General features: G+C 42.5%; 1 protein-coding gene across 1 annotated transcript; it reads right to left on the bottom strand.

Annotated features, from left to right (window-relative positions):
- Positions 1-3,971: 3,971 nt before the first annotated feature.
- DUSP16 (dual specificity phosphatase 16) lies at positions 3,972-36,308 on the bottom strand. The gene is made up of 6 exons (XM_074151750.1): positions 36,078-36,308; positions 34,812-34,950; positions 19,138-19,301; positions 10,889-11,048; positions 10,091-10,214; positions 3,972-5,148 (listed from the first exon to the last, which is right to left on the bottom strand). The coding sequence occupies exons 1-6, from the start codon at positions 36,306-36,308 to the stop codon at positions 3,972-3,974; spliced, it is 1,995 nt and encodes a 664-aa protein (XP_074007851.1).
- Between the last annotated feature and the right edge of the window lie 24,640 nt (positions 36,309-60,948).

The following is a 60,948-nucleotide window of genomic DNA, read 5'->3' as shown; positions in this document are numbered from 1 at the left end:
AAGCTGGTGAAGGGCCTGGAGAATAAATCACATGAAGAGCGGTTGAAGGAGCTGGGACTGTTTAGTTTGAGGAAGAGGAGGCTGAGGGGAGACCTCATCACTCTCTACAACTACTTGAAAGGACACTGTAGAGAGGTTGGTGCTGGTCTCTTCTCACAGGTAGTTAATGACAGAACGAGAGGGAATGGCTTCAAGCTCCAACAGGGTAGGTTTAGACTGAACATTAGGGAAGAATTTTTCACAGAAAGAGTGGTCGGGCATTGGAATAGGCTGCCCAGGGAGGGGGTTGAGTCACCATCCCTGGATGTGTTTAAGAGCTGTTTAGATGTGGTGTTGGGGGATACGGTATAGGGGAGAACTTTGTAGAGTAGGGTAGATGGTTGGACTCTATGATCCCAAGGGTCTCTTCCAACCTTAGAATCATAGAATCGTCTAGAAGTATGGGAGGCAAGGAAAAAAATAAGGGGTTCATACGAGGGTAACTCAATCAATTTGAAAATACTCGCTTCAGAAAGACTAGCACAGCTGCCTTGGGAACAGTTCACCCACGACAGCATTAGACACTGGAAGCTGTTAATGCAGAGAAGTGCCACTGCTGCTCTTCAAGGGAGCAGAAGAGATGGGGTAAACAGGAACAGGTAAGAGGCTGAAGCTGTTACCCGCGCTGTAAAATCACCGCTGCTCGCGGTGAGCGGTCCAAAGTTACCCAATCTCTGTCATTCCTGAACAGGCACGTATCCACAGGGAAGGTTGTGTATGATAAGAACAAGCCTCCTGCTAGTCCTGGGTGCTGGGGAGCAGGGCATACTGCAGGCAGGTACCGCGCGCTCCACAGCCAGAGGCACACAGGCTCCTTCCTTAGCCATTCTATATAAACAGGTACCATTTCTGATTTTATTTCATCATAACATACAGGTAATGCTCATGACACAACAAGATGAGAAACTCACATCTCTCTGAACCATTTAAACAGCTTGCCATACACCAAAGAACATTATATTCATATTGAACATGTACACATTTCCCCCCCCCCGCCTCTCGCATCATCCACTTTGCTTTCCAAACTTCTACAAACCACTTCCAGCATCGTTCAGGTACAGGACACTAGTTCAGACAGGAGACAGGGCACCACCCTGCGCAGGACATGGGGTTAAGGCTTCCTCCTACAGGAACCCGTCCCCTAAACCAAGCTTTGATTCATTCATGGCATATTGAAAATCACAAGGAGCCAGAAGACCAGATTTCAGTTCCTTCGAAGGCGATTAACCAAATGAAACCCAAACATACGTATTTGTATGTATAGAGCGAAGGAGAGAACACACACGTGTGAAGGAGCACAACAGACAGGAAGATTCTGTTTCTGCCTCAGGGATTGATTTGTGTTAACCCCCATTAACTGATCTGAATCGAAGACACGGGCTTTTACTGAAATCTGGCTGAGAGGAGCACTGCTAAATCGTTTACATACATATATACACACAGAGAGTGTGTATATACGCTGAAAATAGCTGTAATGTAATCGCTTTCACTCGATATGTAAACAGAGACAAGTGGCAGTACGTTTAATGAACAGCCAAGACCTGACATGCTTTCCAGCGTGCTGTCAGCCTAGCCCTTGCCGAGACTACCCCTTCTTCCAGCATCTCACACACACACAGCGTCAACACAGTCTCTGGGTTCAGTTACTCCTGGTGCTGCCTCTCTCTCTCTCTCTCTGTGCCTTTTTGCACTTTTTTTAGGATCAAGTTAATCAATGCTGTAGCTTTCAGTGCTATTTTAAAACAGTCCACTGTAGGAAATTAAAGTCACATCCTAGCCACAAAAAACAAAGTGACGAAATCTTCTCCGCTTTTCAATATAGTAAAACCTGAGATTTGAGTCACAAACTAGCTAAACTTACAGAAAAAAAAAAACAAAGAAAAAAACAACAACAACAACAAAAAAACCAACCCCAAAACATAACCCAAGCTGCTGACTTGAATTAGGGCTTCAGTTTGCTGCTGACAAATATTTTTTTTAAAGCTGTTGGCCAGGGGTGAGTATTTGTTACGTGCGATTTATGATTTTCAGCTGCCTACACAGAAATGGGACAAAACAATATAGTTTCTCCCCCCCCCAATACGCATGTTCTGAGGGGTCCTGAGGAAGACCGAGACGATGAGTGTGCAGCTCCGATGGGAGCAGGAAGGATGAAGCTGGAGGCTGCGCCTCCGGAACCCACCCCTCGCTGACCGCACACCTCCCGCAGCAACGTGCGCACACATAAACCAGGTAGGGCAGGAATGGCGAGCTGCAGGGCAAGCAGCTGGTTTGCCTTCCTTCGTTTTTAGTGGCCAGCCCAGCCCAAACCACGACAGAAGGGCCTCGTCGCCCATCAAACATCCCAGCGGCAGCAGGGAGGTGCCACCTCCTTGAGCTGGCGTGGTGAGGGTGAGGCCGTGGTACCTGCCAGCAGCAGCGCAGCTAGAAGCGTCTGCAGCCCCTACGCTGGGACACCAAGACCCTACGCTGGGACAGAGGACAAGGGCCAGGATCAAGTTCCTTTGGAGCTGTGAGCGCGGGAGGTGCTGTCTCTTCTCTATCACACCACGCTATGAGACAAGACGCTGGGAGGTCCCCTTCTGTTTTCCTTGGACAACCAGCCAGACCTCTCTATCTCAGATGAATCCAGCACACTTAATGAGAAGCTTCTACCTCCAAGTCCCCACAATTTGGGTGAGGATGTTGGGATGGGGAAAAAAAAAACCCAACCACATGAATTGCACCCACCCCATGCGTGACTGGAACCGTATGAAGAGCAGTTCCTTAATGGTATTGCTCAGTTAAGGACAAAAGCCCATCCCAACTCATTTTTAGGTTTAACAGACAAACAAAAAGCCTTCAAGAGCCATCTATTGAATTGTCAATTGGCAAGAAAGGGATGTTGTGGCATTGTACCAGCCACTTCTCTTGCGCGTAACCTTAAGTATTGACCACTCCCATTATAGCTTAGAAGCCAAAGCAGCCACCCCGCTCCCAGAAGCCAGCTTAATATCAGAAATACAAATACTGCTTATTTTAGGTTTTAAAAGACTGGGGGAAACGCTCGTAAGTAGGGTTCATTCTTTTTTAAGAATTGCTGCTGAGCCAACTGAAACACTTGTGCGTAGACAGCTTTAAAAAAAAAAAAAAAAAAGAGAAGAAATAAAATCAACTGTGGCTAGTCGTTACTTGTTCACATTGCTTATGAACTGACTACCAGCATCTGGCAGCCATAAAGCCCTAGTTTATTTTTTATATTTTTGAGGTACTGGGTTTTTTTTTTTTCTCTCCGAAGCAGCTCTCTAGCGAATCACCTAAAGCCTATCCATTAGAACAATACTTACACCAGTATTTACATTTCTCTGAACTGTGCGTTCAGACCAGCCTTGCTGTAACCGGTCCCTACATCCTTTGGAATCACTCCCGGTCTCCTTTCTGACAGGAAAAAAAAAAAAAAAAGGTCTCCCTCCAGAGGTTGGCTCAGTGTCAGGGCTAAGGTGCACTGGTGAGGACGTGGGGCACGAGGGGAGGGGAGAACAAAACTAGCTTTGATGGGTCGGAGCCTGTTTCAGTGGGACCAGAAAAAGGGGTTGACACCAAGAGAGCTTCCTTTTTAAAAAAAGCCACTGAAAGGATGTGCAATCCATTGCATATAATTGTGAGGGAAAGAGCTTTGAAATGTTCTGCCCTTCTCCAGGAAAGGGGGAGGAGAAGAAACACAGCTGGACACTCGGGTCTCCTCAGGCAGATGCTCACTTGACATTTCATTGCCGTATTCATCTAATCACTGCGTTCACACCGAAGCCTCACATTTCTTCCCTCCCCCTGCCCCCCACCTTTTTTGCCCAAAGTTTGTTCTTTTCAGATTCACAGGGACCTCTCAAACGCTGGGGGGAGCGGCCCGGAGGGGGAAGCAACTCCAATAAGAGTCACCCAAGCCCGCTGCCCCCTCAGGACACTTCAATGATCTCCATGCTGCCTGAAAAGCTCGACTGACTGCCTACTTTCCCCAGTTCTTCTCTGGATCTGTTGTCGGACATGATGCTCTCCCCAAACTCCATCTGGCAGCTTCTGCGCTTAAACTGCTTTTCGAAAGAGCTTTCCTCGTGCCAGCTACGCCTGGAGTCACCTCGATCACCCTGCTTTGGCCTCCTGCGCACAGCACAGGCTTGGTCGCAGCCCGTGGGCAGCTGGCTACAGCTGTAGGCAGAGTAAGCAGCGCTGTTCCCGTAGATGGCGGAGGCAGAGTAGAAGTGCGAGGACTCCGTTGCGAAATACCAGCTGTTGGTCAGGGACGTAGCCGACGTCTGAGGAGCCAAGATATCCGAGTGCCAGCCTTTGAGGCCCAACCCAGCAGCGGACTTTGCCAAATGCTGCTGGCTGGTGGAGAGACCAAACAAGAAGTTCGTTCGGTAGTTGTCTTCCATGCTCCCGCTCCGGTGGAGGGGGTACAGGAGGGACCGCTGAGTGGTGGCGCTGCTGCTGGCCCTCCCCAGGTGTTGCCGTTTGCTCTGGCTGTCCAGCTGCCAGGTGTTCTGGGCTTTCTTGGGAGGGTTCGCTTCCTCTTTATCAGGGCTGGTTTCTGGGGTCTGCTCCGAGACCTCCTGGACGGGGGAGAACTGACACAACTTGCTGCTGCCCTCTAAAGCAGTCGTGTGTTTGTAGTATTCCAGGGTGTCTTCAGAGGAGGCAAAGCCCTGAACCGACGCGGTCACGCAGTTGCTACTCGCCGTGTAGGACACAGATTTGATATCCAAAGAAAAGGAGCGCTTCAGCCGGTTGCTGTCCTCCACCTTATCCAGGGAGACGTGCAGTCCGTTTATGCCCTGTACCAGCGGGCCATCTTCTAGAGGGGACAAGTGCCCGCGCGGGGCACTGCCGCAGTCCATCGGCTTCTGTTCCACGATCTCGGAGGTAGCGGTAATGCAGAGCTGGTTAGCAGAGAGGCTGCTCTGCCCACCTTCTGGGACCAGCACGTGCTCGCTGCTTTTTTCCAAATGCAGAAGTTTCAGCTTACTAATATGCCCGGGCTGACCGCTCTGGTTCTTGATCTTTTTCTCAAAGTCCAAAAGCTGGCCCAGGAAGTTGAAGTTGGGAGAAATGGTTGGCCTTTTTTCTTTCACAAATCTGGAAAGAGGGGACAAACAAAACAAGAATTGCTTTTAACGACCTGCTGCTCAGACCCGAGCTAACCCTAGAGCAATTGTTGTGAATGTTAACAGCCTAATTTTAACTCGTCAGGATGCTGGGACTAAGGTTTAGTCAAGCACAGGAAACATGGATGGGAAAAAAAAAAAAGAAAAAAAAAAAAAAAGGCAGCTTTTAGACAAGATAATTCTGGATGCTGTCAGTTCTCAGTGGCTTACTTAAAGGCGGCTATAAAAGGGAAGAGAAAGCATTCTTTTTGCCTCTTTATGATGTCCACAACAAGGTTTGAGGGAATCGTTTCCCTTATTTTATTTTACCAGTGGGATCTCTGCTATTGAGGTTTCTGACCGAGGTTTAAGAGCTCCTCAGGTTCTGCACGAAGAGCATCAGAGCTCTAGCCGGGAGACCTTGGCCTCCCCTGCGCTACAGACAGCAGAGCGTCTTCCCCACCCTTCAAAGGGACGAAACCCCCACGTTCCTTGCACCTCTCTCGTGCTGCTGTTACTGCAGCGAGCGCTTCCTACCCTGGTTTATCTTTGTCAGGCAAGACGAAGAGCTCTGATATATGCTGACCTTATACAGCAAACGCCAGTGATTTCTACCATACGCTGGTATTGACCACTGATAACGACAATCGAAAAGAAAACCGGAAAGGAGCAAATGCAGCATTAAACCAAAAATGCCCTCTCCAGCTCTGCAGGCGTCCGGCAGGGAAGGTTAGCAGTATTCCCAAACCACTGGAAGACTTAACCTATTCTCGAATCCTGTAGGAAGCAGCCTGACTCACGCACACGTGCCAATCTAAGCACGCGCTTACATTTTCAGCTGAATATGGACAAGGTGCAACGCATACTTAAAATATTCTCCTGAACCGGCACTCTAAGTGTATGAAAGACTTGAGTATTAGAAGTCACAATCATATACTTCGAAGTTAAATACAAAAGGAATACTTTCCTACCTGTCTAATTTGCAGTATAGCTAAATAAGTACTCTTTGCTTTTTACAGGCTGTAAAACAAAAACCTGCCCAAATCCTTCCTCCTTTTGTTTTTTTTTTAATATATATATATATATTTTTTTTAAGCATTCCTGGAACTATGACAGTACCAGATGACAAGGGAATTAACAAGGGAAGAAACCTTGAAGAGCTAAATCTAGTACGAACACACACACACAAAAGGTATCACTGGGAAAATTAAATATTATTAAAAGCAAAAAAGTCTCTCTGGGGATATGTACAGAAGGTGAACAGAAGGATTCATTAAAAACAGCATGAAAAAATTCAAAGGTGTACTTGTGCATGTATGTAGACGCTAGCACAAACGCAAGCAAGCACATGAAAAATACCAAACAAAACTTACTACTTTTTTTTTTTATTATTATTATTTTTTTTTAAGTTGCCAAACAACAAACACTAGTAGGAATGGTTGAGCTGATGCGATGACCTGGAAGATCAGATCGCGCCAAGTGCTAGTGGAAACTGCCACCATGAAGTGCCTTGACTGGCAAATGGAGCAAACGAATAAGGCTCCTCAGAAGGGGTTCTTCAGCTGGATCTCCTAGTACTGAATTTGGGGGCTTTTATTCCTGCGTAAGCAATTTGCTCATAAGAATTCATATAATCTTCATTCGTTCTTTCCCAGTCAAAGCTAGTAGTACTGGTTACGTTAACTTGGATTTGTTAGTTAAAGCAAGATCATTTCGGTCAACGCTGCCATTTCTAGCAGGCTCTCTAAAACTCTGTTCCTTCCACTTTCTCCTTGTCCCACACCCCAAATTTAGTCCTAAATTTAAAACTAGCTTTTTAAAAAATGAAAAGGGTACAGGCAAGTCTGCTGGATCCCCCAGACAAGTTTTAAGGCCTCACAAACATTTTCATTTCAAAATGTGTATTCTTTTTTCCAATTGGAAAACTTGCATAAGATTGAATTTTGATGTTTGCTTCCCTTGTATCATCCATTATACAAAAGAAAAGATTTAACACTTTTATTTCCTCAGATCTTGGAGGGGTGGGCCCAGATGAACCTCATGAGGTTCAACAAAAGCAAGTGCAGGGTCCTGCACCTGGGCCGAAACAATCCTCGGTATAAATACAGACTGGGGGATGGGGTATTAGAAAGCAGCCCAGAGGAAAGGGGCTTGGGGGTGCTGATGGACGAGAAGCTGGACATGAGCAGGTGATGTGCTCTCGCAGCCCAGAAGGCCAATCACATCCTGGGCTGCATCAAAAGAAGTGCTGCCAGCAGATCCAGAGAGGTGATTCTGCCACTTTGCTCTGGTGAGACCTCACCTGGAGTACTGTGTGCAGGTCTGGAGCCCTCAATATAGGAAGGACATGGACCTGGTGGAGCGGGTCCAGAGGAGGGCCACCAAAATGATCAGGGGGTTGGAGCACCTCTGCTGTGAGGACAGGCTGAGGGAGCTGGGGTTGTTCAGCCTGGAGAAGAGGAGGCTCCGGGGAGACCTCATAGCGGCCTTCCAGTACCTGAGGGGGGCCTACAGGAAGGCTGGGGAGGGTCTGTTTACAAAGGCCTGCAGTGACAGGATGAGGGGCAATGGTTTTAAGTTGGAGAAGGGGAGACTTAGATTGGATATTAGGAAAAAGTTCTTTACCATGAGGGTGGTGGAACACTGGAACAGGTTGCCCAGGGAGGTGGTTGAGGCCCCTTCCCTTGAGATATTCAAGGTGAAGCTCGACGAGGCCCTGGGCAACCTGGTCTAGTTGGGGGTGTCCCTGCTGACTGCGGGGAGGTCGGACTAGATGACCTTTGGAGGTCCCTTCCGGCCTGGACCAATCTATGAATCTTTCACTTCAAGTAACGGCGTCACCTTTTTATTTTTGTAACAGTGTCAGAAAAGCATTTTATCTAATGACTTTAACTCAGAGGCAAGCGTTTCTCTTTCAAGCTCTGCCAACAAGAAATCCCAAACCAACGAGTGGAACGTGTGGCAGGCTGTTCTCGCTAAGCCATACCAAAGGAAATACGGCAAAATACAATCTAAATTTCACGGTAGTTGTTCAGTATTAACAGTGCAAAGGAAAAAAAAAAAAGGCCCAGGTTGATTAATCCTTCGCACTCAATTGACACTTCTGGTTAAGAAACAAACTAGAATTTAATGCAGAGATTTCACGGAGGAATTTAGAAGCAGCACTTTAAAAGTTCTCTGAAGCCTGTGCCTTTTGGAAGTGTTCAGTACTCTGCAGCTCTAACCCCCAGCACACTACAGCCCCAGACCAGAACAAGTTATTTTTTTCGGTGACTCAAGCTCACGCGTTGCACCGTGTCCATCACATCCACTAATTCAGCCACATTATCTATACCTCTATAACTGTGAGTTTCCACCTATGCTTCTTAACCAAACCTGTTTCGCCCTACACGTTGAAATTACTGCACACCACCAAACCGTCAGCAGGCTCTAGTAAGAAACCGTGGAAAATATCTAAAGGCACTGGGAGATGGTTGTAGCTCAAGCACCTCTCCCATGCACCTTTTCCACTGCAGACATTAATTATGTTCATAGATTCATAGATCCATAGATTGGTCCAGGCCGGAAGGGACCTCCAAAGGTCATCTAGTCCGACCTCCCCGCAGTCAGCAGGGACACCCCCAACTAGACCAGGTTGCCCAGGGCCTCGTCGAGCTTCACCTTGAATATCTCAAGGGAAGGGGCCTCAACCACCTCCCTGGGCAACCTGTTCCAGTGTTCCACCACCCTCAGAGTAAAGAACTTTTTCCTAATATCCAATCTAAGTCTCCCCTTCTCCAACTTAAAACCATTTCCCCTCGTCCTGTCACTGCAGGCCTTTGTAAACAGACCCTCCCCAGCCTTCCTGTAGGCCCCCCTCAGGTACTGGAAGGCCGCTATTAGGTCTCCCTGGAGCCTCCTTTTCTCCAAGCTGAACAACCCCAGCTCCCTCAGTCTGTCCTCATAGGAGAGGTTAATCAGCTTAAAAGAAAATGCCCCACGGAAATCACGCTCCACAGGGGAATGTCTAATGCTCATCTCTCCGTCCTCATCTGTGTTCTAGAGAGAGTAGCAGCAAACACACTGGTGATGTGGAAGGTGCTCCTCACCACCTGCTCCGACGCAAGTGTTCAAACTGCTTCTGCACCACGGACGTTATAGCGATGCGTCATCTCTGCCAACTCGCATATAAAGCCCATCAAAAAGAAAACCATCCTTTCTGCACAACGAAGCAGGTTGTTAAATGAAATAGAGAAGTCGTGGTAAACTGCAACCGTGCCACCTGGGATCTAGTGAAGCAGTCACAATCCAAGTGCAGAAACATGGGATTTGAAAGGTTAAAAAGGAGGGGTGGGGTAGGAGGGGGGGTCCCACAAAAATTCCCTGATGCCACAAAGAGCTAACACTTCAAAATACTTTCCGGTTGAGTTTAATAGAAACAAAGCAGCTTTCTTAATTCCTAGACATTTCACCTGCAGGCAGTTCTTGGAGAGCATGACCAAATACCAAACTGAAGTCAACAGCTCCAGCCTAGCATTTGTCGTAAGCGTGACTATAAATATCCTCAGTTCTCTTTCTTTAACCCTATCCATTCCATTCTCTCTCTGACTTAAATGGAATTTAAACCGCTTATTAAATGTGTGTGTACGTACATACATATACAGACACCGCTATACCACACGTGTAACACTATCTTGTATTTGCCTCCTTGAAGTGAAGGCCAACATCAGCATTTTGCAGGTGGGGAATTAATAAAAGGTGTGTGATGTCTACGCACCACCATTAATTTGTTTATGGAGGAAGCCGACATTTAAAACAAAAGTGTTCAGAGGCCGGTGAAGTACCGGATAAAATAACGTCTGCTTCTACCCTTGGTCATATAACCTTTTATTCTTCACCTTAAAAACAAACCCAACAGGCACAAGAATTAATGTGAAAGGAAATTTTCTCCTTACCTGTAAGCTTCATCTAAGGACATATCCATTCTCTTCATGATATATGCAATAGCGATTGTGGCAGAGCGAGAGATTCCAGCTAAACAGTGCACTAACACACGGCCATTTGATGCTTTTGCTTTTTCTGCGTTGCAAAGAAATTGGCAAGTGTCACACAGGATGAAAAGTTTGCAAAGAAAGCAATGTTATTTAAAATCGTTCAAAACTTCCAAATTAACTGCTAATTGCAAAGCTCGTGGAAGCTTTAAACAAAAATCACTTATTTTCTCCAGCACTGTATAGCATTGAGTATAGGAAAAGCGTGCGACTACACACAGGAAACACACTGCAGTTACAGCATGCTGCATTTTAACGTGCACATAAACAAACCTATTTAGCTGGCTGGGAAAGGTGATTGTTTCTAATTTTATATGCAAGTAAAAAGCAAGCATTCATGACGGAACAGTTTGGCCAATTCAAATTTGGCTAGCTCACTTCCCAAAGCTAAAGACAGGATCTGTATGTCAAATTTTCTAATTTGCTCTCTGCGGGTATATATCAGGCATCTGCCAGGTTGCCAGAAAGCAGAGCTGTGCTCTTTAAAAGTGTCTTTGTTCCTCAAGTGCTGGAACACGCAGTGGCAGAATCTCCTTACATTATTTCGCTCCTTTGCTTACAAAGCGATGGTGATCATGTAGGTAGATCCTCAGGGTATTTTCATACCACCCAGAAAGCATTCGGGTCTTCTCCAGCCAAAACAGCAACGCAGACCCACAAAGGAATCCAGAAACTGTTTTAGTGAGTAAATTTTCTTCTCACCTATAAAATCGACTGATTTATCCAACCAAGGCAAAATTTTCTCACAAAAGCTGTCGTTCACAGGCACTCTCAGGAAATGGGATTCCGGAATAAAATCAGGCTTTGGACAAGTATTGCTGGCGTTTAGTACGTAGCCAATATCGTTCTGCTGCATCAGCTCCTAGGAAAGAGAGAAAGATTAAGCCTAGAGAAGTCAAATGGTACCTTTGGCACATTACAAAGAAACTACGAACCCGAAGCACATCATAAAGCTAAAATCCAAACTGGAATTCACGTTGGCATTGCTTCAGCTGTTTTAGGAGCGTTCTTTTTTTGAAAAAAAAAAAAAAAAAGAAAAAAAAAGTAAAGATACTTCCTCCTTTTTTAATTCTTCAAACAACTTCGAGACATCCAGGATGTCCAAATAACATATGGACTGCAAAGCCCATATGAAAAAACTTAACAAAGAACAGAAGTAATGGTAGAATTCCTCCTGCTACTATGAAGCATGGCTTCCAAGAGAATAAAGTTTTTTTGCTACTTTGGTTTAAATTCTCACCATGCGAGCTGGCAACATAACCAAACGCTTCCCACACGTAGTTTGCTGGCCTGAATACGTGTTTTCGGCATCAGGTATCTAAGATTGAGGTTGCCCCATCACAGATATTGGTGAGAAATACGAGATGAAACCGATGCCTCCTGCAGTCACCTGGGTCAAGTACCTGGGACTGCCTTGTTTTTAAGGCAGTGGTGAAAAACTCACTCAAAACCTCGAGAGAAAGAGCTGAAGGCCTTGAATTAGGCCATTTTCACGCAGCGCTACCTGCAGTTTTGTAGGAGTTCCTCTTTGGGGTTTATGATTTAGTTGCTCACATTTCTTTCACTTCCTTCCTTCACTTCTTCCTTCACTAAGGAAGTGTGGGCTGGATGAGGGGACAGTGAGGTGGATTGAGAACTGGCTGTGTGACAGGACCCAAAGGGTAATGATTAATGGAGCAGGTTCAAGCTGGAGGCCTGTAACCAGTGGTGTCCCCCAGGGGTCAATACCTGGTCCAGTCCAACATATTCATCAGCGACCTGGATGAGGGGACCGAGTGTATCCTCAGCAAGTTTGCTGATGGTACCAAACTGGGAGGGGTGGCTGACACCCCAGAGGGCCGTGCTGCCATCCAGAGAGACCTGGACAGGCTGGAGAGCTGGGCAGAGAAGAACCTCATGAGGTTCAACAGGGAAAAGTGTAGGGTCCTGCACCTGGGGAAGAAGAAAGTCAGGCACCAATACAGGTTAGGTGTGGACCTGCTGGAGTCAAGTTCTGAAGAGAAAGATCTGGGGGTCCTGGTAGACAGCAAAATGACAATGAGCAAGCAGTGTGCTCTTGTGGCCAGGAAGGCCAATGGGATCCTGCGCTGCATAGGGAAGAGTGTGGCCAGTAGGTCGAGGGAAGTCATTCTCCCCCCCTACTCTGCACTGGTGAGGCCACAACTGGAATACTGCATCCAGTTCTGGGCTCCCCAATTCAAGAGGGATAGGGAACTACTGGAAAGAGTCCAGCGAAGGGCAACGAGGATGATTCAAGGATTGGAGCATCTCCCTTATGAAGAAAGGCTGAGAGAGCTGGGACTCTTTAGCCTGGAGAAGAGAAGGCTGAGGGGAGACCTTATCAATGCTTATAAGTATCTGAAGGGTGGGGTGAAGGAGGAGGGAGCCGGACTCTTTTCAGTGGTTGCCAGTGAGAGGATGAGGGGCAACGGGCACAAGCTGGAACACAGGAGGTTCCACTCAAATATGAGAAAAAACTTCTTCACGGTGAGGGTGACAGAGCCCTGGAACAGGCTGCCCAGGGAGGTGGTGGAGTCCCCTTCTCTGGAGATTTTCCAGACCCGCCTGGATGCAGTCCTGAGTAACATGCTCTGACATGCTCTGGGCAATCCTGCTTCAGCAGGGGAGTTGGACTAGATGATCTTTATGGTCCCTTCCAACTCTAAAAATTCAGTGAAATTCAGTGAAATTTCAGTTTTCAGTCTTTAGTCCTCTTGCATCTCAGAGATTATCACAGCAACAAGCAAAGAGGCTTAAAGTGTAAGAATCAACCGGGCTTTTTAAATAAATAAATGTTCATGATTGCAAATTAAAAATAAAATAATAAAAAAAAAAAGACACCTCTTTTCTGCACCTTGCCATACTCTTTGTATTGAGAGTTGTGCAAAGTACCATCTGATGCAAGTAGGCACCTTAATGCCTTAAACATGTGAAACAAGTACTAGAAAACTAGAGATGGCTCTAACAAAACCGTCTGGTCTTCTCCAAGTAAGCGTCTTGCCACAGAAAAGCAATTAAGCAGGTTGGAATAATACCGATCAAACAACTTTTCTGGTTCAGATAGGATTTGGCAGTAAGCGACGTGCAATACTACGCTCGTAGAGTAACACTGAATACAAACATTGGGGAGCTTTTGGCCAGATTTCTATGGAAACTAAAGTCTGAAAGCAAGCTGAAACATAAAAAGAGCCAAAAAAAAAAAATAATATATATATCCGATTTTAATCCTTTTGCTTTTATAGCAATTATGTAAAAAAATGAAAAAAATACGTCAATCCATGGGAGCAGTAGCAAGAATGAATTCTTATACTTCAGATTTCAACTGGACGTCTACCAGTATGAAACTGCAGTCATGAAGTCAGATGGTCGCTTCTTCCCCATACGTATTATTTCTGCAAGCGTAAAGATGTTCTGGGGAAGAGAAACGGGGATATGGCTATTCAGCTGAAGAGCCAGAACTCTTTATCTTGTTAAATCAGAGCAGCTTAAATTAATGTCTGATATTTAGTATACAGGTATACCACGTGTATGTTACACCACATATGCAGAAAGGATGAATACTCACGAAGGTATATAAATGCATAAATTACATGTTCAGCGAGAACAAAGGACTGCAGAGGAGAAGGGAATCTACCTCAGTCATTTACAGAGGGAAATGTATACAAATGCTACAGACTGCATTTTAAACAGGGAACTTACATGAATTTCTGATAGCAAGATGAATTTTATTGTCTGGAGCAAAATGAGCAGCTCCTCCAAAATTTCATCCAAAATCCCTCACATCAGGACATTCAGAGGTACCGGAAGGTGTGGGCACCTTACACTAATGAACATATGTTATATCAGAAACATACCTGTCCCCGGGGAACAGGAGATGACCAGTTACTTGCAAATGAAATAATCAGAAATATAATTTGCAACAATGGCCAAAAAGGGAGGGGCGCTGAATGTCCCAAAATAAGCTCTCAGCCTTACTGCTCCTTACCCTGCTAGCTTCCCAGGTCACTCTCCCAGTAAAGCTCAGCTTCTCACCAGTGACAACAAATCCCAATATGTCACTGATTTCCCCCCTTCGCATCTCCCCAACTCAACCAGCAAGCTCCTTTCCGCCCTGCGTGCCTTTCATAGCCGGCTCCATCACAACTTCCTTCATTATATATTTAGCTCTCACACAGCAGTAGACCTGAAAGCTTAAAAGCAGGAAAGCTGTAAGGAAATAGGGGGATATTTGGAATTATGGAGAGAGGGAAGGTATTGGGAATGGGGTTCTTGGCACAGGGGACGAGCTACTAGGAGACCTGTGGTACCTCCCGTGCGCAAGGGAGACGCCTGATCCCCAGCATCTCTGCCTCGCTGTCCTGGGCTACACAGCTTTCCCCTTCTAGAATCCCAAGCTCTTCAGCATCAAGTTCTGTAAAATAAGTATCTGCTTTAGATCACTACGTTGAAATACTGCCCCCAAACCACCTCCTCACCTACTGTTGTCACTGCCTGAAGGTGAGCGAGGAACAACTGGAATAGCAGGTACAGAAGTACATGCAGGGCCACGAACAATATAATATATAAAGGAAGGAGGAGACGAAGGTATCGCTAAGAAATGGCCCGCGATGCCACATTCTTGTTCAGAATATAGCTAAGGGATGCTGGGAGAATGATGATGAATTTAGAGGAAGAATAGAAAACTTTACTGTTTCTTTTAAAGCATAAGTGCTGGTGGGCTGCACAGTCCAACCATCACGATTCCACAGTTATGCAAGGTTTTTGATGTGGAATTGATTATTCAAATGGGAACGAAAAGGCTGCAGGCGCCAAGTCTGAACTCTCCGAGCCAAAAAAACACCCAAAAATGTGTTGGTGCTTGTCTTTGAGACTGAGGCTAAAGAAAGAAGTTATGCTTCCTTCTGTTCTGAAGTATCAATCATTCCCTGTGCAACACGCTCCAATATAATAACCATAACAGTGCCTTCATTGTAAGGCACCCAAGAGGAAGAAGTGAATTACGATGGGAGGAAGATCCAGAAATCCTAATACTAACAACTTTGTGACGAGAAGGTAAATGCTCTTTTGTCAGCTTATTTACATTTTATGACTTGTTTAATCTGAAAATTAATGGCACCCTAAAATGTTATTTTGTTCCAGGAAATAAAATCCAGGTCTGGAAGAAAAGAAAGAGAATAGTTAGGTAAGTAGCAAAGCAGAAAGTTTTACAGTTTAAATGCCGGTACAGAACACGAGATGTTAGCAGGAGGCTTCTTCAGGCCCATAACCGCAACACAGATTTTTTTTTCCTGTTATACTAACTTCCAGAAAGGACATTGTCACTATAAGAATTCAGGTTAAGAGTTTCTCTTTCTTTCACAAAGAACAACAAAGATCTGTAAAAGTAAGTACCCTCTTGCAATGCCACCAACAGATCACGCTGAGATAATCACTTACGTATTACACCGAGACCCAAAAACTGAAAATGAACTTTTGAACTTTTCTGTTAGAACTTTTTAGTATTTCAACGCTGCAAAAAAAACCACTACGAACTTTTTCAGAATTAAGCATTTGGAAATCTGTAAAGCAAAAAATACAAAGAATCTCCTAAGACTTTTCTGAAGTAATCATTAATTTTGCTAAAGGACACAAACCAAGCATTCGTGCTAGAATACCTTTCATAAATAAAGCATTATCAGCAGAGGTATTAATGGCAAATAGTGTTTGTATTCTTAAAAGGTCATGGATACAGATTGTCCTGCAACAAGACAAGCATTTCCCTACCCGTGCACTCGGAGATAAGCTTATAAAGATCCTGAAAAGATAAGCGTGCTGAAAATACACATCTTTAAATCGTCAGGTTGAAGAGTAGTCCAGATTAAGAGTTCATTTTGCAGGTATTTTTGAGACATTTAAATCTTAGAGAAATCAATACGTCCGCTCAACGGAAAGAATGCTGGGAACTCAGAGATAGCATTTGAAGGGAAAAATAAAGTCAACATATATAACTATACCTTAATAGTTTTGGGAATTTTCCAGAATTTTTTTTTAAAAGAAGTCTGGACTTGAATTAAAAAAACCAACCCTATTCTAATCTTAAGAGAAGGTTGACTTCTTGTCCTCAGTAGCCGACAATCCAGCAAGGCCATTAAACCAGAGCACGCAAACGTAACCACTTAACAGCCCCAGACTGTCCTAACGGAGACAGAACTTTGCTACTTATCCCCAGGTTTTGTGTCTCACCCTCTCCTTTTGAATGTTCTTCGCTTCCCAGCTTTCTGACCGTGTGTTGGTATTTCTGGGCACTCGTTGTAGCAAGAGACACCCTCCTTGCTCCCCCCAGAGCTCTGCCAGTCGCGTTTCCAGCATGTTGACCTCTAGCGACCACAAACTTTAAGTGGAATCAAGAAACTGACTAAACCCAGGAAACTTGGAGTTGCCGATAGCTGGGAAAAAACATTGAGTGGATTCTGAGAGGCAGAAATCGTAATTTGTTCTCACAGCTTCTTTAGGTTAATAAAGGTACCAATATTAAAGACGGAAGCCGTTTCAGATTTTCTACAGGCACTCACTGAAACTGAAGAGGTAAGATAAGCTACCAAGACACTAAGGTCTACTTTGGTGCAGCAAACAATTGACGTGCTCCAAAATAAAGCATTGCCTGCCATTTCTTCAAAGCAAGAGGACATAGGTACAATCAACAAGCAGATCTGCTTTGTAAGATGTGTTTTTGTCCTTAAACGAGTGAGAAACCCAAGAGCTACCTTAGTCATCTACGGAAGACCTTCCAAAAGACTGACTTGTCAAGGGTAACACCAGGCGACAAGAACTCACTGAACTTTCTGTGGGTTGTATGCTGTCGTTTTTGTGGTTCTCCATGAAAAAAAAAAAAAAAGGGAAACACGGCAATCCTTGATCATAACTCCCCAGCACATGCGAGGAAGTACAAATCTGACCAACTGCTGGGGGTCCTACATTAATTCTAAACTATCTGCAGTGCTTCCTGCAGTGGGACTGCTTCCCATCAGTGCCCACCTGCTGGACACATGCCAAAATAGTACCAAGACACTAGATTAGCAGGCAAGAGAGCCACCACCAAGTCTAAACTTCCTGTAGATGGCTCTGCCACATTCAGGGCTCACCAGTAGTAATTGCAGTTTTAGTCTTCTCCGGCCCTATAATGAAATTCCTGACCACTGCTACCACTTGGATTCCTTTCCTGGTGAAGCACACACACTGTGCCTGTGCCCAACACCTATTCATAGGCACCAATTTACTGCAAGGAAAGGGAACAGCCTCTTTCATCCCCCTGGGATTATTCACTCATTAAGAGCCACCGCACTGGAGTTCCAGTCACATCCCAAATGAAGCAGCACATCCCTGGCTGTGGAGCAGAATGAGGAGAACAAGGAGCCCCCTCATTGCCACTGTGAGCTGGGATAGCACTTGCCGTTCACAGATTGAAACAAATAGCATAAAAGCATCTTTTTAATACTCTGCCATTTAAAGTAAGGATTTATTTATTTATTTATTTATTTTTAATTACTTAGTTCCTGCTGTCTTTTGTCTGGGGACCACAAATTGCTTTTGTGGTAGGAAAAGTAATAAGCTGCTTTGACATCCATCATAAGCGCATGAAGTTTGAATTGCTGACTTGCCACCTGGCAGTAAAGGCATGGAAGATTTTAAAACACAAAGTAAATATGACTGCTGACTGTCCTCCAAGCAAAAGATTTTGCTGTGTGCTCTCTTAAAGCACAATTACCTTCTACGTGATTGCTTGTGTGTCAAAGATCCCCTTAAAACAATTTTGAAAAATCAAAAAATAGCCTATTAATGGCCAGACTGGGATGGAGTGAAAGTAAAAGAAACCAGTGAAAATTATGATAATGGTCCAAGTATACGAATTTGATCCCATTACAGGACTATTAGGATAGTTCCTGTCTTAAGCTTTATACCTGGATAAAAAGCATACACATAAGCCTTGCACATCGTTAAGGCAATACGCTAGGGTGAAGCACTCCTCCCCTTGCCCCCATCCATGTATTTAATGCCAGCGTATGAAGGCTGTTGGGAGATTCAACTAGTAAAGAGGACTGACAGATAACATGGGAGGCAAGAGGGCACATGTAGCAGAAGTAAAATTCCCTTGTGAATAGTCTCAAGATGCAGAGGGTAAGCAATATGAGTTGGTCTCCTCACGGAGGCAAACATCTCTGGATATACATAGGAAATATATATACATGTAGCTCTTTTAGACATCTGATAGTCCAGCACCCTACAAGTGCTATATTTGATGACTTTCTGGACTATTTTAAGTATACCAAAATATCCTGGGCTACTCTTCAGAAACAGAAATTATTAAACGCACATGTATTTAGAAACAGTAAAAGTTTCTTAAGCGCAGTGCTACCATAAAAGCTCGTTTTAAGTGACTCCGCTGATGGTCCAGGTCTGAACACTTTATTAGGTGTACAAAGATTTGTTTGCAGTAGTCCCTCATTATACAATTCATGGTATTTAAGTACTATTTTTTTTCCAGCCCTTGAAGGAAATACCAAAAACCAGACAATCTTCCTTTGTCCTACTGTAATCATTAATATATTAACATCCAAGGCTCGCCAAAACAAACCAGTCAGAGCTATACACAGGAAACTACCTCACCTATTGTAATGGCAGATTTGATAGTTTGCTGTTGGTTGATAGGTTACTGAGGAAGGTACTGTATCATCTCTGAGATGAAGGAGAGATGAGACCAAGTTTCATATTACTTGGCACGTGGATTAATTATATGGTCTGCACATCACTCGTTCTCACGTAGGTTTCCATGGCTTATGCACACACAGCTATTATCTGTTTCTACTTTAGATGTTTTATAGCTGTAATGATGCGGTATGATAGAAGCACGGATGAAGACACGTGGAAATTATATACTCGTAACTTGTAAACAACACGACACCCAGAACACTCACCTTGTTGAGGACATCCCGCTGACACCCAAGATAGAGATGAGGCAGGATTCTGGTTGGGCCAATGTTGGAGACAGGTAGGCAGGGTTGAGAAATGCAAGTAGGGACGAGCGTGGATTTTCCTTCACAGAGACCGGGGAAAGAGCTGGAGAACTCAGCAAATCCACCTGTGAGAGGAACAGTATGTATTTAATTCACGTGCAGTGTTGTAGGCAACGGTGCCCATACCAGTTCTTGGAAAGCAGTACTTGTTGCAGGAGATGGGGAGGGGTTAAGGGGCAGCAGGAAGGGCTTAACAGAAGAACTGTACATGTGCCTCCTCCAGAGGTACCAGGACTGTGCAGAACCATCCATCAGCAGAGAAGGCCTGGCTTTGTTTTCCCACTCTGCCTGGAAAGTTTATTTCTTTCTTTCTCTCTCTCTCTCTCTCTCTCCATTCCTCAGAAGTTTCTGATGCTTCTTCCCATTCTTAATGATATGTGGAAATGAGACTTAAAAAAAACCAGCTACAACACCCACCACACCAAAAGCACACACACCTTTTCCTCTCCGCCCCAGCAAGCTGTTTTCTAAACAACTCCTCCTTCTGCATTAGGTCTATAATTAGACCTCATTAAGAAAAAGTCATGTTTATTCAATTTGGTAAAAGCATCAGTATGTGGTTATTAACATTTACTTTTAAAACCCTACATTGTTATTTTCTACACTGCTCCATAATTTCATCCAACCCACCGGAAGAGGTCTCATCTTTCATCTTCACCACACCAAGCCAAGGCTTCTCCATCTCAAGCGGGGGAGGCGAGGCAGAGGAAGGACTACAGGGGAAGATTTCACCCAGCCATAGAATCCCCTAGAAAATCACAAGTCTCTACTCCCTTTACTGCTAGCTGGTTCTTCATCTGCACCAGTTATTAGGCCCTATCCATATTATGGCCCCAAAACATTTTCATTACTATTTCCCACCACTGCATTAAACCACTCAGAAAAACTAGAGTGGAATGACTGATACACACTTAAATCCACCTAAAATCCCAGCGGCCACCAAAAATGTTCCTAGGCTGTGTTTCCGTCAGCATGGCACAGCTGCTATGGAACACAAAAGGAATAAAAAGCAAGGCTGAGACTGCTCTAGACACAAATACGTGCAACGCAGCTCAAGCTCCATTTCTTTTCCTTGCTCCTCTAGCTCCCGGCTTCCCTCCATCACAAGGGCTGCCTTACAAACCCGTGCTACCAACTCTGGTCCAACTGGCCTTACCTACAGTTAGGAAACAAAACCGAAGAAACCTCCAGTGACGATCTTAGACTTCGACTAAACCTGTTCTCACAAAAGCTAACTAGCTTTTTCCAAGCCTAGCTAAACCCCAAGCTCAGCTCATTCTCATAGTTCATCTTTACAAACTAATTCAAAGAAAACCCAGAGGCAGTTGCTTAAATCGGTATATTCTAGGCTTTTCTTGACTGTTTTCACCAGTTAACAGCCAGCCAGTAAGGGTAAAGGATGCAAACCATAGTGAAAGTTCCCAGCTATTTCCTCAAGTTAAAGCACAGAGACAAGTGGAATTTTAAGCGAAGGAAGAGTAATTAGAACCTGTTCAGAACAAGGCACCCTTTTATCATCAAGGAAGTGAAGTCTTAATGTGCTAAATCTGCCAAATGCTATGCTCGCTATTATTACAGTTTGAAGATGTGAATTAAAATTATTCAGGAATAAGATAAGGTACTGTTTTGTCAAGGCTTGCATTACCATTTCCTGAATTATGCCTATCCTTCGGATTTTAAAATCTGTGTCTTTAGTAAATGTCGACAAAAACCAAGGTAACAGTCACGTGTGTAACAGCCCGTTTTATCTGATAAACAAAAAAGCCAGCAAGCAGTTTTCAGAACAAAAGTTTTATGAGCAGCGATTCCTGTTCAGTCTCCTGACTCACCAAAAAAAAAAAAAAAAAAAAAAAAAAAATCACTTGTCTATTTTGTTAGATAAGCGATTTCAGACAACTATGACAATGCTCATCATGAAGATACGAGAGTGAGGTTGGACTGCAGGGGATGAGCGGGAGGGGTGCTAAACTAAGGCACTGCCCATCCGAGAGCCATGCCCCTAAACTGAAGGGCCCAGGCCAGGGACATAGTAAAGGTTTGACTCTGACATCTTCTATTCCTGTTAGCTGGATTTCCTCCTCCTTGCTTTACAACAGCTCTGTTTAGGAGCACAGATGCTGCTTGTTCAACGTATCAATTGAATGACAGAAGGAGCTGGCAAAAAAAAATAAATTCTCTTGCACACTTGCTAAATTTTTGTCTGTGTGGCATAATGTTTCCCCCTCTGTTATAGGAAGCAATCCTTGAATTCATAAGTGTTATATGCCTCTAAGATTAAATTTAATGTAAGATACAGTGCCCAGCAGTTCCTTGAGAGGGGAAGAAGGGGAAATCAAATATTGGTCTTTGGTTTCATTTGCTTTATTCCTTGGGAAACCTGTTGGCTGCTTTCTGGAATCACTCTCTGACACAGCCGGAAAGAGAGAAGTGACTCTTCTTCCTGACAAAGCAGCAGCACAAGCACAAAGAAAAGATTTTACATCTCTGCTTCCTTTGCAAAAAACTACACGGGCAAAGTCCAACAAGAACAAAAAAAGAATTTTCCCAACTACATAGGGACCGGTCTCACTTCTGTATGAACACTGCAACAAGAAATTAAGCAAGAAACTAATATGCAAAGAATCCGAGATTTTTGGGAGATGGAACCCACGCTCTGTCATCTTAAGTGTAAGGAGCAATTTTTTATTTTATTTTTATTCTAGGGCTCTGTCAAGGCAAGCTTGAAGTGATTCAAGATTAGATGCTTCAACACTTCCTCTGGGACGTTCATCACTTCAAAATCATGTTTCTGCTTTCTACTCGTGCCTTCCTAGTAAGATGTTGCTTCAGCATCTTTACAACATGAATTACAACCACAAAACTCTCAAATTGAGTAAGCCTGACATCATATTACCTATCTTTACACACGCTCTCAAATGAGTCCACCTTTCCTTTGAATATATTTTAACCTGGTATTAGTATCAGTAGCGAACTGACTTAAAAAACATGAAACAGGTGACTTATTTCAAATATTAATCTATCTCCCCTGCCATCTTCTATTACCACTTCAAAACGCTAGTGGCTTTTCAACAAATCTGGCTTTGATTTATGGCACTCACAATAGGAAAAACACATTCTAGATCAGCCTATGTTGAAAAAATGCTTTAAAAAAATCCCACAAAGAAACAAAACCCGTACCAACAAAACACATTCTTGTATGCGTCCTGCTAAACTAACAATTTCTTCGAGAATAACAGCACCCACGCATTTCAGATAGATAGATTAAAAAAAATAACAGCGCCTGAAGATGTGTAGAAAAAAGGCATTTATTTCACATGTCTCTCTTTTCGAACACGGATTATGGCCCCTATGAGTCCCCAAAGCTGAAGTCTACACACAGTCTACATGAGGAGCCTTTGAGGAGAAAAGTCTTTAAGCACTCAGCCTATCTGTACACTTCTGCTGGAAATGAAGCAGACTGTCCTCAAATAACAAACTTTAAACATTTAGAAAATTCGTTTAGTGTTCAGGTGGGAATGCAGAATAGAAAACTGAGCCTTAAAAGAAAGATGGGACTGGTTTAGTTTCAAATTCCGTACTTTAAGGATGACCTTTGCAGCAAAGGAAATTTCATCTTGAAACATCCTTACCTACCTCAGTTGGAACAGGGCTATTGGCAGCACCGTGCAGTTTGTTTTAATCAAAGAAAATACACTTTTTTTCTGGAGCTAGTTTCTAAATAACACCCTTTCTCCCACTACTACTCCAGCCTCTGCAAATAATAAATCAATCGGAACAGCATGTTGAAACTGTGGGGAAAAAAATCTACAGGTCATTAGCAGAGCTACTGGGTTAATAAAGTTTCACTGAAGTCTTTGACAAATGTAACTGGGCGCTGGAAATAGATGACTGACAAATAACTCCAAAATATTCTCTCCTAAATAGTTTATGAACCATACAGGTTTTCTGGATTCTTGATGGCGAAGCTGAGCTGGAACAGCTCTCTCAACATTCAATGGGGTGAAACCACTTCTTGTCTATCTGAATGTTATGGACAAAGGAGGGAGGAAATGAAGTCATTTTTATGTATTGTGCATATATCTATACATTTTTGCTTATGTTTAAAAAGATCTCCCCCCCAGAGGCTTTTGAAGTTTTTCCACTCTACTTTTTCTGATATCGATGAATTAAATGGAAGACTCTTCCATCACCACTCATGCAATAGTTCCATTATATCTGAAAACCTTGATGGTCAAGCAGGATAAGCAGCACAATGCATCTCCTTTTTCAGTTTTAAATAGCTGGTTGCTTCTGTCACGACTGCACATGTGTAAGTCATTGTATCCTTTGGCTGGTAGCAAGTAGCTAACAGTACTCGAAGTCTGTCTTACTTGCGTAATAGCCCCTAATCAAGTTTGAAGGAAAAACAAAATCTTTGGGGATGATGACTTCCATCATTATGGGAGCAAATTAAAGCAATATGAGACAGAAGTAATTTAAAACCTTATCATCCAGCGTATTTTCCAACATGAATGCAAGAGATATCAAAAGTAGCAGTGGTAAATTGTAATGTTCAGTTGGTCATCCCTCATGTTTCTGAGACAAAGGTCAATTAATTAAATTCTGCTAAAAAGTTTTAGATGATCCATCAGAAGACTGCAAAGTTCTGCAGCTGCCCCAAGGTAACTCAGCTCTTGCTTAGGTAGCTTGTTAAAGTGAACAGATCGGTGAAATTATTTCAGTTCTAACCGAGTGGCAAGCATCCCCTGGCTGCAGCACGTTTAACGAAGAGCAGTACCGTACTGCGTTCCAGTGCTGACTTGCTCCGTGCACTTCTTGTGGCTACGACACACACAACAGTTTCTACGAAACCATGTTACGGTGCCAAAAGCTGTCAGTGGTTTTGCAGCCCAAGCCCTCGTGTGTGCGGCAGACAACCCCAACACCTCCTAGGTCCTTACAGCACAGCCCGCGCTTCTTGGTCACGAGCCTCCACATCCATTAGCAGAAATTTGGCAAGATCCGGTAACCTGCTCAATTACCCCGTTGCCATGGTTCTGCGAAGTGGTGACTACAGACTTTCCTCTGATCAAGACACTACCATTTCCTAACTACGACTGTGATCGTAAAGGTATGATTGTGAAAGGAATTTTGGTATCAGAAGTTTTGGTTCCCTTCTCAGCCAACTGCGGAAACGAGACGGGGCCAAACCCAGAAGGGATGAATAAGTTTCAGCAAAATTCCACAGTAAACGTTATTCCTTCTTATAGATTCACTGCATAAATCCTCGTATAAATAAAACTCCCAACTAACTTTGCCAGCAGCAGGAAGAGGAGAGGGAGAGAAGATGGGATCAGGTGGCAACAAATGATAGCCAGAGAAATGTTACTGACTTGGGAACAGCTACCTTTCATTAAGGGAATGGAATCCATCCAGATCCTTATGACTACTTAGTTTAACCACCATCAGAGACAAATCCTAAATTAATAGAGGGGAATTACTACTGAGAACCACAAGCCTTTACATCAGCTCATTTCTGTTACGTTATATGGGAGCAGACCGAGAGCATTCACCTGTGCAGCCAGTTGCCATCCCGCAGTTGCAGGCACAGCGGCTCTGTAAACCACTGTGGAGGTCTGCAAGCAGAAGGCCAGTTAAGCCCTAAGGTCTTCATTCGAACACTTTGTTCAGAGTTGTAACGTTTTACTGGTTTTACCCAATGCTCAATAAAACAAGCTGCCCAAGGAGGTGGTTGAGTCACCATCCCTGAACGTGTTTAAGAGTCCTTTAGATGTGGTGTTGGGGGATATGGTGTAGGGGAGATCTTTGTAGAGTAGGGTTGATGGTTGGACTCGATGATCCCAAGGGTCTTTTCCAACCTGAATAATTCTATGATTCTAAATTCAGTTAAATGACACCATAATAGGACATAAAACTGGTGGGGAAACGGTAGGTGTTTCCCTATGTTCATGTTATGTTGGTTTCTCTTCCTCCTTCCTGTCTTTGTATTTCCTTCAAATGGGTCAAACCACTCAGAGATGTAACCAAAGTTAGACAATTTCACAGGAAACATATTAATTCTGAATTAAAAACTAAAAGCATTTTTCTTTGCTTACAGAATCATAGAACGGTTAGAGTTGGAAGGGACCTTAAAGACCATCTAGTTCCAACCCCCCCACTAGACCAGGTTGCTCAAAGCCCCATCCACTTGAACACTTCCATACTTATAGAAGACCAAGTACTCGTGAAACTGTTTAAGAAGAAACACCAATCTACTAAAACTTCAGTTTTTTGAAATGCAAGGGTTGTTCTTCATTCACATCAACACACATCCCTTCCTCACACAAACACAGGTTACTCAGTTTCAGCTTTAGGATATCATGACTGGTCCGGTGAAATTTCGTCTGGTAATTTAGCAGATGAACATCTGCATCTACCCTACATGCATCCCCCATCCACCAGCCCAGTGCCTCCTTTGTTCTCCTGCCCTCCACCCTCCTCCAAACACCTCTCTTTCCTGCAGGGTGCTGGAAAGAGAGGATAATGCCATTTCCTCCTCCTACCAGCTTTCAAAGTTCACCTTGAGCAGCTCACCGATGCTTACATGACATACTACAGTAACGAGGCTGTTGGCTGGTTGTAATTACCAATGGTCACGTTAGCCAAACACGTCTCCTGCTTCAGCATCTCCCCCCACCCACACATATTAAGTAAGGCTTTCCTTTGCATGCGTGCTGAATATAGCACAGATATTCCCTCGTACATTCATCTTATGTCTGAATTTGCCTGTAGTCTAACATACAGAAAAAAATCAATTCCGAGGCAATCCCAATCTCTCTTTAAAGTTGCTTTTAAAATTACTATTGAAACAGCCAATCCTGTAATTCCTTACCATCCTCAAGTGTTCTCAGAGATCTGCACCAGAAGTTTTATCTTTAATCATCTAGGGAGAGCTGCTGTTGCTAAATCAGGCAAGCGCACACTGACAAAGCGCAGAAAGGAAGACAGACCCCACTACACTTCAGAGATACGGCGGATTAAGGTGGAGTGTGAAATTAAAGCGCAACAGCTGACATGCCCACAACTCCGCAGTGAAAGGGAAACGTGCAAATAGTGAACCTTCCCACCGGGTGTAACTTGCCTTTTCTAAGTGTAAGTGTCCGAGCATGGACATAACTTCTACAAAAAGGAGAGCGCATACAAATCCTAACAGCAGCAAACGTAACCGACAAGCTTATGCCGAATTTGTTCTGGGAGGGTTTCTAACTTATTCTTTGTAAAGGCAGCCACAAAACAAAGCTTGGATTCCAAGAAAGATGAGAAAACAGGTCTTCACATCACTTCATGTGTTTCCTATGAGCCTGTCAGCTAAAGCCCAAAAGAGAACCCCATGCAATTGCCTTTCACAGCAGCAAAGCCTGGCAGCAAAGCCGAGGAGGAGGGGAGAAGAGAAGAAATTCAGCTAGAAAAGGGGTTGGTAACAGAGACGAGGGTCCCGGCCACCTTCTCCAACTAATGAAGACTGATCCTAAAGACCAGAAGAGTGGCCTTCCACCTTTGCACTACACAAATGTGCTTTTCAAACAAGTAATTTGAGGGGCTGCATAACTGAAGAATTCCACCTACCACTGGTGCCCATCTCATGGTGGATCCTTGGGCGGCTATTGCAGCCTGAGTTCTCAAGGGATGCTTTTGCTTTGCTGGAGCCCACACGTCACCACTGCTTGTGGTGACAACCAGCTCAGCTCACCCCGAAACTACTTTTCAGGGGGAGACGCTAATTTAAGGCTCTGCACTGTACTAGTGCTCATTTACATAGGGCTTACAAGAACTTCCATTATTTTTTTCATTTAATTACTCCTTTTGTCAAACCCTATTGAAGCTGACCAACAAGCCTAAACATCTTTTGTGGGTGACAGCAGAGAGACAGAGAGACATGGCAACTCCTATGAGCTTGGCTTCCCTAAAACTTCAGGCTAAGCAAAGCCTATGAAGTGTTTTATACAGCATCTCCGTAGATCCGGCTGACCTTGCAGCCCTGTGTGCCTCACGTGGGATGCACAGAAAGATCCTGTCTTGTGCTCCTGATGGAGATGTAAGAGACAGTGAACGTGTCTGTTTTTCCACAGGTCATGGAAGCCGCTGCAAAAGCCCAAGGACAACACACACTGGTAACAGAGCAAGCTTTGGCGTTTCTCTTAAGTGCCATTCAATTTTATACAGCCACATGCTAATATATGTTATATTGGTATCCCTTTTTAAAGGAAAAGAAGAATAAAAGAGCAGGAAAATTTGAAACTACCTCTACAACATAATATTTAGACCCTGCAGTTTTATGTAAGCCTTGCCAAACTTTGGTATTCATCAACGGTATGCAGTGGAGTACATTCATGTTTAGCTTTTTTTTTTTTTTCCTTCTCCTAATAGCAATTTAGAATTTGTTACTGTAAATACTGGTTATTGCTAGGCACATAATGCAACGTTACTGAAAACTATGCTAAAAAACAAATAAGTTTTAAAAGCACTAAAGAAAAGGCAAATATACAAAACTAACTTTAACGTTTACTTTGCCTCAAAATCAGATCAGAGGCTCTCAATGCTGTGACTTAACAGCACTTTCACAGTCACACTCCCATCAAACATTAAAATGTTTATCTAAAAGCAGCAGTATAGATTTTTCCTTTGCCGTAAGGAAGGAAAGTTGTAAACTTTCTGACTCACAAGTTTTATGAATCTACAATGTTTCCACTCTCTGTTTAAACGAGCTGCAGACCTCCACAGGCCATTACAATTCACGCATTCCAGCTCCGCTCCGCAGGGGATGCTTGCCATTTTTCCATTACATACGCTCAGGCTGGAGAGCCCCGGGAGGAGCGCTGCCATCCCCGGCGCCCGCTCTCCCCTTCCCATTCCCTCTCCTCACCCACGGGGAGTCCTTCCACCGGAATCGAGGTTCCACCCTTTGGGAAAGCTAGCGGGGTGTTTTTTATTACGGCGGCGTTCGGAAAGTGGCCCCGTTATGCCAGGTGTTTTACAAAGCACAGTAGCAAGAAAAGCTCTTTGCCCTGGAGGGTTTCTGCCTTTGGTAAGACAAGGTTAATAGGCAGGTTAAGCAAACAAGGCTTGGGGGGGGTGGGGGTCAAGCCCCCCCCCCCCTTTTCCCACCCAAGTGGCATATAGAAAAGTCAGACTAACGACGAGTAAAGAGAGCATACAGGACACTCAGGCTTGCCCTTTCTGCCTTTAAAAGGGAACAAAAATAATAAAGATACCCTCATGGTGATTTCAGTCAATTAAGTTTCACAAGCATCCAGAGGTATCCAAAACAAAAGCAAACTTAACGAGTTATTCTTGGGTTTGAGAAATGTTATGAGAGCTCCACGCTAGTCAAATTTCGCTCTCTCTCAAAAGACAGCAAGTGGACACACATATGAAAGTAATAAACTCTACTCTCATTCTTCAAGTGCTTAAAACAATCATGGCACTAAACGAACACTCCAAACTGCATTTTAAGTACAAAGGGTGGGAGGATATTCACAGAGGACTGGCTGTAGCCAAGGATACTAGTTTTTCTACGCTCTCATTAAAAATTGATGGAGACTTTTGAAGAGGGCAACTTGGAGCTAAGCTGCTCTCTCGCTCTTATCTCCTCCCCACCGACACTCCATGGCCGTACTCCATGGGTTACAGGACCACTTAGGGAATGCTGCACTCCCTCGGCAAGACTTTTACCTCTTTTAGAGACTTGCTTCTAACGGCATCAACCAGCCAGCGTATCAGGAAAGCCGGCATCATTGTGCAACTATCCTTCCTTCTCTAAACACTGGCAGGACATTTAACAGCTCCTTCTCACTGTAATTACTTAAACTTGCAGATAACTCGATAATTTTGATCGATGACCACTGTTTGAAGGTGTGCTCTTCTCCTTGAGGCACTCTGCAAAGACTTACAAGGAACGCTCAGAACTTCAGTCAGCCCCAGAGCCAAAAGTTATTATGCTCCAAATCCAAATGTTAGAAGGCGTTAGGGTATTAGACAGGAATTTAACAGCACAAACCACAGCTATCTCATGCCATCTTTCAGTCCATACTGGGTATCCTCCTACTTGGTGTACGGTACTGCAGAAGCAGGGAAGAAAACTCAGTCTTGAAGCCCTGGTCACTTCAGGAGATAGAAATGACCAGCTCTACCTATAAAAGAATATTCTTAAGACCTCCTGCTCCTCTGCCACAAGGCACAGTTTTCCTGGTGACAAAGCACAGAGAGAGCACTGGGCTTTTTTTCCATCCAGCTTTGCTTCAGGCAAGTAGAGACAACACAATGGTAAATGTACCCTGGAGATACTGGCATTTTTACACTAGGACTCCTTTAAATGGACATCCAATTTCAAATATTTTTAAGAAAAACGCCAGTATAAACAAGACTGTAGAAGAGTTCCTCCCTTGTTTCCTTCTCCTTGCATCCTCCATGCAAGTCTTCCGTTTTGTACACACACTTTGTTAGGTGAGGGACAGGTCAGGGGGAAACGATGATTTGGGAAGTTCCAGCAAAAACATACCTTTTGCAACAGTCCCTGACTAATCACTCACTATTTTGTTTCCAGGATCCTTGCCCGATCTCACTGAACTCATTGTGTTTGCTGTTTCTTTACATGCTCAGCTTATGACTTCATTCATTGTCCACTACATATGTCACCTGCATTTGGCATTGAATACAAAATCAATAATTTATGTCTTTCTGCTTATTAAGGTAGCTTTGTGCTCTGTAGAAGCTTCTCAGAGAGCTCTCGTGAAAGCAAAATCCATTAAATCATCCTATTCCTGACATTTCTCATAGGCAGAAGGGTAAGGGAGATGAGCAGGCAATTCACCACCTGGGCCTCGATTAGCTGTCAACACCGCTTTTTTACGCGGTGGCTGTACCCACCGTCCAACCACGGTTTTGGGAGGGAGGCACGGAGCTCCCCACCTCGGTGCTCAACTCAGATGCGGGCTTCACACCGGGCACCTAGAAAATCTGTAATTCTCTACTAGTGATTCCCTGAATTATACAGCTATCATGTGTAGAAAGTAGCATGTAGAAGTTTATGGACCCCTTTTCAAGACAGCTCTTGTCTGACTTGGGCGTGAGACCAGTCGTTCTTTCCCAGTAGTCTTTACTTCATCCATTGAAGGATGGCAGCTTCGTCACCTACTGTGAAGCAACAGAGAACCCTGATTACATCTACAGATCAGGAGGAGGCTATTTAATGACAGGCACGACTCCAAAGGGATACAGTCACGTAGAGATCTACACCCCAGCATACAGGTACCAGAGGGTAAAATGGTACAGCCAATTCTAGAAGCTCACGAAAGGCTTCCAGTATGTTTAACCCCGCTTCTGCCCGTATGCTTCATAATCTGGTACATTAGGTAAGTTTTCCATGCGGGTTGTTCTCATTGGCATTGAATTCCGCAGTACATCAAGTCTAAGTGGCAATTCAGTGACAGAAAAATACGTCCTTCATGGTTTGCTAGCAAAATACACTCTGGTCCTGCAGCACTAAAAATTCTTAGCGAGAGTTCAGCGAAACTCCTTCTATGATCCCGCATTACAGTACTCTGAAGTTTAGCCTCTCTTTCTTGGATATTTACCATTGCTCCACATCCACCCAAGTACAAGAATTCCTGCTTTTGGTTTCACTTCAGAGCCAATAGTGTTTCTGTGTTAGGCTATTACAATTTTTAATGTCAGGCTGGAAATACAGAAAGGTAGGCATTTCTGTTTTTTTCATCAATCCTCCTGTTTAGCATGAGTCTTCTGTACAAAAAATAAAATACACCCCCCCCCAAAAAAAAATAAATAAAAAGCTCTGCTTCATTTTCATCACAGGCAGCATCTGAAAGGTAACCATCATGAAGACGTCTCTGCTAGCACGAGTAGGAGTAAGCCAGAGTTAAGAGAAGTAGGGAAGAGCAAGTGTTTTAGCAAAGTTGAACATGAACCATTTCCATTGGCAAAGTGGAAGAGAAGTTAAGCAAGACTCTTGGCGTTTACCACCTTAATAATGCTAATTCATCAAGCAAGAAATACTCTCTCTTAACTGTTTCTGCAGAGCAAGCAGAAACATCATAAAAATTCTGTAACTAGGAAAAACAGACTCCATAAAAGTAAATCCAGTTCTCAAAATCTGGGAAGAGAAGGAATCAAGTCACATCCCCGTGTTTAAATCTTATTTAACTCAGCAGAGTAGATGCAGTGATGGGAGTGGGGTTAAGCCTTCAGTACCCACATTTCAGTATTTTGTCCACTGTTAAAAATTAAGAGCCAAAAGAAATATTTAAATTCCTGAGAACATTCCCCACCAGATTATAAATATTTTTAAGAGGTTAGATCAAGAGCTTTAATTAATTGGTAAGAGTTCCTTTGAGGTCTTTACATTAGTTACGTCAATGAAAAACAACCTCCAGGGTACGCACAACCTAAATAAAAAAACACCTCACTGAGTGCTCAGTAACAGGGGGGGGGAGAGAGAACAGATAGAGGAATTTCAGATATTTGTTAATTGCTCCTTATTCTATCCCAACAAAAAAATATTTTCCTACCCCAAAATGTTTATTTAAGGTCACTTTTTTAAATAAGCCACATTGAGTGGCATAGGGAAAACTCAAGTCCAAAGGTTTTTTTTGTTGGTTTTTTTTTTTTTTTAACACAGTTCACTGACCCCTACTCTCATTATAGGCCATAAACGTTTATAAGTGTTCGTCATCAGCTTGCTGAGACAACACATTTTATCTCGCTTCCTAGAGCCACGTATTGATAATTTCCAAGGAACTTTCCACAAGACTGAATATAGCACCTTCTCCTTCCCCCATATCCCAAAAGGTTTCTTGTGTGTGTGTGCTTGTTAAGTAGTTAGCTTTTTAAGAGATGTAAGAAAACCACAGGACTGTGGAATGTGTTTTCTTATGCAAGGATTAAAATCAGAGTAAACTCATTATAAGAGAAGGAAATGCTAGAGAGCTGAAGGAAGAGAGTTGATGTTTATTACTTTACTACCAAGTCATCTTAATTGGGTGTATTTCCTGAAATAACCACTTACCTGTAATAGATCAGTAGTAAACACTTTCCTTCCATTTCCCTTTTGTTCTTATACTCCCCTACTACTGGTTTTAAAGCCATCAGTTGTTTCTGCCTTCATAAATATCCCCATCACTATCTATTTAACGAAAAATAAGATGAAATTCTCAAATCTAATCTTTGCTAAGAGAAATGCATTTGACACGCTAGAATGAAAATCCTCCTTTCTATACAAGGAGGGTTTTAACACATTAGATTCCCTTTCTATCCCTCTAACACCCAAACTAATACTTACCAGCTGCACGTAGCTAAATTCACCTCAGCTAACTAACCCACAATGGTATCTTGGATGTGGTTTATGTTTCATTTTCAGCTTGACTAAACAACTACCACACGCCAGAAATAAATAAAATTTAAAACAAAACAAAACAAAAGCCATTTCTCATAGTATCATTAACATACACACAACTGGTGTTTGTCCAGAGTATGCACTGAGGAGCTGGGGAACACTCCCTTCCTGGTACTGTCCATTCCTACAGGAGCCACAGGCAAGTCTGAGGATGGAGACACTCCGACCACATCCTTCATGAGGTCCAGCAAAGGAAAGAGAACAGAAGAGAAGGCTCCGGGGAGACCTCATAGCAGCCTTCCAATATCTGAAGGGAGCCTACAGGAGAGCCGGAGAGGGACTCTTTGTCAGGAAGTGTAGTGACAGGACAAGGGGTAATGGTTTTAAATTGGAAGAGGGGAGATTTAGATTAGATATTAGGAGGAAATTCTTTCCTGTGAGGGTGGTGAGACACTGGAACAGGTTGCCCAGGAAAGTTGTGGATGCCCCATCCCTGGAAGTGTTCAAGGCCAGGCTGGATGGGGCTTTGAGCAACCTGGTCTGGTGGAGGTGTCCCTGCCCATGGCAGGGGGGTTGGAACTCGATGATCTTTAAGGTCCCTTCCAACTCTAACCATTCTATGATAAGATTGAAGCCATGTCTCACTCGACTAATCAACAGAGGGACAGTAGAAGGAAGGGAAGTTTTGTGGTACTCTCCTTTGCTTGGCCTTATTAAGGATCCCACCCCCCCCCCCCACCACTGCTCCCTGCCATGAGGTCTAATTCTCAGTTATTAGATAGCCATGTCTCTTTCCGCTATGGAAATTAAGTTGCTAATAGTCTGTATTGCTGCATGGAGCTGTAATACGCTTCTGGTTATTCAAAAAATGTCAGGACAGATGAGCACAGTTGGGTATTCAAACAATAAAAGGATTCCTTAAGAGGCATGAACTGCTTCTAGACTGGCCTATTTTTTAAATAACAGTTTTAAATTTAAGGGAGTATTAACCACATATTTCAGCAATCTTAACATTAAGCATTTACTGTGCCTAGACACCACACATTTATTTGGTGGCTCATATGGAAGAAGAATTACTTAATCTAATATTGTAGTCCACAACTCACAGGTGTATTTCCTTCCAAGACAGCACAGAAAACAGAAGCACCAAAAATAGCTACAGCAAAACCCTCATTAGTTTTCTGTAAGTACAGCTCACATGAACACCAAACGCACCTGGCCAAGTGCAGAAATTATTCATTTTCTCTGTAGCCACTTTCAAAATAGTTTGGGAAAAGTTCTCTCAGTGATACAACCACCTCCCTATCGCTTTCATCAGAAGTCACTACAAACCTCAGTGAAACCTTCTTGCTCGGAGGAAGCATCTCTCTGGAGTCCCTTCTCTTTTCCTCATCATTATCCAGTCTCTGACTGTAGTTTTAACATTTTGTGTACACTTCATTAGATCACTGGTAAAGTCACTGCAATGGATTTCCTACTTGTATTCATCATCCCCTCTTCTTTCAGCCCTGGATCTACTTCATGTCCCTCCTTGTTCCTTCTTGTGAACACTGGGTCTACTGTTCCATGACAGAAATAACAACACAAGCACACGTTACCTTAACACCAACAAATCCTATATAATAAGGACTTAAATTTCTATGGATGCTTTGACCTGGGATCTAAAAAAAAAAAAGAGGAGAGGAAAAAAAAAAAAAAGGTGGGGATGAGGCAGAAGACCTGAATAGGGTACTACCACTTAAGGAGCTTCAGTTTAAAAAGTCATACAAAGTAATCTCCATAACTCTGGGAGATCGTTTCTCTTGTTCTTACTGTAGCAATTACCAAAGAAAGAGATTTTCCTCCTAGCACATAAAATATTTAGAAGACCAGGGAAGCACATTTCTTTTACGATTTTTGACCCTAAAATAGCAGAATAGCAGACATATGCCTCTAAAAATCCCTATATTGATCTATTTCCATTTACATGGCACTAATGGTGTAATATATCCCTTGTAAGATGCAATTTCTAAACATTATGCACATTACAAGAGTCACTATATGCTTAAAGAACTTCAGAAAAAGCTATGTTATAACTGAAGTTTATACCAGCACTGTTGCAAAACCGTATACACGTCAGCTATAATAATAGCATTTTCTTTCTTCTCCTCGTTGAAGTGTTTTAGTTTTTTTTCTTGGTTCTTCATACCTGAAAGCAGATACACAGAGCTGAAATTCTTCTCCAGTTTGCCCAGGAGCACAGTAAGAAAGCACTCAGATGACAGAGAGGTCACGTCTTTAGAGCTTTGGTCATACACCACCACTTCCTGCTTGCAATCAATTTCAACCTGAAACACAAGTAGTTCAGAGTAAGATAGGAAAGAAGATGATGATTAAAAGCATCGCATTATCACCTGCATCAGGGTTCCCACATATATGCTATGCAGCAGTTCAGAGAAACAGATTTCTTGCATAGCTGTACGTAAAACACTTTTTATTTTACACTTAGTTGCCTGATCCAATTTAATTACTTTCAGAGTTTGTAATTTGATTATTTGCTTCAAATTGAAGCACACTCTGCAAATTTCTGGCATTAGGTAATTTTATGCCACTTGCAAAATGCTTTACCTTCAGCTAGGTTGGTTGGTTTATTTAAAAACTAAGATTTTTAAAAGAAAGCCCTACCTCAGTTTCTGCGTCTGGGTTTTTTGTGTATAAACAGCAAAGAGACCTTAAACTGCCTAAAATCACAAACATCTTAGCCATCTATACAAAGTATGTATAAAATATGCTCTAGATAGTAATAATAAAAGGCTTCAGTTTTTAACATGTCAAAGCAAGAATGCAATAAATTACTTTTGTAACCAAAACATTTGAAACAAGTACCAATGGAATAAAAACCAAAGCACACATAGACACACATTAAGTTGAAACAAGCTTAGCTATTTTCTTTTCACTAATAACACTATTTACAGAAAAAAAAAAAAAAAAAACCAAACAAAACAACACCAACCAAAACCCCATCAAACTGCTCACAGGAAAAGTATTTTAAACAGTAAGTAGGAGCTAGGATTGACAGAGCTACAGTTTCTTTGCAAACTGCAGGACCACTTGCTGAGCAATCCCTGCCACCACAGACCCCAAAGAATCCTTCGAAGTTTAGAAAGAGAATGTTTCTTTCCTTAATTACATACATTTAAGGGACTGTGCTTTGCAAGACATACAAGAACCCTGGGAGCATTCTTTCTGAGTAATTTCTAAATCCCTCCCCATTACTCTGTCACTTAGGGGAGATCAGGCTACAAAGAATCCCCAAGATAAACTCAGCAGTAGCCAATAGCCTCTTAAATCAGGTAAGAGCTCGGCAAAACTTGGTCCCCTGGTTTTTTTATTTATTTTTTTTTTTTAAACAAAATACCTGAGGGAAAATACTCTTTTAAAAAAATGCAAGGTACAACAGGAAAATGACCCCTACCTTGTGTTTTGCTGAGTGCTGAATGAGCTCTGTAATCAAAACTTTGTCCTGCTGCAGCCTCCGCTTCATAAGCTTGGAGCAGTTGATGTTGATGGCATCCAAGATGTGGGACGTATTGTATTCCACAAAGGGGCGGCTATCAATCAGCAGCAATTTTTCCGTACCACTCTCCAGCAAAGCCACCAACTTCTCGGCGACAATGAGTTGAGTCCTGATCATCTCATCGGCCATGACAACAATAAGGCCTCTTTCACCACCTCCCTCTCTAATTTGCTGCGATGATGTAATGGCTGTGTACTCAAAGGCTTAGCCACACCATTGTACTAGAAGTGTATGAGGTCATGCTGGTAGTGACTGGCAAAAGAAAAGTTAAACCCATTTTCAGAAAGAACTCTTCGACTGAATGTCTCCTCCTGCTTCCAGTTGATGTGCCGTTACAAAGGGTTCGTTCCACAAAGCAGCCCCTCACATCTGATTCATCGGGAGATGACTATGGAGTAGCCATTTCACAATTCAAACAAAAGATGCTTTCTGGCTGCCGCTGCATTACATCATTCTTTACCTTTGCTCTCACCCATCAGCTTTACACCGGACTGAGAGCCTGTAAGAAGGAGAAGATAAAAAAAAAAAAAAAAAAAAAAACCACATAAACCACATGAGGCCATGAAAGTTCACAGAACAAAACGTTCAGCTTTGAGGCCAACTGCAGAGTGGTCCGTACCATATAATAAATACACTCCTGAGAAGTTCCCCTCTCTGCCAAACACCTAGAGAGAGTATTTGCAGCTACAGTCTGAATCTACTCCAACGATCTCGCCTGGACAATTAACTTCTATTTCAGGCAACGTAACCTGTCTTAATGGCAGACTCCTGTTGCTACTAGCTCTGCCTCCTCACAAGACTTTGTGAGAATGTAATTACGAGATACTGCCCTGAATCACGCTATTCCTCTCAACAGCAGAGCTAATTAGATGCATTTCAGCACTTCACCGCTTGGTAAGATGTTTTAGAATTAGTTAAGATACATTTTCAAAGTTTAATGCCTTGGAAAGTATTTCAAAAACCAGCACTGCAAGTCCAGGAACTGAAACTGTACAAAAGAAAGGACAAAACTTCCATCTATATATGGTTGAAGAGAAACCAGAAGAACAAGATGCTACATCAGGACACAAGCATTTTATTTGAATTAATCACCAGACATGGAACAGAGACCTCGTGAATACACCCCTGAGAGGTAAAGCAGCGAGCACTGACTCTGGACTGTCTGGGGCAGGTGGGACAATTACATGAGGTACATTACACTTTTCACATGCGATAAACAATATCTGAAGCAAACCATACTTTTGTAAAATTAGATCCCGACAGCATCCGAACCACATCAGCCGAAACAGCGGCAGCTCCAGGCCAGTAAAAACACCTGACATGTTTCACCACCTATTTGTGTTACTGCCTCACAGCTGTCCTCAGGCTTTCAGAGTCTCCCAAAATACACTTGGATGGAACAAGTCCCTGGAGGAACAGTCATGGAGTCACGGAATTGTCAGAGTTGGAAGGGACTTGTAGAGATCATCTAGTCCAACTCCCCTGCTGAAGCAGGATTGCCCAGAGCACATCACTCAGGACTGCATCCAGGAGGGTCGTGAAAATCTCCAGAGAAGGGGACTCCACGACCTCCCTGGGCAGCCTGTTCCAGTGCTCTGGCACCTTGACCATAAAGAGGTTTTTCCTCATATTTGAATGGAACTTCCCATGTTCCAGCTTGTGCCCGTTGCCCCTCATCCTGTCACTCACTGGGAACCACTGAAAAGACTCCAGCTCCATCATCCTTCAACCCACCCTTTAGGTACTTGTAAACATAGATAAGGTCTCCCCTCAGCCTTCTCTTCTCCAGGCTAAAGAGCCCCAGCTCTCTCAGCCTTTCTTCATAAGGGAGATGCTCCAATCCCTTAAGCATCTTAGTTGCCCTACGTTGGACTCTCTCCAGTAGTTCCCTGTCTCTCTTGAACTGGGGAGCCCAGAACTGGACGCAGTATTCCAGTTGTGGCCTCACCAGTGCAGAGTAGAGGGGGAGAATGACCTCCCTTGACCTACTGGCCACACTCTTCCCTACGGAGCCCAGGATCCCATTGGCCCTCTTGGCAACAAGGGCACATTGCTGGCTCATGGATAGTTTCCTGTCTCCCAGGACCCTCAGAAAGGAACCACCACAGGGCTTTGTCCACAAGGGATTTGGCTGCACTTCAGTGCATACAGTGCTGAAGCTACAGATCCAATAGAAAACACAAGTCAACTTGCTTTGCTCCCACAATTCAAAACTTTGTCTCTTAGTGCAGCCATGGATATTTACAGAGACAGCCATCTACGTAAGGCTGCAAACGACGACCTTGGAGGAAATATAAGCTACACATTCAGCAGCCTCAGTAATCAGCTTCAGTGAGAAGAGACAGCTGAGGGTGGTGACTTCTTCAAATGAGGTGGCAGAGCTCACAGGTTAGAGCCTGTCCATGATTAAGGACAAGCCTCACAGTTTCTCATCTCATTAGAATGGCAGACTGCTTGGAAATGAGCAATCTGGGCTCAAACTGGTGCAGGGTAAAGCCAGCTCAGCAAGAAATCACACTTCTCTCCACGTTTGCATGTCTCACACCATCGCATTCCCTTTTCCTGTTCGGGGAAGTGATTTTAGGTCACCAAACCATGCAACACCTCTTGCACAAAGCAAAGCGTGCCTTCAAGCCAGTCTTATGTCAGCTCAGGCCCATGCCACCCAGCCCGTGACCCGAGCAGCCTCTCCACCTCTGCTTTCTGCTGGCTGGGACAAAGCAAAGTAACACAACTGTCACAAAACTGAAGCGGCCGGATGAAGAAAATAAAAATCCATTTGACTGACACTCCTGAGGCAGTGAAACATTTGTAAACAGAAGCAAGTTATGAGGCTACGTGCACATACAGGTGCATATGGGGCTGAAGATTTTATATATTTAAAAAAAATAATTTTACATCCTCAAGTTTCACAGGGTTCAGCTGGAAAATTCACATTTTACTTATAGTGTTGACTTGCTGCTTCAGTTTGAAATGTTTGTTATTTATCTTAATTGCAAGTGAAGTCATGAATTCAAACTTACTTACAGATAGTTTATTAAGGGTCCTGTTACAGCAACAGGTCGGTTGTGTTTAGCAACAGGAACTCCCAGGTCAGCAGATGTTTTACTCGTTAGATGTATTATACAAATCTAATAAATTCTGAAAAAAAAAGTACAAACTTCACTTTAACAACCCAAAAAAGAAAACTAAAAGAAATTAATTTCTTGAGAGTTTCATGTAGCAATACAAGAAAAACACCAGGCTTCACGGACGCAGCCATTAGGTTGACAAAATGTGACTTTCTATTTGCCCTGACCCTGCTGCTATAGAGCCAGTGCTTTTAAGCTTGCCTAGATAAATGCAAGCATATAGCAGTGAAATGCATATTGCTCTAAACTACAAAATTTATTGGAAAAATTACTATACCAAGACTTAATTAAAGCTATTAAACCCCCCGTCTTTGCTACCAGGTTGGCAGGTGTGCTCCCCCTCAAAGAGCAGTCATTACATACTGGCCTCAGGCTCTCGGCAGACAAGCTGGAAGCTATCAAAAGTGTATGCCATTACGCAAGGACAGGAGGGAAAGTGAAACTTGATAGTTGTGTCCATTTTTTTTCAGAGAGAAAAAAGTATTCTGCATTTTTTATTGTTTCTCTTAACATGTCCTGTCATGAATTTTGATTCTCTTTTATTCGTATCAGAGGCTGCCAGATACCAAACCCACTGAACTCAATGAAAACTTTTCCACTGGCTCTAGTGGGAATTGGCTCTAGGTCTTTTGTGAGCTAGACAGTTTGTTCGTGAACTAGACAGTTTGTTTTGATGGGTAAATTGCTGACTTAAAGTCCAAGCAATAACAGGAAAATAAAGCAGCTGAGAAACTACAGAACTCTAAAATGGAGGCTGTTAAAAATACATAATCTTTAATTTGCAACTTTCAGTATGGGTACGTTTCTTATCTTCTAAATGCTTACTGCTTGCTGTCTCAGCCTTCACTCTTGGTATGATAGAAGCTTGTTTGAGAGGACCCTTAAAAAGAATTCCAACCAGTCCTATATGGCGACTGGGTAAAGAGCATGTAAAGAACATAAGGCAAGTGAGATAACAGTCAAGAATCCTTTTTAAATAACACTATTACCTTAATGTATAGCTATGGGTTAATTTTTTGAAAGCATTCTGCCCATGGTTTGAAAGTAAAAAACTTAACAGTAATGTCACCTCCAGTTATTGTGATTGAAATTGTACTTTGGCAGGAACAGAGTCATTGGGCAGGGGAGAAACAACGTTTTTATCAATTACAGGTTTTTGTTTTGTTTTGTTTTAATTCTCTCTGTTCCTGGTACTATCAGACTTTGGGACTCTTCCTTGGGACCTATCTAAACAAGAGAAACTGGCAGCCTCCTGCTTTAGGTAAACACTAGAGTTCTCCTCCCCTTCCTGGTAACTGCTCTTATCATTCAGCTACTATGAGGTGTTGAAATATGTTTGATTTCTAATCGTAGTTTGTAAAAAGCTAAAATTCAATTTCTTGACTACTCTCTTTCTGCTGTGCTTCTTGTGACTTAGATCACCATGGTATATATTGACACCGTAGTGTCTCATGAAATGATGCAATATAACGCTTTGCCCTAAATAGGCCATTACGTTGCTGATCTTCAAGCTAGGAAACCATCTTAGTCACAGGATGTTCTACGCTGAAATCAGGATTACCGAAAATTGATCCGCAATCGAGCTGTGAGAATATAGCATGAGGTCACTCACATACACACTGGTATTACTGCATGGCTTCTTCCTCCCTGTAGATGGGCTTGCAACATGTGGCACTGCTTGTTACCTCTTCTTTTAAAGAAGAGAATAAAGCTTTTAACTCACTGTAGAACTAAAAAGAACTGTTCCACGCTTGCCCAGAATCTTTACCGTTTCCTCATGTTGTTTAAGAGCCAAAACAACAAAACCCCTACTGTCTTCCATACAACCCACAACAGATCTCTAATATTTCAGGAAGAAATTTTTCACTATGAAGGTGGTGAGACACTGGAACAGATTGCCCAGGGAAGCTGTGGATGCCCCATCCCTGGAAGTGTTCAAGACCAGGCTGGATGGGGCTTTGAGCAACCTGCTCTAGTGGAGGTGTCCCTGCCCATGGCAGAGGGGCTGGAACTAAATGATCTTTAGGGTCCCTTCCAACCCAAACCATTCTATAATTCTTTGATTCTAGTATGTATGTGTAATGCTGCCACAGAACTACAAGATCCCTCTTTGCCTGAGGGATTCCTGTCCCCATCCCAAACGGCTCAGATGGAGTGAAGCAGGCAACCACACAACTGGAAACTTGGCACTTAAGTTGTGTGTTTGGTTCTTCAGTCAAAATAACTCACATTTTGTATGCACTCCTAATTTCTACTTCTACCACGACTCCAACCAATTCCCTTAACTCAAACAAGGGTCCTGCTGTGATGTATCTCAGGCTTTGGCTGCTATGATAGCAATGATTTTTAAAGAGGCAGATGTCGTAAGAATATATTTTAAAAACCTCTCAGAACGACGCTCTAATTCTGCCTTGGTTAAGGAACTAACAAAGGGCTACTAAAAGCCTTGCTACCATCTCTGAAGACTTCTACCTCACGTAAGAAGATAACCTTGAAGTTGAACCTTAGTGTCATTAATGCTCCGCAATTTGGCTCCCCACGTCACTAATGCATGCTTTGGCAGGTGCCTACAGGCGTGCTCCCGCTTACGTCACTGCTGCATGGCAAAACTCCAACAAAATAACTTTACAGCATCTGAAGGTCCTGAAGGGCAGGTTTTGCATACCCAGCCTGAGACACCTCAAAGAGTTGATTTTTAAAGCTGTGTATTTTTCTACTTTCTAGAGGCAAATGCACACACATACGAGAAGATCTCTATCCTCTCCTACAGTCAAATTCCCTTCCATGTTTCTCAGGATGGGCACCAGCATAAAAAAAAAAAAAAAAAAAAAACCAACCAAAACCCAAAAAGCTGAATCAAAACACAGAGGTAGGAGATCCTAAACTGCAGGACACATGCCACTGTTGGCACATCAGCTGTTTTCAAAGGAGTATTTGGCTTCAGTGTTACTGAGCTGGGAGCTGACAGTGGTTCAGTAGCCAGCACCAACACCACCAGCACCAGTCCTTGCCACCACAGCCACATGTGATACCCAACAAACAAGCCTACAGAAACTCCTGCATCAGAGAGGAACTCCTGATCTAGGGGGGTCACAGGGTGAATTCCCACTCCTGCAAGATGGTTTTTTTTTCCCCTCCCAACATCTATGACAGTCACAGCATTCCCTCGCCAGACTCAGAAAGATGGAAATAAAAGTTGTTTTGGACAGATGCTTGTAACCTACGCTGCTAGAGACTGAGTGACGATCAAGGAGAGAGAAGGCCAACCCTTGCTCAAGTTGCTACTCATTAGTAGCGAGAAACACAAAGTGTCTGTGGAGCACAAGGGAAATAAGATTTCTAAGTGAAAGTGAGGAAGAGCTACACTTCTTCTGATTTCAGCAAGCAAGCCAATAAATTCCAGAGATCGACAACTGTGTAATATAGGGTAAAGTCTGGGGGAAAAAAAATAAAAAATAAATGTAACTGAGGTTACAAGAAGCCTATGTCTTGTCTGCCATCGTGCAGAATAAAGGAGTGAGATTACAAATGCTTGTGATTTGAAAAAAGAGCTCTGTTAACAAGGGCTCACACTCATCAACTGAGGGGAATGAGGGTGTCTTTTGGCTCTTCAGGTGACTCAAGCAAGTGTCATCATCTCGTAAGCACACCATTTCCTCACGTTGGTTGCGGGGTGGAAGAACACAAGACTCTCCCACCCTCCCCAGCACCCTCCGCTTTGGTGCAAGAGTGGAGAGCAACAAGGAAGTCACAAACAGAAACACAGAGACTTTTATTTTTTTTCCCAAATGTCACTTAAGAGAAGCAGTTTTAAGAATTTCACCCTGCTTTCCTTTGCTTATCTGTATGATCAGAATGGCTCCTCCTTCCTCTCCTACCTTCAGCACATCTGTACTTTAGATCTACACATACAGTCAAAATGGAATAGTGTTAATTTTCTCTTCCTTGTAGAAACAGCAGCCTCGTGCATTTTAGATTGCACACTTTATGTTCATGAAAAAGGACACGGGAAAAAAATACATGGAGAATTTTCTGTTCAGTGCTCTATACCCCTTCATCCTACTCGACTAATTACTTACTCAGTTTTGATTACTAGTTCTAAAGAAAACTCATTCACTGTGAGTTTCAATGTGTCATTCATTTCACTGTGCTCACCAATCTGAGACCCGAGGCAGGGAGATACAGAATCAGAAAGGAAATCAGCTTCCCAAGAATAAGCTGCATACAACACCTCTAGTTTAGATTTTTAAGCTCACTATTTCTACTACTAAATTTACTATTGCGTAACGTTTTTACCACCAGCATTGTAAGATAGCTGGGCTAAGCAAGATGAATGGAACTTCCATTCAGGTAATAGTAAGATATTGTTTTTTATACAAATAGTGGTATTTGAGATAATGTAGTCCTTTCTACTACAAAACAAAACAAACCACCAAACCACCACATTTTGGTGACATACTCAACACAGCCCTCGAATATGTGTAATATTCTTGCAAATATTATCCGTGCACCAATACCAACTCTGAGCAATGAGTCTGATTATCATCACTTGCATTTACCAAGAAGCCAACCCCTTTGACATTCACTGTGGAATAATAAACATTTATGACATGCTATAGCAGGGAAATCTGACCGACAGAATGTGAGCTCATGGGAAGTGTTAGAACATGCTGTTGATACGTTACATCACTCTATTCAACAGCTCAGAGACTTTATTTGGGGACTCCCCTCTCCACCCATACAAGCAAGAAGCTCTTTCCATTTCAAAATACTTTTTCATTGTAGGTTCACAGCATATAGTTCTGTGACATCTAGAAGGAAAGCTTACCTAATCCACTCCAAACAAATGCTGTGATATATAACATTTTTAGTTTCTTATTGCCTGGGACACAAGGCAGCCGGGAAGTTTCAATGGATTTTTAAAAGATTATTCACCCTGTATGATTTCCAAGTCAAAGCAACTGAAAATTCTAGACTAGTTTTATGAGAATTTATTATTGTTTCATGTCATAAAGCAATTACTCACCTACATTTAAGTCAAAATCTAAATGGGCTGAACAAGATGACACAGGGTGGTCCACATACAAAGGCCAGCAGAGGGAAATACCTAAACATAGGAAAATTAAAAAAAAAAAAGAAATCCTTATTACAAGTGAAAAAAACTAAAACCAACAAGCCCCCCCAAATGGATTTCACATTTCTAGTGTAGTCATTTGCTGTAAAACTCTCCCAAATACTTGAAAACCTAGATAAGAAGAGATCTATAAATGCTAGCATTCATTCAAATGGAAAGGGTCCAAAACAGAAAATTATGTTATATTGATTTTCTTAAAAAAAACCAAAACAAACCAAAAACCAACAACAAAACACACAGCAAGTCTCTCCAGCTTCTTTAAAAAGAAAAAAGGAAAAAGTGAGAAATTCTTAAAAAAACAACCGTCAACAAAAACACTCAATCAACAATAGGCATCCAAACAATTTGACACACCTCCCTGCTAGAAAACTAATCTGTAACTAGCATTCACAGGTGATGCATTCGCGTGAATTCAAGCAAATTCACAAACTCTTGTTCAGTACCCATTAATGTAGGAGACTGCCGTAAGTCAGTCTGATTACAGCGTGGACAAAAACTAACAAAACAGAACATCTCGGGTAATTAATCCCACCTCACCACATGCTAAAAAAGCCAACACTGGAAACCAGTAATGCTGGCGTCACCAACCATTACGTATAGTCATAGCCGTACAACCTCTATAACAAAGCACCTGCTGTTCCTACGTGAACAAATTAAATTATAACCTTTAGTTGAGGAAGTAAAAATAAACATATAAGTGTCAATTCCAAACTATTTCCTGGGCAGCTAAAAACAAGACTCAAATCATCGCTATCAAGAGATGACTTAATCACTGTAACATAAACCACGATAATAAAGTATTGCCAAGTGCTGCCGTACTACGAAATTCAGGAGTGGCACCGAATCACGTAGTAAATGATGCGACAACCATGAAGAGCCACCGCAGCAGAGGGCTGAGCACATCACAGGAGTCAGTGAACGGATTCAAAACCCACGTCATCTCGCAAGGAGAGGAGCTACAAGAATCACCTCTCTGTCTTTAGGCAACTGCTCCAAAAGCCTTGCAAACGCCAACGGCAGAACATGGGGCTAGAGCCCTTCAGACAGATAATTAACGAGTTCCCTACCCAGACCATGCTCTGCTCGCTGGGACGGACACCTTGACTGGGACCTGTGTGCTTGTCCCTGGGTGGTCCTAGGCTGGAGATCCTCTCACTTATCCACCATTAGCGTATCAGCATACCTACAGGAGAGCAGCAGGGCAGGGAGGTGGATGAGAAGATCTATTGAAGACTGTGCTGGGTCTGTGTCTCCCTCTGCCTGCTCCAGCTGGCAGACACCCTTTGGAGCCCCAGGAAGAGGCTCGGCAGATCTCCCTTGCTCCTTCCCCTAGTCCAGCGGCAGACGGAAACGGAGAACAAAGAGAAAGCTCACCCTACTCATCGTATTTGTCGCTATCCCCTTTTCTAATCTCACCCCTGGAAATTAAAACTAACCTAGTGCTTAACATCAGTTAGCATGTCTCTGTGCCTAGAGACAAGACCCTATGATCAGAGACCACTTTGTGGTAAGTCCAAGGAACGAAGTACCGGGATAAAAAGCATCTCCCTTTTTGTTCCTTCGAGCTTCACATGCAGTTTCTGAAGTCCCTCTGAAAGGTAGTCTTTCACACTAGGTAGTCTTCTCATTCACTACTACTTGCCATCCGTGCCTCTCCAAAGTCCTTATATATAAACTAGCTACCACCTCAGGAAACTGTATACTCTTTTTCCCACTTTAATGAATAGAAGCAAATCAGGATTTTAAAGCAGCCCCCCAAGAGCCCTCATTTCACCATTGGGCACAATTAATTCTGCTGAAGAGCAGATGAGAAACAAAGCCGTATACTTAATTTCAACATAGTTTACTGGAGGAAGGAGGTGTCACATTTTCAGAACAGGATCCACTCGTGATTGAAGACCGAGCTGCTGCAAGTTCAGCCATAAGCATTAAGCACATTTGGAAATTCCCTGGCAATGCTGTTAAAGGAACAGACATTTCCTGTAATTTTCGGAAACATTTTATATCTCCCCTCCTCCTTTTTAGACTTGGTGGTAAGGAGGAGGAGGAGGGAGAGAGAGGATACCATGTTACCATTAAATGAAATATGAATGAGCCACCCAAGTTTAAAGTGGAAACTTCAGTTATTTGTGCTTAGGAGAAAGTTTTAGAAAAAAAAGCCTTTCATCATTAAGAGGCCAAGATTTTTCTGCTGACTTTAGGAAAAGAAATATACATCCTTTCAATTAGAGTGAATTACAAAAGGATATAAACTTGCCTTTTTACTTACTTCTGGCAAATGAGAAGTCCTCCAGGCCTTATTTAAATACCTTTTTCTATTTTCCAGAATTAGAAATTTAAGCCTTTTTTTTTTTTTCTTTTTTTTTTCCTCCTCTCTTGCTCAGGGCCTTCCCTCAACTGCAGCTAAACAAACCCAACCAGTCGGGTCACACAGAGTGTTCCTCCCACAGCTACAGAGTTGTGGGGCATCAAACAACCTACAAGACAGGGAGAGACTGAACAGTCAAGCGTGACAGCATCTTCCTAAGGACCTCAGTACCTACCTCTCCTTTCCGAAAAGTTTAATCCTGTCCTTTCCTAAAAACCTAATCCCGTATGAAGTATCTGGCATAAAATTTATAAAGTTTACAATAAGTTATAAAATTATTTTATTTATCTATGTAATCCGAGTCTGAAGAAATTCAACCCAAAGCCACACCATGTAACGTAAAATTCACAAACCAAATTAAAACCGGAGGGCACCTGCCTATCCTTAGAACACACACCCCACGAGTGCTATTTGGGTCTTGTACAACAAAAGGTGAAGATTCATCATTTAATTGTGACAACTGGCAAAGTCCATGCATGCCAGTCTACACCAGCAACTGTATTTTAGCTTTCGATTCACAGACACAAAGTACAAAAAGGGAAATCTTTAAAAGGGCTGAGCTACTTTATAAATCCTCAAGCTGTTGAAATTCCAGCATCTCCTTACTCTTTATAGAACAAGGCTGCTTTACGGCGACCCCTTTCATGACACCAAGGTTTCCATCTATTTCCTACACAACCCGCGCATCCCGAATCGACTGAGACCGTTCCGCAGCTCTGCGGACCAATATGAATGGTGACTTTTGTATTTCACATGGTCTTCTTTTTGCTGAGAAACAGATTAAAAGGAGGAGTGCACTGAAGGGTAGTGCCAAATAAACATCAAGCACAGCAGTTGTAATAGTCCATGCTGCTTCTTTGAAAGGCTTGCCATGAAAGAAGGTAAGGTAGGATCTCAGAGTCTTCAGATAATAGTTAGCCTTTAAGTTTAAGGCCTTTTGCCTAGTGAGAGACTTTAAGGGGGAGACATTCAAATAATAAGGGCCTGCAAATACGGAGCCAAAAATTTAAAAAAAAAAAAAAAATAATAAAAACTGCAGCTCTGATCTGCTTTGTGGTCACTGTATGATGAAAACTGAAGGTGGATCTGAAGCCTTCATACAAGAAACAGGATGGATTAAAGGCAGAGGATAATGGTGGTAATTTTATTAGGGAAATAAATCAGAATTGCTTCTGGGCAAGGCAGGGGTGAATTTCTTGCAACAGACTTTTTAATGACTCTTAAATTAAATTGAATGACTAAAGATCACAGTGAGTCAATCTCCTTTAAGGACAGAAACGTGTAAAACGCTTCCCTGGTACGGTACGCTGTGGGTTAAAATGTTCTGGTCTTTCACCCATTTGAGGAAATGACACCAGTTCTCCCGGAAGGCAACATGCACATTCAACCCCTTCACATCAGGGCATGAGAAAGTTTGGAAGGAATTTCTTTTATTTCTTTTATTTTTTTTAAACTGTCAACATTAATACTTTGTTTCTTCCTGCTTGTGTCTGAAAATACAGAGCTGCACCGCGCTGCATGCATGTCCTGTCAGCTGTACAAAGAAACATCTAGAAGTTTAAAAAAAAACAACCCCAAAACTAATTAAGTGCTAACTAAATCTGCTGCCAAACTCATTTAAAAACCCTCTGCATGCTCAAAACAAAATTAGTATTGTGAGCAGTGTACGCTACATAGTGACAGAAGCATCTTCAGAAGGGATGCTGGGCCAAATAAAGCATTGACGTTACACGTGCTGAAGTTCAGTCCTACTCAGTAAAGAAGGTAAGTTTAATTGGGTTTCCCCCTAAATGACATTTATACAGCAAAGAAACAGAACAGGCAGTAGAAAACCGAGAGTCCAGAAACATGGTATAGCCCGACTATCTCGAGGTAGGAGTAGAGAAGGAAACGTAGAGATAGATGATGCACAGCAATGGTTCCCAATTAATGTGGTGGAATAATTCAAGTTGTTAGGCGCTCCCAGAAATTAAACAGTTGCAGTAATCCTGTTAAGAGGTCTTCCATTCTGGGCTGTGCAGAGTAGGAAGGGGTTCGGGCTATAACATGGAGTGACAGCTGAATTGCAGATGAGGCCCAGAAAATAGATGAACAAACTCCTAAATGCAGATAATTGGGACCCAAACTTCTCACCATGGTGTAAGACTCCTGATAGCTCACACACTGGGAAATGAACACATTTTCATACCTAATTTGTACACACAAAGGTAATTCTGATGGCCTGCTTATTACAATTGCTTTCAAATTTTAATTTAATTGACAAGACAGAACCAACAGGACCTCAGTTCAGGAACAAAAGCAGAAGTTATGATCCAGGTAACGTGCCCTGGTTTGTCTTTCCCAAGGGATCCCAAGTGTTTCTTTGAATTTGAATCATGTTATACCAGACCTGCAGCGGTGCCAAAGCCATGTTTCTAGTGTGCTAACTACATGGCTGAAAAGAGAGGCCATATATATCTTTACAAAGGAAGGAGGGAGCAGACAGTGACTTATGTTCCCCAGCTCTGCCTCTTACATCACTATAAACATTACCATTTAAGTAGAAGAGTGACATAACCACAAAATATATTAATCCCCCTTAAGAACAACTGACAAAACGTGACTGCCATTACATCTAGTGTGCAAGAATTAAAAGGGACCAGGATTATTTTTTTTTTTAATTTTGAAAAGCAAAAGCGAGCAATACCAAACTGAGGGAGTAAATTCTGTTGTTCATTATCTGATATGTGCCTTAGTCAAAGACCAGGGTCAACAATAAATGTTTTGTAGCAACCTCACTGGGCTTCTAGCAGGATTTTGAATAGCAAAGAGAAGCAAAACATATTCCCTTAAATTGTATTTGTATTATCCTGTTCGAAGTGTGCTTACATGTACGCACTGCTCCGTACGAATCCATAAACAAGATCTTATATTTCTCCAGAACTTGTAGAGGTGCTCTGTTTTACACAGTCCTTTAAAAAGCAACCAGAAAGGCATTGATTTGTCGTCAAAGTAACCCCAAGCTAGGAAAGTTCAATATACTTCTGCAATAACTGAAGTAACGTATCAACAGAATGGATCAACGTCAGTGCATGCGGAGCCAACTAAAATACTTGGAAAGAAGTGTATCATCTGCAAACTGCAAGACCCTGGTATTTCTTAGGTATTCAGCAATGGAAGAAGCACCAGTTATTTGTCAATGACCACGGACACATCAATAAATAATACCGTTTAGTTTTATAATAACTTACTGATTCAACATAAATTCCTGTCGATACTGCTGGCAAGCGTCCTGATCATTTTCAGACAGACTTCCAGTCTGCATGTGAGCAGCCCATAGGAACGAATTAGGTTTTGGTACACAATCCTGAGGTTTTTACCTCCAGGAAACCGATCCTGAAGGATAAAGGTAGACGATGGGTGGTCCTTAATCACTTCCTTTATGTGAAGATTGAGGTCAGAGCAGAAAAAGAGCCAAGGAAGGAAGTCTGCAGCACCCCTCAAAGACACACACACACACCTTCCTGAACAACTCCTTCGACATCCTAGAGGGTTAACTTGTAGTTTAAATCGAGCAGTCAGAGGTTGGGGTAGAAATAAACAGCTTGCACAAGCAACACACTGCGCTATTAAGTTTTTAGAAGTGACTTAAAAATTAGGTCAGTCTAATTTGTGGCTGATACTTTGTTCTTTCACTACTATGAACTCACAATGATGTCAGTCTCATGTTCAAACATGCCACTTTTAGCAGCGTACAGGCTTCCTGAGAGACTCTCTCAGCCTTCCTTTGTGCAAAAGGCTTCTGCCAGATTCTTAGCTCATTCTTCACTGACTCAGGCATGCCACTCCAGTTTCAAGGGAGTTACATTGGCTTCCCGTCAAATACTGCACAGTTTGGGGTTTTTTTTCCTCTTTTTTTTTTTTTTTTCTTTTCAAACTTTACTGACTAAAAGTTTAAGAACATGTGGCCATATTCAGGTTTCTGTTTTAGGCCTTACCTTCATTAGACAACATCCAGAAGGGAACTGCTCATTAAAAGGTGTGGGAAACAGGTGTTTTTAACTAATTCAACAGAGCTTTCAATACTTAATGGGGGCTTATAAGAAAGACAGAGAGCAACCTTTTACCGTGGCCTATAATGACAGGACAAGGGACAATGGGTTTAAGTGGAAAAAGGGTAGGTTTAGACTGGACATAAGGAAGAATTTGTTTACTCTGAAGGTGGTGAGATGCTGGAACAAGTTGCCCTGAGAAACTTTGAATGCCCCCCATCATTGCAAATGTTCAAGGCCAGGTTGGATGGGGCTTTGAGCAATCTGGTCTAGTGAAAGATGTCCCTGCCCATGGCAAGGGGCTTGGACTAGATAATCCATAGGTCCCTTCACACCCAAGCCATTCCATGATATTTCCCCATCCTTACCTGATCTAAAGAAATCCTAGATGTCCCTGTATTCTACCCAAATTCAGCTAACTCTTGAGGATGCAAATCATGCCACTGAATTGGGACTTCATACAAACATGCTTTTTATGCAGCCACACCAAAAAGCTGAAACACACTCACATACAGAAGCTAATCTGTCTGCATAACTTTTGATGTTCAAGGAAGGTATCTTTTCATTATTATTTCTGACACAAAACTTGCCGCAGGGTTTTTAAGCATGTTAGCAAAGATGACAGCTTGTGAAGCACAAGGATATTGTAAGTTTGCCTAGCTACAAAACTTCAAATGAACCTTGGACCCAGCAGCAAGCTCTTGCAAGCATCTTTAACTAGCAATGCTATTGCATGAATCCTTAACAGGCTTAGAAAAGCATCCCACTCTGTTTCAGGAAAAGACACATTATCTCACAGGCATTTCCAGCACCACATCACATTCCAGCCACTCTATGAAAGAAAACATACAGCCTTGGCTCACAAGCACTGCATATCCAACAGATCCCCACTATTACTGCTGTATCTGCAACTGCCCAAGGATACAGGAAAGGCAAGTCTTGCAGGGAGAGGTGACATCTTTTATGAGACCAGTTAATATGAAGTGATAAGGAGAGGGAGGGCACGAACTCTAGAATGCATGAGCCCTTCCTCACGCACACGGGTGTGAAACAGAACCAAACTGTGACAGAGAAACAAAAGCCAAGGCTTCCAAAACATCTCCACATCCAGCTTGTCCCTCTTCCCAAACAGGAAAAGAAGAAGTCCAAAGCACATCCCTAAGTATGTCATAAATTACCCAATGAATCATATTCCTCATGGAAACTGTGTGGCTGAAGCCACACCACTGAAAATACACAATACAACACAGAAAGAAACCTAAAAGATACCCTCAAAGAAAGAACCCTCCCCTCTTCCAGAATCCTTAGAGTTAATACCAAAAAAAGAAAATCCTGGAGTAATCACGGAGTTACTAGATTTGTGGTACATTTTCCCCATAAGCAAACTTTTCTGTGGATTATCAAGTTGTTTTTTATAATTATTAACTCATACCTGACCTAGATTTAGCTTTATATTCACTGCTTTCGTTTCAAGGTTCAAACAGGGTTTGTGTTCCTGAAGCTTTGCCTGCCTTCTCCAAAGTCAGTTTAAACAGAGAAAAAAAAAAAATCCCTCTCCTTACAAACTTTTCTTATAACCAAAACAAAACCCAACACGCTAAAACCCATACAAAAATTATAGTTTCCTTAAAACTATTTTCCAGGCTACTGAAAAAACTCAAGCAATTTCCAGATAGAAATAAAAATGTACCACCTCACTCAAAACGATAGAACTAGATTTCATTCTACAAAGCCACAAGTAGCTTTTATAGGAAATTGTTTTTTTACTTTAAAACCAGTTTTCCTTCCCTTCAGTTCTAAGTGACTCAAAGGTATCAGTGACAAAGATAACACGTGAGACTAGATGCACTCGCCTTTACAAAAGTCATGACAGTGGTAGATACAGTCGATGTGTTTGTTACCTGGGTTTTTTTGTTTGCTTTTAATTCTATTTGGATTGTGAATGTCAGCTAGATAGTTTGCCACCTAGTTTGCCTAGTTTATGTGTAATTTAGCTTCTCCACAGGGACTCTGAGTAGCATGAAAAGACTGACCCTAGTGGTTTGAACCACAGAGCATGAGGAGTCATGGCAAAAAGACACCCGAGAGAAGCCAGTTTCTACCAACAAATGCCACAAGCGTTTCAGATGCACAGACTTAGGCGAGAAATCTTTTCCAGAAAAGACTTCATTCCTGACTGCAATTGCCCTCTCTGATAGGATTATAGCACAGGTCAAAATGCACAGGAAAAGGATTTAACGCAACCACAGAAGCAGAGGTCACCAGGAAAGAGGGGAAGGAGAAGCACTCCTCCCACCCCCTTCAGGCTTCTTCCTCTGCAGCCACACCACCAGGCTCAAGCTTGAGCAGTAAGTGCCTAGGAACACACTTCTGAAATCAAATAATCTATAACCTGGGAGCTGGACAAAAATCAAGCACAAATCCAAATAATTTTTTAGAACATCCAAATTTTAATTTAGTTTAGACTACTTTGGAACATGCAAAATAAAAACCCCTGTAACTTAGATCTATAAGAAAAAGTATGTTGTCTATCTGTAGCTACAATGCTTGTCCAAGACTAAAACGTTCTTCGTAATCTTGTTCTCACCATCAGTGCACAGCATAGTTTTGCCAAGGTTCAACTTTCTGGCACTGTATCGAAAGCGTAACCACATAAGATGTTCTTGAGAACCAGCTTTAGGTTTGGCAGGGAGACCACCTGGCATCAAAGGTATGCCTATGGCCATATGCCTGAATTTCAGTCAAAAAGCAAGAAGCTGCAGAGATAGAATTCTTTCTTAAAACGTGTTTGGCAGCTAAATTCTCCTGATATTCCACGGGCATTGAGCATGCTTCAGTGCAAGGACAGACAGTGTGCAGAGGAGATGCTTACATCAAAGACTCACAAGCTAGCTCTGAACCAAACCACCAAGCTGATGTTCAAACCAGCTATGACAGAAAGGTGACTTTATTTGTGCAGGCTCACCCCGTGGCACGGCTACAGAGTTTTTCATACCCTGGCTAAACACTTTCTCCACGGCACTTCACAGCATAGAGCAGATGGACTAGACTGGGCATCTCAATCTGCACTATCCCCCTCACAGCCACGTCCAGAATGATTGGTTCTGCAACTGCTGCTATGTGCCATTACAGTACCAAAAAACAGAGAAAGCAGATGATCTCTTAAGCTTGAGTTACTGCTTCTGCTCAAACACACTGACACCATAAGGAATGGAAAATAATCTTACCACGAGCACACAGAAGCTGCTGCAGACAGCAGGGGTGCTCTGTACATGGAGCTGAGTGAGAAGTATGCTGGAATAACTGAAGGAGAGGAAAAATACAATACTGCCCCAAAAAGATGAACCTGGCCATCAGATACTAATCCACAAAACGTACAGCTGGCCCCAAGAGTAGATACACCTTTGGCTTTAAACAAAGCACGCACTGCTTGGATGGGAAAGCAGTGAATTTTTTTGCGGTTGAAATTCCACAAAGAATTCCTGCTCCGATGGTACAAACAGACAGTGCCTGCTGCCTGGGTCTAAAGATCCAAAGCCCTGGGGCACAGTTCAGAGTGCACCATTGCCCCTTATGCTAGATTGCCGTAGCTTTTTTGGTGTGCTTAAGGTAAAATGCAAGTTAATAACTCCTTCCAGCACAATTCTGTAGAGTCAAGTATGAGAAGGCACCAGCGTGACGATTGCTCACACAGTCTCAGCGCACCATCCTTGTTCTTAGGCGGCACGAGAGGGCCGTTCCTTACCTCAGCATGTTCCTCGGGGCAGTACTCACTCAATCGAGGAGTAATTATTTAACCACGACCCAATCTGCTTTGCATTCCCGTTAAAGAAAAGCTTAAGCAAAAAGGTAAGAGCTTGGCAGCAACTCCTTGGCTGAAATATCCTCTTACCAGTGCCATGCTGCTTGCCAGGTCATCGCTGTTTGTACTTGAGAAGTTTGCAGCAGACAGACCGCGCCAAATCCGAAGAACTTTGTCATTAAAAGAAAAACTTCAAGCCTAACAGTAGGAAGTGCCCTCCATGCCTCGCTACTCTTGTCAAACTATACTGTACAGTCAATTACAATTAATAAAAGTATTCTTAGGAAGCTTAATGACAGCTTTGGAGCCATGGCTTCTCTGCTTCAGGTAGGCTGGAATGAGGAAAACAGCGGGGAAGAAAATTTCTCTTGCTGTACTTTAGCCCCTCACAAACGCAAAAAGGACTCCCACGGGAAACTGCCCCACTCCAGACAGCAATTTAAGCGGTACAGATCTACCCAGGAACACCAGCTTCTTTTTCTGCCTACCCATGGGAAATACCTTTACTACCAGCACCTGAGGTTATAACCACAGAAAAGCACAATCCTGTTTCGCATCAGCTACTTAAAGGCATTTGAGGTGTTTCTTCTGAAAGGAGTGAACAGACAAAGCTCACCAGCTCCAAGAAGAACATCTGAAAAAACCACTTGTGCTGTCACCACCCAACAAAGACAGAGCTGTGCAATAAAATGGGCTGCTCCTTCACTGCATTTTGTACATACCACTTTATGTAACTCCCGTGACTTAAAGCAGTGGCTCCCAGACAGGATGTTGAATAGTCTAGGTAAGCATCTTTTAGCACATTTCTATTTTGACGAAACCATAGTCATACCCAAAATTCTTTTGGTGGACAACTGGCATCAAGTAAATTATTTACTGACTTAGAATTAACGTTTCTTTTTAGGAATAAATGATCACAGAGAACCCGATTAACTAAGGTTCTAAATATAGGTACCTTCTTTTAACATTTTTAAGGCACAACCAAATCCTCCTGGGGTCTGTCACAGACTGTCTATCCATCCAGCAAGGCAATTCCCATGGTACTCCACTCAACCCTTGCTCTTTTCAGACATTTAAATGCATTCAGATTTATCCACGATAAAGCTTTTCTAATGAGCAAGTTCCATGTCTGAACCCAGCAACCAGACTACTAATAGTTTGAGACACGGGCAAACTTGCAAAATCCGTCTCTAGATTACCGATGCCCCGAGCAGGAATGTTGTGTTGCATCCACCACGGCAGAAGCATTCAGAACTTTAAAAAGAAAGCAGCCAACGTGCAAAGAGCCTGGTGGTAACACTTCCATCAGGTTTACTGAGATAGGCATCCTCTGATCGTCTCACAACAATTAAGAAAACCTTAAAGTTGAATAATTATGAAGGAGAAGAGCAACTCTGGGCCACCTTTTATGCTTCACAGGTTTCAACTAAACCATAAAGAACAAGACATTAAGCCTCCTGTAAGGTCTGGTAATTTTGTTACCTTACTTGCATTATTATCATGATCAATTGCATTTTGATTTTAATTTTTGAATCCAGAGAAGAGTTACTTAATCTGTTATAAAACTATAAACACAGTAAACTGTTTGAGGTCGACATCCGCACTAAGAGATAAATGAATTTGTGGCATCCTGTACAAACAGCTCGGTGAAAACCCAGCATTACGTATTAGCACCTGATGGGCTTTTTAAAGACACAGTCAGATCTGAAAATTTAATCAGAAAATTGGATTATTGTAGCTTTAAGTTTCCTTAAAAAATGAAGAAAAAACCACCCTGAAAGCAAATCTGGGTTTAACACACACACGTGCGCTGCTTCACTGAGTTCCCAGAGAACTCAGTTAACAGCAGCAGTCGAAGAGACGTGTCCAGCTGGAGTAGAAACAAGTCTAGATGAACTATGATTTGGGTACAGTCAGGAACCACCATGTGTAAATCCATCACTTTGACACCCCGTCTCGTCTTAAGATTGCTGTCTCAGAATTTAAATCTGTTAAAACCCCCACAGCAAACCTAATCATACATTAAGGAAACAACCACTGCTTCCGACGCAGTCTGAAGACAAAAAGTAGAAAGACAGGAATTAACACCAGAAATTAGGGGAGAAAGGTAATTTTGTTTGTTTAAGGCTTACTTTGAAGATGTCATCTTGTGCATGCCAACTGTTGGCAGTCACCAACAAAAATAAATTATTGCCGTTAACAGAAGTGACTGAACAGACAGCTTGTTGTTGTTACTATGATGTTACTATGCTTTCTTCTGGATTTTAGCCACCACACGGTACAATAAAAATGGTGACAGAAAGAAAATACGATTAACTGATGGACAATCCAGAAAATCGTGTCACTAGCTAATGGCTTCACCTACAAATCAAGTCACTGCATGTTTAAATAATTTCTTATACCCTCCTGAAGGAACTCAAAAATCTGCTACAGCTGAGAGGCTCCCCTTTTTGCGCTCCTCCTTCCCATCAACTTGCCTCATCTCATGACAGATTTGTCCCTGGGCTTCTACATCAAAGCTCAAGTTGTACCCTGCCCATTTTTCTGCTTGGTATTAAGACAATTTAAACAACATATATGGATGAAAAATGCTCACCTATAATCTCTTTTTGCTAGTAGCACAGTAGCTTTTCCTTTGGCTATGCTGCGCATACCTACACAGAACACCACAGCAAACGTAATTTTCCAGACCTGTTCTTTTGACCAGATGCACCTTTATTTTCTTCTTAAGCCATACGAGATAACAGGAGACCCTCACCTATCTCCCACTTACTCCAAACACTGCCTCAAGACCAGTACTTCGCCACAAGGTCTACAAGGACTTTGGCATCAGTACTAAGACCAGAATTGTCTAGGTGAACACCACTCCTCTCTGCCTCTGGGACCAACAAACACAGCAGAGTCCATGGCTGCTGACTGGCCTCCTGGGTTCTGTAATAAGTATCCGTATTGTTGCATGGAAGGGATACTCCAAGAAAAAAAAAAAAAAGTGTATATTAAGTAAAAATAAGCTGCGACTTTGGTTTTAGAAGCCAAAGCAAACAAGATTAGTACTCCATAAAGAAAGTAACTGAGTTATTTACCACTTTGGAGTTCTACCAAGTATTTGATACAACCAAGCTAAAGCTGAGGATTTTAGTATATTTTCATTACAACTTGTTTTTGAGTAATTGGGTCTCAAGACAGCACTGTTTTTTGCAGAAAAAAGAGATGCAATCTCCAATACCTTTTCTCTACTTCTGGAGTAACACTTCTTAATCATTCCATTTCACAACAGTGACCTTAACAAAAAAAAAAAAAAAATGAAGAAACAAGTATTTTGATAACAAGTTCTCCGTGCTTAGTGTTTCATAACAATTTTATGCTTGCAGAGACGCCATGTCATTCCGGACAGAGTGTATTTCAAAATGGAAACCTATTAGGAAGGAATTTAGAGAATCATGGTCCCCAAACGAAGGGAGGGCAGCTGATACAGAAGTGGAGAGCACACTATGTTATCGGTCCAGCCTTACTTACTCCTCTAGTTTGTAAAATGGCACTGGCATTACATCTGAAGTCAAGTGAAGCACTCTGTATATGAGGAACCATAACTTGCAATAAAGACTGATGAGGAAGAGTCTTTTCCTAGGGGAAAATAAAACAAAACAACCCCCCAAAAGAATCTATATGTGGCTGTCGGGAGGAAGAAATGACTAAAAATCTGGCGTCTTTAATTCGGGAAAACATCAGAGCTCTTGCAATTCCCACAAACTAAATAAGGAATCACACAGTTACTATGGAAGAGGGGGAAGAATCAAGCCAATTCTGTCCAGAGAAGGAAGTAAAGGGAATACCACGCCAAACACAACAGGAGTTGCACTTGACAAAGGAGAACCTACATTTCAATTTAGCCTTTGAACCACAGCAGGACGTGCCAAGGGACATTTTTCGTTCTGTGTTTGTTCTTTACCTGGAAATAAGAAACTAAGCTTTCTCCCTGCTCTTGTATCTTAGAATCTCAGTACTATGTTGGAAAGCCAGTTTACTGTTTGCGTTAGCTCACCGCTAAATGACAGTGGCCATAATGCAACCGAGTTCACCACACTCACGGAAGGAATCCTACCCAAACTAGTACCATGACATTACGTTTCAGAAACGGGGATTAAGACACCACCAGTCCAAAAGATCCTCAGTTCAAAAAGAGAGAGGAAATTAAAAGCTGCATGTTTAGCTCCCAGCTGAGTCTGAAAGTTGCGGAAGGTATACATACCACTTCACAAGGAAAGGGAACAGGAAGCCAGGGAAGAAAAGAGTCATTATGTTTAAATGGTAACATTTTCGTGAGGTTACACAGGCCAAATGAGCATATCCCAGAAAAATGTGAATCCAAGCCTGGGTAAAGAAACAGAAAGCAGAATAAGTGACAGCAGATAAGAAAAAAAAATGCTTTAGAAGAGCAAAGAGTATCCGATTGGAAAACATATCAAAATAATAAGAAAAATCCTAAGAGCTGGTGCAAAAAAAATGGGGAGATGCAATTAAATCTGATACTAGCATCTAGATAATAATAGCTGAGGAAGCAAAAATAGGTTTCTTTGTAAGAGCCTCTCCCACACAGGATGCTGGCAAAAGAGAAGTCCAAGTTAGACTAAGATGATCTACTGTCAGGACACGTCAAGAGAAGAGAAGAAAAAATAAATATTGATTAACTAACAGTAAGTCACCATGTCCTCAAGATTTATGAGGGAATAAAAGAATGTAAGGGATGAGCAGATAACAGAAATATGTAATGCTTATTAAAGAGAGCTATTCCAGCATAGGTACGAAGTGTTTGTAAAACATGCTATAGATGACAGAAAAAAAAAAAGAAAGAAAGAAAAAAAACAATAAAGCGGTGAACTTCAGTACTAGAAAAACTGGTTTAAAAGTAGCCACACAGAGCTTCTAGCAGACCTGACAATAGGCATAACGGAGCATAAGGCAACAAATGAGGGGAAGACACAGAACCACCTTTCTTCATCTGACCCAAACCCACTGTTAAAATTTGCCCATGTGTCTTTCACCACGTAAAGGGACGCGTTTAAGGGAACTTTATGTAGACTTACTAGAAAATCCATTTTGTAGTCTATAACAAAAAGTTTCAAGGAACCTGAATTATAAGAAAAATGTGATATTTTCAACTATATGCACACCCCTACTTCGCACCATTGAGGAGATGGAAAGAAGATCTCAGAGGAGCAGTGAAGAAAAAAAGACAAACCAATATCTATGTTGACAGAAACAATATTGGATGAAGTTATTGGACATCAACCACTTTTTAGGTTAATACTTTAGCTTTGCACCTGGCTGAATGGCAGAGCTGTGTCAACGGACAGGCTACTTTGGTTGACTTGTTTGTACAAATCCACATGCAAGTTTGATGCAAGCCAACAAAACTCAGTCTGCATGGCCTGGGGAAAAAAAGTCTCTTCTCTGAATGACAAAATGCCACCAGTAACAAGACCAGCGCCGACATGCTGTAGGGACAGCAATTTCATCAGTAGGATGCTCTGGATTCCTGCCTGCCCTATACAAGATCTTCTGTAACACCATCTCTCCCAGTGTGGATGCCATCGCGTTACAGCAATGCAAGCAGCCATACAGCAATAGGAGCCCTGCAGAGCTCCAGCTCAACCAGCAGAACCTTGTTACTCTTGGCAGGACCCCAGGAAGATGATCCTGGTATCAGCATCGTATCAAAGTAAATGTAAAGAACACCCAAAAAACCCAAATAATGTTGAGATTGAAAGTATACAACCCCCCCAATGTTATGATTAAAAAGAAGTCATAACTCCCTCCTCCCCTGAAGAATGGTAGTACTAAATCAAGTTCCAGGTTTAATCACCACCTCCCCCAGAGCAGTGGGCAGAGATGACACAAACAATTAACGAGTGAGGAAAATAAGAGTTGCATATGACAAGTCTGAAGACACTGGTACCATTTAAAGTAATATGAAGTGAAAAGGAAAAAAAAAATAGAGACAGGGTAAAAAATTAATAGGCATTACTAGCCATCCGTTCTCAAAGCAAAAAAGAGACTTTCATTTTACCAAATAAGTATGATATCAAGGAAACAAGGAAATGCTTTCAAGTTTCCAGTAAAAAGGGATTAGACTTTCATTTCAATTTCCTTTGAAAGACCAAGTAGTGACTAGAAACCACAAGCATATTCAAAGAAATACATCACAAGCTAATGAATGTGCAAAATTTATCTGCCTACTTCAGACAGTTATAACTGCTAGAAATACATACTAAGTGTTCCATGAAGACCATGTATCCAGATCTT

Source organism: Numenius arquata, chromosome 1 (genome assembly GCF_964106895.1).
Source record: "Numenius arquata chromosome 1, bNumArq3.hap1.1, whole genome shotgun sequence".
NCBI classification, from domain to species: Eukaryota; Metazoa; Chordata; class Aves; order Charadriiformes; family Scolopacidae; genus Numenius; species Numenius arquata.
Note: the sequence above shows the minus strand (reverse complement) of the source record. Positions and strands in the feature narration are given on the sequence as shown.

What these genes read in the sequence shown, in the direction of transcription:
- DUSP16 (XM_074151750.1), bottom strand. Translation starts at nt 36,308, where the DNA reads ATGGCCGATGAGATGATCAGGACTCAACTCATTGTCGCCGAGAAGTTG. An exon ending in TAAATCAGTCGATTTTATAG is followed by an intron (nt 10,215 to 10,888) that starts GTGAGAAGAAAA and finishes TTTGCAACGCAG; the next exon opens with AAAAAGCAAAAGCATCAAAT. An exon ending in TCCTTAGATGAAGCTTACAG is followed by an intron (nt 5,149 to 10,090) that starts GTAAGGAGAAAA and finishes CCCTCTTTCCAG; the next exon opens with ATTTGTGAAAGAAAAAAGGC.